The 60,948-nt window shown below is 38.1% G+C and overlaps 2 protein-coding genes and 1 non-coding gene across 3 annotated transcripts; 2 read left to right on the forward strand and 1 right to left on the reverse strand.

Annotated features, from left to right (window-relative positions):
• Positions 1–16,661: 16,661 nt before the first annotated feature.
• On the forward strand, positions 16,662–30,512 carry LOC141654868 (uncharacterized). Its single transcript, XM_074461982.1, has 8 exons — positions 16,662–16,809; positions 18,589–18,656; positions 18,732–19,009; positions 19,203–19,399; positions 28,365–28,566; positions 28,740–29,833; positions 29,935–30,090; positions 30,187–30,512. The coding sequence occupies exons 1-8, from the start codon at positions 16,662–16,664 to the stop codon at positions 30,510–30,512; spliced, it is 2,469 nt and encodes an 822-aa protein (XP_074318083.1).
• A 65-nt stretch (positions 30,513–30,577) lies between these two features.
• On the forward strand, positions 30,578–60,269 carry LOC141654869 (uncharacterized). The gene is made up of 6 exons (XM_074461983.1): positions 30,578–30,754; positions 35,360–35,446; positions 35,792–35,905; positions 59,223–59,298; positions 59,443–59,523; positions 60,009–60,269. The coding sequence occupies exons 1-5, from the start codon at positions 30,578–30,580 to the stop codon at positions 59,493–59,495; spliced, it is 507 nt and encodes a 168-aa protein (XP_074318084.1). The 3' UTR covers positions 59,496–59,523; positions 60,009–60,269.
• LOC141658069 (small nucleolar RNA R71) lies at positions 38,853–38,959 on the reverse strand. Its single transcript, XR_012548978.1, has one exon. It is a non-coding gene; the product is annotated as a small nucleolar RNA R71 (small nucleolar RNA).
• Positions 60,270–60,948: the final 679 nt, after the last annotated feature.

Raw genomic sequence — 60,948 nt, forward strand, 5'->3', positions numbered from 1 at the left:
GATGATGCTCAAACAAATTACTCAACAACGGAAAAGGAGCTGTTGGCCGTGGTATTTGCTATGGAGAAGTTCCGGACCTATTTGGTGGGAGCTAAGGTTATAGTGTTCACCGATCATGTTGCTTTGAGACACTTGCTCATCAAGAAGGAGTCCAAGCCTCGGTTGATTAGGTGGATATTACTTCTCCAAGAGTTTGACATGGAAATTAGGGATAAGAAAGGAGTTGAAAATGTGGTGGCCGACCATTTATCCCGGCTAATAAACCTCAATGTTGACAATGGGCTCCCTATCAATTATTATTTGCCCGATGACCACTTGTTGTCCCTAAGCTTGGGAGAAGCACCGTGGTATGCGGATATTGTCAATTATTTAGTCTCCGGGATAATTACTCATGACTATGACTATCACAAGAAGAAGAAGTTCTTTCATGATGTGAAACACTATTATTGGGATGACCCATGTTTGTATAAGTCTTGTGCCGATGGGATGATAAGAAGATGTGTTCCAAGAGAAGAAGCTACCTCCATAATGAGCCATTGCCATGACTTACCTTGTTGTGGCCATGCAAGTTCCAAGAAAACGGCCGCTAAAGTACTTCAATGCGGTTTCTTTTGGCCCTCTCTATTCCGTGACGTTGCCTTTTATGTTAAAGGATGTGATAAATGTCAAAGGAGTGGAAATATCACAAGGAAACATGAAATGCCAATGAATTTCATGCTTGAGGTTGAGCTTTTTGATGTGTGGGGGATAGATTATCAAGGTCCATTCCCATCATCGTTCGGAAATGAGTACATACTTGTGGCGGTCGACTATGTAAGCAAATGGGTTGAGGCGATCCCGACCAAGACTTGTGATGCTAAGGAAGTGATCAAGCTACTTCAAAAGATCATTTTTCCAAGGTTTGGGGTCCCGAGAGTCCTCATTAGCGATCGTGGTACACATTTCGGAGAAAGAGCATTGGAAGCTTTGTTGAAAAAGTATGGTGTGCAACAAAGGAAGAGTCTTGCCTACCATCCTCAAGCTAATGGGCAAGCCGAGATTTCCAACCGAGAGTTGAAGACTATACTCGAAAGAACCGTGAACAAGTCAAGAAAGGATTGGTCCTTGAAGATTGATGATGCTTTGTGGGCTTACCGGACGGCCTTCAAAACACCGATCGGTACCTCACCATTCCGATTGGTGTATGGCAAGGCTTGTCATTTGCCGGTTGAGCTTGAACACAAGGCGTATTGGGCCATCAAGCATCCCAACTATGACTTGAAGACGGCCGGTGAGAAGAGACTTCTTGACTTGAATGAATTGGAAGAGTTTAGGCTAGAAGCCTATGAGAATGCTAAGTTGTACAAAGAAAGGACGAAAAGATTTCATGACAAGTGCATAATTAGAAGAGAGTTCAAGGAGGGTGAATTAGTTCTTCTATATGATACCCGTTTGAAGTTCTTTTCCGGAAAATTGAGGTCGAAGTGGACCGGACCCTTCACCGTTGTCCGATCTTTCCCTCATGGGGCGGTCGAAATAAGCCAAGGAGACCGAACTTTTAAAGTGAACGGTCAAAGATTAAAGCACTATCACGTTGGCAATCCCGTCCAAAAGGAAATGAAGATCCTTGAAACCTTTCTAGAGAATTAAGACTTTTTCGTCCTTAACATGAAAATTGTTGGCTTGTTTACTTGGTCGAGCCTACGACATAAAACAAGGGCGCTGCATGGGAGGCAACCCATGGAATTTGTATATAGCTTGCATGTTAGTCGGGTAATCTTCATTTCATCCACTTTGGAAAGTTTGACGGAGGGAAGGAGTGGCGGCGGCCGGTCGGCGTACCGGCGCCGAGGCGTTTGGAATTTTGGGAATCGAAAATTTGCAAAATGATGCAAGGAGGGCCGAGGGCCGGCTGACCGGCGGACGGTCGGCGTACCGGCGCCGAGACATCTAGTTTTTTACACTCAAATCGAATTTTTTTGAAAAATTACTGCATGACCGAGGGCCGGCCCACCGGCGGCCGGTACCCAGCCGGCTCGCAGCCCCTTTTCAGCGTGCTTTATATTACTTTGCCCACCCAAATTCTCACCACTCTCTAAAAATCACTCTCTCTCTCTCTACAATCCCTCCACACAAAAATCCTCTCTATTTCCCAAATCAACCCACACACAAATACTCTCCCTTCCCAACTAACTTGAAGATGGCATCCAAAAGGACAAGGGCGGACACGGCTAGGGCCATTGAGGAGTCGGCTCAATTCAGGGTGGCTCAAGTGACGGATTCTTCGCCGGATCCCGACTTCCCTAATCTTGTCTTCGCATCCGGGGCTCAAAAATGTAAGTTCCTCTTATTCAAAAATCATCCCATTCATGCTACTAAATTCATTTGTAGCCAAACTATGAAGGATTTAGGGATAGATACCGATGCCAAGAAATTATTTAGGGGGGTTGGAATGGGATTCTTGTACACCCTTAAACGATTGACTTACCCTTGCCTTACTTGGGAGTTTTTGAGCTCGCTTCAAGTGGATAAAAGGAGAAGTACCGGGGAAATTGTTGAAATTAGGATCCGTCTTATGAACCGCAACCATACTATGACCTTGAAGAGGTTTGGGAAAGCTTTTGGTTTGAATTACATGGACTCTTATAGAGAACCCGCCGACTTTCATTACTCTAGAGTTTGGGAGGCTATTTCGGGTAAGCCCGATCCCTCGGTAGGGAAAAGGAGTGCCAACTCTATTCATTTTCCGGCTATTAGGGTTTGGCATCGATTCATGGGGTGGACTATTTTTGCTAGGAGTGAACCGTGGTCCGTTAGAACCGATGAACTGAACATCCTTGGCTCTTACCTTTTCCAAAAGCCCAAGCCGTTTCAAATTAACATAGCTCACCACTTTGTGCTCCACCTTCGGAAATTGGCTAAGTTCCCGGACCAAAGTGTGGGAATATTTGTGGGTGGGATGATCACCCAATTGGCCAAGTATATTGGTGGGTTTGATGAGTCTTTTTACAACCCGGTTCAAGAGCCCAATGTCTTATCAAAATTCTACTTGACCCACTCTTTGGAATGGTTTAAAGTTGACCCCGCCGATAATCGTGAATATTGGCAAATCGATGACAAGGATTCAATTGTCCTTCCAAACACTAAGGAAACAACTATCAAGCAAGACCAATCTAGTTACCTCCTCACGGTACATGAGCGTGACCATACCGGGGGTGCCCGGCAAACACTTTCTCGGCGAGAACGCCATGGCCCGACCTCGGAATCCCACCCATCCACTTTTACCTCTTTGCCACAACAATTTGACACTCACTCTATGCCTTCCACGTCTCAACAACCGAACTACCAATACCCTCCCCTTGACCCGACTTTAGTGGGGTACTTTGACAACTTGAAATTGGGGTTGGGTGAATTGAAGAGTGAAATGAATACTCGGTTTGAGGCGGTGAACCAAAGGCTAGACCATATCTACTATAACCAAGGAGTAGGGAACTACCCTATTTATGATGACTATGCCCGCCGCGGGTTTGTCACTAGGGATGGGCCGCACCCGGATTACTTCGAATGGCCCGCCCAAGGATACACCGCACCGACTATTCGTGGAGGGCTCCACATGCAGTCGGATTACTTCGGTAACCCGTCCTTTCCTACTCCCGTGGTTCATCAAGAGAGTGGCGCATGGTATAGTGGAGTGGCTCCTACATTTCATGGTGACGCGGGGGCGTCGGGGTCCGGAGGAAGGTGGAATTTGAGTACCGATGATGATGTTATTCGTGACGCGGGTAATGATGATTTCAATTTGGATGATGAAATTGATTTTGAGAATTGAGTTGGTGAAGTGGAGAGGGTACTTTCAAATGTGAGCTCTTGGCAATGGTGGCTTCCTATGCATCTCGTTCCATGACCCTTTGTTAGTATTTCATCTCTCCATTTCTTGAAGATTGGTAATATTTCTTGATTGGTTGGAAGAGTAGAGTGGCTCTTGGAAATTCCTAGCCTTGCACCATCATAAGGCTTATGCTCCCGTTTGAAAATCCAAAATGACAAGTACGATCTCTCCCTTTTATCCAAATTCTCTCCTTCACATTTAATTTTTCGCATGCATTTAGTTGGTAATTCATATAGTTGCATTCATATAGGGTTGCATTTAGATTTCAAATTTGTATTATATTGTTACATTTAGTGATTGCATTCACGTAGCATAACTTGCATTGTCATTTACATATTGCATATAGAATAGAGCATGCATTGCATTTACTATTAAAAAAAAAAAAAAAAAAAAACCAACTAAAAATTTAAAAAATGACTAAAACCACCAAAAACATGTTATTTTATTTCACTAAATTGCCCTCCCATGTCTATAAATAAGTGTGGGGAGGGCCTAAAAAAAAACAACAAAAACATGTCTTTTCATTTTAATTTCCTCCACACATTTATTTCCATTTGGAAGTAATGTAAATAAATAAGTGTGGGGAGGAAATTCACATATTAAAAATCAACAAAAATATGTCTTTAATTTTTCAAAAACAAAAAATCCCAAAAATATGTTATTTTTCTTTTGAAAAATCAAAAATCCAAAAATATGTTCCTTTCTTTTTCTTATTCACTCCCTATGCTTTTGTCCATTGAGGACAATGTACATTTCAAGTGTGGGGAGGGAAATCTCTTGTGAATATTTGTTTATATTTGTAAATGCTTATAAATTAGATAAAATGCCTAAAAATTTGAAAAATTTCTGAAAAATTCGAAAATATTTGCATTGTATATATATGTTTTGTCTAACCTTTGGCATGGCGCATTGACCACTTGAGGCAAAAAGGAGCTAGAAGACCGCTTGGTATAATCCTTCCTATCTCTTACTCCTTTTACTATTCTTTCTTTTTGGTATCTTGGATATTTTGAAGGAGAATGGGAATTTTGTTGCCTTGGGTGTCTCCTTGGGAGACCATTGGGATTGTTGGTGTTGATGTGTTGCTAGGATTAGTTCAAATTGTTGCATGTTTACCTTATGTTCATTTCCATATTTTGCATGCATTTGTCCGTGTATATACATGTTTTTCAAATTTGAAATCTTGCATCCGTTTGTAAATGAATGTTTTGCATGAACACGGTCTAGGAAGGGAACCAAGTGCCCCCATGATGAGCTATTGTGCCCAATTGTGCCTTTCCCCTTCCCGTGACTCGCACCCGTGACCTCTTAGTTAGCCTAGGGAAGCGGGCTTGACCAATGAGTTTAGACCGATCTTGTGAGACCTACGACCGTAGACTAGACCTAAGGCTCGACTTAGCTACTCAAAGGTAATAGTAGAGCCTCCTAGGGTGGGTACATTCATACCCCGCCCTCATTTAGGTTTGAGAGTAGGCCTCCTCGCAAGGCGTGTCACATCTAGACGCACAAGTGTGTCATTGCGTCCTTAGACTATGAAATTGCATTACATTTTTGTGCATATGATATGAAGCAAAAATCAGTTTTTATGAGCCTCACATAGCCAAATAGCCTTGTTTTCTCCCCTACATCGTTTCCCTTTTTGATTCACCCCCTTTGAGCTTAGCCTTTTCATTTGGCAAACCCACATAAATAGCTACATTCCCATAACCACCCTTCCTTAATCAAGAATTGGTCGGTTTTTGTAGTTGTGTTGTAGGAGGTGATTTGGGGCGTGACGGTGGATGGCTTGCACGTCCACTTGGGTCGGATTTCGATGTGAATTTGGTTTTGTATATAAATAAGAGGTTGTAAAATTGTAATGAAAAGCAAAATAGAAAAGTGAAAATGTCGTGAAAAATCAAAAAAATAGTGAGTCATGTTGTATATATGTTATAAAGAAAAGAAAAAGGCAAGCAACACCCCTCCTCATCATTAAATGGGGTAGAAAAAGCCGTTGCTAAATAAAAAGGGCAAATTGATGTTTTTCCAATATGAGTCGGGTTTACACAATTTTTGCATGACTTGGGAAACCTAGTTTTTGTTACGGTGTAGACGTTACCATTTGTTGAAATAAGAGGAGTATTTTCAAATTTTTACAATTTGAGTTGGGTTTATGCAATTTTTGCATAGTTTTGGTGATCCATGCTATGTTAGGGCATAGACGTGTCTCATGTGTTTCAATAAGAAATGGGATGTGTTGTGTTGATGATTCTTGATTTGAGCTCCACATATCCAAACGGTGCTTGCACCAATCCCGTTTCGACCTTCTCCTTAGCCCCGTTTCAACCCTTTGCTTCATATTGTATGCATTTTTATCTTTGTTTGCATTTCATTTGACATAGGACGGTCTTACACATTAGATTGCGGGCACGTTTTCGCTAGTCGAGTTAGGAGAGTGATTTCGGTTACTTTTTGTCACAAAAATCACCTTGTTCTTTCAATGAGCGACGAGTGAAAACCGTGAGGATGTCGTTGCCTAGGTCCCCTTAGTCATGGGTCCTTGGGTTGAATCTCGTGTCGCTTTAGTAAATCTCGGCGGACTTGCCCTCTTCCCCTCACCCCGCTCTTGAATTTGTTTCTTGGGCATTGGTCACATTAGGGTAGCTTGAGTCATGCTTAGGGGGTTGACACCTCAATTGGCACTTCTGAGATGGTACTCCCGACCAAAACCGTGTTTCATTGCTTGAAAAATCCAGCCACTTGGATGAGGAAAGTGGACCATTTTTTAGAAGTATTCTATTGCTTGATCACGTGCTTTCATGATAGATGCATCGCCATTTTGTAGCAAGACCCAACTTGCCTTGCAATAGGGCACTCTTCCCTCATGGGTGTCAAATTGTGAGTTGAAGGGGCGTTGAGTGCGCTAATACTCGATCGGCTTAGTTAGTAGCATAGTTGAGTGATGCTTATGTTGTGCAACCACTCTCCGTATTTATCTTAGTAGTGCCTTGTACATCAGTTGAGGACTTACTCGGGGACGAGTAAGGACTAAGTGTGGGGAGATTTGATGAATGAACATTTGGCCCCTTTTTACCCCTCTTTTTGCTAATCTCTCGGACTTCTTAGGCACAATCTTAGGCCTTTTTCTTGCATTTTGCCTCTCATTTCCGCTATTATCGATTTCGGTGTTCGATTGTAGGTAATTCATCTAGCCAAAGGAAATTTGGGAAGAAACAAGGCACGAGAGGATGTTAGCAAGGAAGAAAGGGGAAGAAAAGCCGCAGAACGACCCTGAGCCGATCAGCCGGCGGCCGGTCAGCCGGCAGGATGTCATGTTGGCCATTTTTAAGCTCCAAAATTGAGATTCCTCGGCGTCGGAGGGGCAGCCGGCCGCCGGTCGACCGGCTGGCGGTCGCTGCTACCCGTGTTTTGTCTTAATCCCCCTTTTTGTAACCTAAGTAAGAGGACACTATAAATACTCCCCAAAAATCGTGTTTAGACACACAACCCTAGATCTGAATTATTTCCTTTTCCAAGTTTCAAACTTTGTTAATCATTCCTTAATTAGACTAGTTCTTCAATTAATTAGTAATTGGAGTTGGGTTGTAAGAAGAATTGGAGGTTCCACCTTCTTTAATTTTCTATCCTAATTCCTTTCTTACTATTTGATTGGTATTATTTCTCTCCCTATTTTCATTTGTTTACATTTGTTTTTCCTTCAAGTTTGGTTGATTGTTGTTGGTAAATTTGCATCCTTGTTGTTTGATTGTTGTTGTTTTCACCATTGTTCATCTTTTCTTTGTTCATCTTTTCATTAATTCTCTTTCCTTTGTTCTTCTTGGGCTAGTTGTCCTCAAAGACTTAATCTTTGAGGTGATTGTGTTAAAGATTGTGTCTTTTAGTTTGTTCATCCTTGCTATTAGATTAAAACCATATTTCTTCATAATTATTGTTGAGTTGTTGCATGTTTAGAAGTAGAATTCATCCTATCACCATGTTTATGCTTAAAGACTCTATCTTTGTTGTTTTCTTTGCCTTTAGAAACATGATTAGTGAGTAGTCTCCTTCTAGGACTCGGTTTGACCCGATATGGGTAATTTCACTAACTAATTATCATTAAGGCTAATTTGTGGGGAAAATTGGTGAGGGTAGTCTAGGGGGATTTGCATGTTTAAGGTTTGGGTTTTGGGTAGAGTCAAATTGTGACCCTTGTCCACCAACGGGAGTTGGTTAGGTTGTAATTTGGGTACCCGAGATTTGACCTTGTCACCAACTAAGGTTGAGACCGGAAGGGAGAACCGAGGGAGGGTGCCTCTAGGCTAGCGTTTGAAATCGACCTCCGGAAGGAGGAGTGGGATGACCCGGATTATGATGAGGGCTTAATGACCTTGACCATTTACTTGACCTCCTTGGGAAAATGCATGTTCTTAGGGTTGTCGGGTTTTGAGTTAGGGATACCGGCTTTCGAACCCGGGAGGGGGGTTAGTCGGAGTAGCTAGTGTCCTATTGCGAGACCGGAAGGGAGGTTCTAGGCGAATTAGAGCCATCTCCCCCTTACCTTTCTACCCCTTTTGATTAGCCGAGACGATTAGTATGTGGAATTACTTATATTCGTGGGAGAACCGAGTTCTAGTCCTTCTCTTTATTTGATCTATCCTTTATCTCTTAGCTTGTTCTTATCTAGTCTAGCTTATAGCCTTTAAACTCGTTAGTTTAAGTGCTAGTTTGTTACCACCCTCTTTGTTATTTATCGACTTAGCTAAACCGGTGAATTAGAACGATTAGTACTCCACCTACTCCTTGTGGGATCGACCCTTTAAAGTGTACAACGATAAAATCGTGCACTTGCGAGGTTTAACTTGAGACCATCAGTCTTCAATTGTTCTTTAAGGCTTTCTCAAGTCATATCATGGGAATTATCTTGTTATTGACTCATCATGCCCTAGGCATATATTTCATCACGGCGTGTGCGTCTCTTGGCATACATGATCATTCTAATGGCGGAAACATTAGTAATTGATTTCATGTGATCAACAACTTAATAGTTTCAGTGAACGACTATGACTCCATCATAGTAATTCCACTTCCATCAACATGAATAGCCTATTCAACCTTGTTGATGTACAATAGATACGAAAGATCTTATCCTCATAAGAATCTCAACTCTATGCCAATATTATCTCACATAGATTCAAAAATCTTAGAATATATCGCACCCTTTCCTAGTCTCCCAATGACTCTTTCACAGAAGAGAGCATTGGTACATTATTCTCAATAAGTAATATGTTATCAACATATAAGACATGGAGAAATAATTCTAGCTCCCACTTAACTTCATGTATAATCATGATTCTTCAATCATGTGAATGAAACCATCCACTATTATCACATGAACGAAAAGTATAATCCTTTAATGCTAGCTTAAGACCATCTTGTGATCACTTAAGCTAGCTACGCATAATATGTTAGGATTCTTAGATCTTCATCTAAGGTTTTGTGTTTCAAACACTTCATTTTCTAAATTCCCATTTTAGAAAAGCGAATTTTTATTTGCCATTCTTCATTAAAATGAAATGCGTCAATTCCTAACATAATAAATCTAGCTTGATCAACATCTTCATGTCAATCTATGCTTTTAAGCACTCTAAAGCTCTATTCACTTTAAGGAGACCCTCACCTTTAAGTAAATCTACTTTTGAGTTAACAATTTTCGGATTGTAATGCTATGGCTCGTATGTAACAAATTCGATTTAGGACAATACCATTACTTTCTCAAAGCAATATTTTAACAATAAGACATGTGAGCTAAACTCCCACTGAACTATACTCCCACTCTATCTTTATAGATTATAGTTCCATTACTTTCACAAAGTAACATATTAACTATAAGACATGTTTGTGACGATCTCATCTACTCCCACTGTATCTCTTAGAAATACTTCTATCTTCTAAAGAGATAGCTTTGTGAGACAAAAACATATATAGTTGAGTAATAGTAGTTTGTCTAGATTGACATGTTAGCACCTAAAAGACCGACTCTTTTATGGCAGTTTGATTCACGTCATATGCAAGTCTTATCCATGTCATTTGTTAAATAGACTCTCTATTCTAGGTATCTCCAGGTTGACCCTCCAGATTAAAATAAAATCCCCAAAAGTCAGTTCAACAACTCAACTTGACTCATGTTAGTTCGATCTTATGGGTAGTGACACTAGGTCATAATCCATCTTTAATAAATCAAATCTATTACTTAGATCTTTGCCACTACGATCGGATCGTAATGCTTTAGTACTTTTTGTACAATTGGTTCTCTACTTCATTTTAGAAATTCTTCAATTTCTCAAATGCTTCACTTTTACATTAAATTAAGTAAACATACCCATATCTACTTAAATTATCGGTAAAAGTGACTAAGTAGTCATAATTTCTCCTTTGCGGTTAAGCTCATTAGACCACATACATCGGCACGTATTTGTCCTAATAAATCACTTGCTCGTGTTCCTTTACCACTAAAGGGAGTACGAATCATTTTGTAAAGGAGACAACATTCGCACATTCCATATGATTGTTAAATAAAATGGTTTAAAATCTAGTCATCACTAGCCTTTTAATGCGTTTCTCTTTTATGTAACCTAATCGGAAAAGGTCAAATGCACAAATCATTTGAATCACTTGTTATGAGTCTTTTGGATTTGTATTTACGAAGATATCTTTGCTTGAGTCGGAAGTGTCTAAAACTTGAATACCATTAAGATAAGTAACATGGCTCACAGCCATGTCTATTTTCAACAAAATAAATCCTTTCATGTCTTAACATAGAAATGGAAATAACGTTTTAGACAAGGTGGGTACATAATAACAATTATGTAGATTACAACTCAAAGTTGTTTGCTAAAACAAGTACATAAATCTCCCTTGAAGTGGCGGCTACCCGAGCTCCATTTCCTTGTCGGAGATTTATATCACTCTTGTTTAGCTTTTCCATATTTCCAAGTCACACTTGGAGTGTTAAGTCCAACTTTGATATCTTCCAAATACTTGGGGCAATTACGCTTCCAATGGCCTATGACATTAAAATAATGACATTCATGGTAGGATTGGGCATCCTTCTTGGTTTTGTGGTAGTCTCACTATCAACTTCCAATTCACAATCGGATTTGGGTTTCTCACCCATCTTTGCCTTTCCTTTATTAATACCATTATCCCTTTCGGTTGCAAGCACATTCTTGCTAGAACTCCCACTTAATTTGATATTTCTCCTTGTTTTATCAAACAAGGTTATCTTGGAATTTGTGAGATTCCCTTCATATGATCCTCTTACCTAAGAGGTGGGCATGAGTATGGGAGTGGGAGGTGTAGAAGTAGTTAAAAGACAAAGATTACCATCTTCACCAATCCTAAAGCGTAGTACTCTAATCGGGTCGTCGATATACGAGAAGCATTTTTCATTGAATGATTGGAGCCATGAATTAATGGTGATGGGTGTATGATTATTAGATGAAATTGGAGTTGTCATTGCAATTTGATAAAACAATTTTGACTACAAAATAGGAAGTGAAGGAATTAATTAACATCTATCATTTTAATAATAATAATACTCGTAATTATAACTACAAGTATTGCATTTATATAGTGACCTCCACCCAACTATATAAATGATTCCGAGATCCAAATTCATATTAATACGGGTACGGTAAGCCGAGTCATCCCTTATTAATATAACTCGGTGGATTAACCTCTTAATCGATTCTACTTTTAGAACTCTCGGTTGATAAAAATTACTCTAATTTTCATCTTTAGCCCGGAACACATGCGACTACGGTCACGAATACTTCCGTTGAGTTCAATCCAAATTTCGATGTAATAACATTTTGTTACCCACTTACCCAACGTAACAAGGTTTGTATTACGGTAAAGCCGGCTTAACTCCCTTATGAAATTGGGATTCATGGTTTCTACTATTTGGCAAGGCTAATTCTCAATTATTATATGTGAGAGGTCTTGTCAATTTATTATCTATCACGTTTTAAGTGAACTAAAGCGGTGAACTACGATAATTATAATTGACACGGTCGAAGACTCGATATGATATGCATGTGTTGTTATGGCGATTTGGCAATGCATGTAACATATTAAAAGAAATGCAAAGCAATAATAAAGTAAATTCCTAGTATGGCCTTGCTAAAATAGAAAATCTAATAATCTATTACATATTCGGAAACCAACTCCTTTGGTCCATTGAATCTTCAAATGGCACGCCTCCCAAGAACACCGTCTTTGTCGGATCACCTTTCCGAATGGCACCGTCTTGAAGAAGCTCCATAATTACAAATATAATAATAAAAAATACAAAGCTATTCCTATTATACATTTGTAAAATGGAAAAACTAATAATATAAAAGTGATACGAGATCACATTAAATTACAACCGAATCAATATTCCCTTTCATTACGGGTAATATCGATTAAAACTAAGGCCATACTAAGATAAAATTACATAATTCAAAATTATATAAATAAAAGACATTCAACAATTGAAATATGCATCATTATAATATGTACCTATCATGCCAAAAGATGTGCCAAATCGCCCTATTTAACTTATGCCGTTCGTATAACCCGGTTTTATGGAAATGCGTGATAATAACCTTTTAAAATCATTAATTAACACTTAAATCTAAGCTCAAGTTAATTATCCGAACACTTTTTAGGACTCAAAAATTAGTCATCACATAATTTTTGATAATAATTCAACTTGATTTAATTTTATGCTCATTTTTGACCTTAAAATCATAAAATATATGAAATAAATCCAAATTAAATTACAATCATTTCAAAAACTGAATTTTAATTTTTTTGAATATTCTGGAATATTTCCATGACACTCATAATGTCAAAAATCATGGTTAAAATTTTCGAATTAATTTTGAGAAAATATAGTTGCATTTTATCGGTTTTATCTCATAAAACATTTAAAGTATCCAAAAATTAATGCAATAAATTTTACAAACTTAGATATGATTAGTGGGATATTTATGCAACCTAAAATAATTTTCTCATGCCATGCAATTCATTTTAGCTATTTATGCTAAAATAGTCACTATTTATGCCATTTTACACTAAAAATTCATAAATTATGCAAAATGAGATCATTTAATCTCGAAATTTACATAAACTCTTTAAATCATGCATGTGACAACATATTAAATTTTCATGGCCTGGTTTGAAGTTTAACTATTCTTAACCATTTTACCTCTTTTAATCGATTTCTATCTCATAAAAATCATAAATCATGCAATATTAATCCAATTAATACTAGATTTTACATACAACTTGTAAAATATGAATGTGAGGTCATATAAAATTTTCAAGGTCAGAAACTTAGTTTAACTATTTTTAGCATTTTAATTCCCATTTTAGACATAAAAATGTAATAAAATGACCAAAATTCCTTAAAATGAGCAATAAATTTTCATAAATCGTAAAAATGACCTAAAAACATTTTAGGACCAGAATATATAGCATGTAAAAATTTCCGTGGCTTTATCTTCATAAAACTCAAATTTTTAGTTTTATATGTTAACATTTTAACTCGGAAAAACAATAACCGATTATGCATGCAACATCCTTATGCTCTGATACCACTTTTTAGGTTCATATACCTATTATTAGACTCTTCTAATAGTGAACAAATTAATATTTTAATTTCTAGTTCTTTAGATCTAGTGCATGCATAACAAAATAAGAGATTTATAAGAAAACAATGTCCCTTACATTGTAAATTTCGGTTTATGGGCACAAGTAAGGTCTCCTACCTTCACTTGTTCTTGAGCTATAATGAGTAATAGGATGATCCTCCAAGACTTCAAGTATAGAAGCCACTCCTCTTGATTGCACCCAAGATTATCCCTTATCTCCACTAAATAATATTTGCTAGATATTTGTTTAGTAGTTTACCTTAAAATTGATTACTAAAACTCATATATTACACTAATAATATTAGTAATTTGATTTGAACAATTTGGATCATGATTTCTCTAATTTTGGAGAAAGATGAACAAAGTATGAGAGAGTTTGCATGTGTGAATGTTGAATGTGTAAGAAGGTGAAAAGAAAGAGCCAAAACTACTCTTAAAAGAGTAGTATGGCCAGCCAACATAAGGCCAAAAGAGCATCTTCTCTTTTTCTTTTTCTCTTATCAAAATGTAGGTAGTGTAAGGCTAGATTATGTAGGTGTTATTATTTAAACATTATCACATAAAATAATATCACCCACTAACACCTTCCACCTCCATTATTTCGGTCCAACACATAAAATGGATTACCATTTTATTTTGTCAATTTGTCAATTGTCGCACAATATGTCACATGTAGTATGTTACATGTTATTAATTAATTTAATGAATATTTATCACATAAATATCATTTTATAAATTAATTAAATTACATAAAACAAATTGACTAGTGATACTTGATCACATAAATAAAATGGGTCATATAATTATAATTCACAACATCTTGTAATTATAATTAACCATTCATTTTTATCTCTATCGTTTCTCAAACAATAAGCAATTTTAGTAATAAAGCATTTTTATTACTAAAATAAATCTTATTTAATCCCATTACAATAAGATAAGTATATTCTCTCTCACAAATTGAATTTTGTTCAATTTTAAGGAATTGATTAACTTGTATCATCATACAACCAATCAACTTTACAGATAAGGGCATCATCCTTTAGGTGTGACCTTAAGGGATCAACTGACCACCACCGTCCCACGACAGTAACGTCAAACTCTAGCAAGCCAATCGTTACCGATTAATGTTGATCAGTTGACTATATAAATGAATCATCCCTTACGTATTCTTATTATGAGATTTAATTATGATATTAAATCATGTGATCGCACTATTGTTGAGGACACATTTTCCAACAGAACCAGGCGAGGAAGAGACCCTACTTATAGAACAAAATAAAAGAAGGTTTGTATTTTTATACTCAATTACGTGTTATCTTCCTATTATCTTCCTATACTAGTTATGGTATTGATGATTTGTTTAATTATTCCTTTGACTCAGTAAAACGAAAGGTAATGCGAAGACCAGAGCCAGGAAGCCTTCAACATAAACTACTCTCATAGTCGATAATATATCAGATTTAGTATCATTAGGATATAGTTAATATCTAACCAAATGGGTTTGGTGTGGTGGTTGCTCACCTCATCCCTTAACCATGAGGTCAGGGGTTCGATCCCTGCCTATGGGAATGGAGCAAACTCTTTGGCCAGCCGTTTACCTCTTCGTGAGAGCACCCGCGGCGAGGGGATTATACACTGTTGTCGACGGTGGACACCCCGGTTTACACCAAAAAAGGATATAGTTAATATCTCTCAAAACTTATTAGTTGATTATTCTCTTTAGTTTTGTAATGTTAAAGTTCAGTATCATTACTATTTTTTCTTTCTATTTCAGCTTATTTATATATCAGTAGGATATACTCACTTTTCTTTCAAAACTTATTAATATGTTATTCTCTTTGGTTTTATAATGTTAAAGTTCAGTATTATTACCAATTCTATTTTCTATTTCATACGAAATGCTAATTGTTAAAGCCACACACAAATTCAGCACAAACATACAGATTATGCATACAGATCTGTAAACAATAATACAGATCTGCATGTAGATCAAAATAAGAGTGCTAGCTCGGCAGAAAAAGTTATCAAATAGGACTCTGAAAATTTCAACCTATATACACACAAACAAAAATTAGACTAAAATGCCCTCGGCTTTGAGCTAATTCAACTTTGTTATCCAAGGTTTTCTAATTCTACTTTGGCAAGCTCATGCAATACAATGAAACATATCATAGATTGGAGAAGAGACAAAAAATATCGGAGCTAGGAACATTTAAAGACACTAAATTCACAGCTAGAGCACAAGGGATACCAGTAATATACAAATAATACAACCATAGAAGTGCAGGTTACGAAGAAGCCAATACCTGAGACTGAATAAAGTCCACAAGCTCCTGTAATCTTGCAGTTTGCTGAGTGTAAACTCCACTGGAGTTAACTTCTAGCGCTGGTAGACTTTCCAAAATTATTTGCAAGTAACTCTGGATGAGTGTTACAAATTAGTTCCTCATTAAGCCAACATCATCAGGCAATGTTTAACTGAAACTAATCATTACCATTTTTACTTTCTATATCGGCAAATTTATATATTTGTCGGATACCCTCACTTTCTTTCTGTCTATAGATCTACTTTCTTTTTGTCTACAGACCTGCAAGGAGATCAAAATAAGAGTGTTAGCTAAAGTAAAAAGTATAATAGAAAGTAGTCTATTCAGACAAATGGTTCCTTTAAAAAACTAACCAAAAAAATAGTATATTCAGGCAAAGTTAGAGAATTGCGTGGAAGACACTCATTAATTGTGTTCCTATCAAAGTGACTGAAATGGAAAGCTACCTAATAATAATGGATGGTACTTAATATCATGAACTTTATTTAAAAATATTACACCTTAAACGTCCTAAATGGAATACAATACTAATATGTACTAAATATTAGCAGATAATTATTATTATGGACTCGGGTAAAAAAAGGTTACACCATACCTGACCGGTTAAGTATTAGGTTCTTTAATATGAATAGGAATAGGTTAGAGAAGCGTCTCCTTTACTACCTCGGAGTAAAAAAGGTATTATTTTATACAGTTTCGATCATGGTAGGACACATAATCCTCCTCATATATATATAGTAAAGGTCAACTAAGAAAATCAGACAACAAAAAGTTCTAATATCAACGATGGATCCCCAATCAAGGAGACAAGAAAGACTACAGAAACGAAGACGCATAGAACAGACACACCAAAGAAGAATGGGAGACAACCATGCAACACAGGATGTAGATATTCCCTCTACCTCAACACAGGAACCAACAGTTCCACACCCAGGTACGCTTAAATACCGTTGTGATAACATACTTTGCATCAATGGATTAGGTATGATTGTTTTTAATTTGGTAATAAATTAGCCGACTCACTAATTTAGATTTGTGTTAAAATAAGAATTAGTGTGACAACAACTAACTCAAGTGTCCTAGATTGATAAGGGGATTCCGGCTTATCCTCAAGTCTCAACTAATCATGCAATTCAAGTACTTCACCCTTAAGTCTAAGAGTAATCACAATATCTCCAAAGGATTGTACTCCATGTCTCCATGAAAACCCACAAATAAAAAGGTTAAAAGTTGGCTTGGGCAGGCTTTATGCAAAAATTATACTCCACAAGTATGTTTTCATTCAATATTTATGCATAAAGTATTTTTTTCATGCACTTTTGGGATTAGTGGATAACGGTACCTACCTAATTATGATTATAATAAGGAAAAATTACAAATAACCACCACGTGTTTGCGTATTTTTACAAATTACCACCATGTATTTACGTTTTTACAAATAACCCCCACACTTTCACGTATACTCCCCAATCACCACCGTATATTTGACTCGAGGCTCGTTTTTCATATTTTCCGACTCTTAAATTAACGATTTATCTGAAATACCCATATTACCCTCATGTTTTTCTGAAAATTCACCTAATAATCAATCCAACCTATATGCTTCTCTGGAAATTCAATCTTCATTGTCTTCAACAACATCTTCATAATTATATCTCAACTATAAATTATTATCATTTTTAATCAACAATTAATCAAAAATTTCTCACTACTTTCTCTCTAGTTCATCAATGGAGAAAACCTTCACACCTCCATTGATACACCAACAACAACATCCATCAAAAATAGCAAAACCTTCATCTGATACCAATATTAATACTCAATTGATTCAACGTATGTTGAATTTTAATCGAAACCTTTCTCCAAATAGGACTATTTTTAAGTGATCAATTTATTTCGTTAAGACCATCTTCGCAATTTGATCTTTTTTCGGTGTCGAAAACCCCGCCATCGTCGTCATCTTCGGGGAGTTATGCGGTTTGCGAAGATGAGTCGGGGTGTGTACTGCGATGTTGAAGGCAACATTGTTGGGTCGGAATCTGGGTTGTTTTCTCCGGGTGGAGCGGATAAAGGGTCGGAAATCAATTGTACAAACATAAATTCAGAATAGGAAAGCTCTGCCAAAAATTGTACAAACTTGATTGCAATTGAATTGATTTTTGGGGTTGGATATTTTGGGGCTAACAATTTGGGAAAGGAGAAAAATAGCCAGAAAGGAGTTAAGAAGTACGGAGTATGTGCTTTGGATGTTTGATGCCTGTTGCCTAATACTGATGGAGGAAGAAAGATTTAGTGAGTTTGGAAATTGATCGAACTTGATTATGAGAAATTGATGATGTAATCGGATTCAGGGAATTGGGGATTTAGGGTTTGTGGGAAATAATTAAGGGAGTATAATCATTTTTGTAGGGAAGGGGTAATCTTGGTATTTAACGTAAATCGTACTTAATAAGACGGAAAATATGAAAAAATGAGTCTCGGGTCAAATATACGGTGGTGATTGGGGAGTATACGTGAAAGTGTGGGGGTTATTTGTAAAAATGCAAATACGTGGTGGTAATTTGTAAAAATACGTAAATACGTGGTGGTTATTTGTAATTTTTCCTTATAATAATTACGTCACTAGGACATTACTGGGAGTTGGGACACCAAGAATTCAATCTAGGAACTATTAAGACTATATTATTAAGGCTATTGTTACTTTTCGTTCCAGGTACAAGGAAGAGAAAGTTTGAATATCTATATTTGGGGGACCCTGAGTATGAATGTCCAAAGTCTAAGGCATTAATGTGGTTCGACGAGCGACTGAAAAAAAACCAGTAATAGATATAATACAAGATTTATCATATGTTGCAGAGACGGAAAGGTAGAATTACGCAGAGGATCAACGAGCTACATCCATCTTACATGGCCCTACAATATCCATTGTTATTCCCCTATGGCGAGGATAGTTACCATACAGAGATCCCTTACATTGATCAGGGTCAAGGAGGAAAAAGAAAGAATGTAACCATGAGAGAGTACTATGCATACAGGGTGCAACTGAGGAATTCGGAAGGTTCCACTCTATTATGTGGGGGAAGGTTATTCCAGCAATTTTTAGAAGATAGTTGTTGTGCCATTGAGTCTGAAAGGTTATGGTACATTAAAAATAACCAAGATAAGTTCCGATGTGACATGCTTAACAACGTGTGTGATGCAGTGGCTAAGGGTGATTGTATGGGTTATGCGGTCGGGAAAAGAGTATATTTGCCACCTTCTTTTACCGGAGGACCAAGATATATGCAACAATGTTATCACTTATCAGGACGCGATGGCTATCTGCAGATGGTTTGGGAATCCCCATTTATTCATAACATTTACAGCTAACCCAAAGTGGCCAGAGATAGAAGCTATGTTACAGCTCATTCCTGGACAAAAAGTGGAAGACAGACCGGACATTGTAGCTAGGGTGTTCAGGTTGAAGCTAAAACAGCTAATGCATTGTTTAAAGAAAGATGAATACTTTGGTGCAACTATAGCAGGTAACAGTATTATATACTTTTCCATAAAAACCACTTTCACGATAAATTAGTAGTCATGTAACATGGTTGATATTTGCAGATGTCTATACAATTGAGTTTCAGAAGAGAGGTTTGAAGGAAATGTAGATTCATATACATATTAACATACTCATATATGTCTAATTAATTTGTCATAAAATAAAACGGATTTTATGCATGCAAACAATAATATAAAAGAGGAGAAAACATGTCCTTACATTCAATATTTCGGCTATATTGGGCACAAGAGAGATCACCTTTCTCTTCTTGTTCTTGAGCTTTTCCAATGGAAGAACAAAGATCTAAGTATAAGATCTCTCCCCAAGCTTTATACCCAAGGCTTAACACTTAATCTAATTAATATTATAAATACTAGTATAATATTAATCTAGTAGAAAAAGACCCAAAATTATTATATACCCTTAATAATTTCGGCTATGTGGGAGAGAAGAAGAAGAGAGAGTTTTTGTCTCTCTAGAAATCTTATATTTTGATGAGTAAAAGAATTAATGAGCATGCACTACCTCTTAGTGAATATTAGGCAAAATAAGAAAAACAAACTCAAGTGTTTTTACTTCCCAAAACCGGTGGGAGTGGAGGAAGGAAAGAGCCAATGCATGAAATTGTTGCTCTTAACAATGTTCATAGGCTTGCATGGCTAGATCACTTTATAATCATTATGTTTTCTTATTTAAAATATAAACACAATATTAAGTCCATTCCCCTCTTATTTTCGGCACTTTACATAACATGGTGTCCATATTATTTTTGTCAATTGTCTATATGTTACATGTCACATGTCACATATATTTGTTATGTAATTTTTAACATATTAAAAATCAACGTATTATCAAAAATACGTCACATACAAAATTGACTTAGTAATTTCACAATTACTCGTACCAGAATATTTTACCACTTTATAAATCACAACAGTTTGTATTTATAATAATTCATTCAATTCAATTGTTTCTTTAAACAATAATTTCATCCGAGTAATGATATAATTTGATTACTCAGACCGTATCTCATTTAATCACATTTCAATTTGATACGTAAATTTTACTTCCAAAATCGCCCGTCAATTTTTCAAGTAATTTAATCAACTCGTAACGTTATACGATTAATTAAATAATCAATTAAGTATATTGCCCTTTAGGTATGACCTAGGGGTCAACGATCACCACCGTCACACGACGAAAGTAATGTCAAACTCTAGTCACCCAATCATTACCGATATATGTTGACCGATTGACAAGAACAAAATTACTTCCCAATTGTATTCTTTAAAATGAGATTTAATAATGATATTTAAATCATGTGATCGCACTATTGTTGAGGACACATTTCCCAACAATCTCCCACTTGTCCTCGACAAGTGTGCGTCACCAATTCTCTTGTCCTATTACTATCTCCCACTCAATGCAAGGTGTCTTTCGTGTCGTACTTGCAAGTGATCATATCGAGAGTGGTTTCCTCGATCTGGAGAATAACCGATTGACCGGACTTATCTATCATAGATACTTTCCGAGCGTGGCCACGCATTTCGATTCATTACTCCTCGAGTGGCCCCGAGATATTGTTTTAACCCTGACAAGGGGATGGACAATTCCTATCGCACTCATTCCCTTTGACTAGCCACAGCCATCATAACCCAAAATATGCCCATTTGACCCCATTTACGAAGGTCGTAGTAACACAAATCAAAGTTAATCAAACGAGCCATCTTAGGTGAATAGTCTTTAGTCAAAAGAATCGACTCATTTGAATACTATAGCAGCTCTTGCCACGACCAGGCTATATAAATTTGCCAGAACTCTATAAGCGGTCATAAGGCCCGACAAAACGTTCCTAACAGTCTGCCTATGTGATCGACTAGTCATCTCACATGACTCTATGGCACTTGAACTTGCCATCAATCGCATCACACTCTAGTTACTTCGAGACGCCACCTCATACAAGTAACTATGGGCAAATACAATGTTAATCCGTGTTCACTTTAACGGGGTTCAATTGTCTCCACAACCCGTTTGGATGTAACAAAGTATAATAAAAGAGTTTTAAAATAAAACTCGAACGACAAATGTGATTATCACATATGAACAGTCAATGCTTGATTACTATTTCATATTCTATAATCTAATTTGATCTTGTACGTAGTTGTTCATTTCAATTCAATTGAAATGACATGACTCATCATGTTTAGCCTTTGAGAAGGCTTTGGTTAGTAGGTTTTATCAACTTCTTGTACCTTACTCAACCTTACTACATACTCGTTTTCCTTTGTAATGTATACATTTGCATTACAAAACTTTCTGAGTACGTGTCGAGATCCAATCAAGACATAGGCCCTCTAGCCTAAGAATAGCTCCCACTGTCTTCACAGTGTGCGGGACTCATCCCTCTTGCACATCTCATGATCGCAAGTGTACTCAATTTCCGTTATAAATATCTCTCATTGTTCTTTATTGCCTAGAACGATTCTAGAAAATCTACTTCTTAATTATCATAGCCACAATGGTATCTTAACCATCCTAATGTGTTTTGATTATGGTTTTGTCGGAAACCATGCGCAACCTCAATTGTCAATTGTCACTTGTGTAACACCCTTACACAAAATTGCATCATAAACACTCTGCTTTACTTTCTTAATGCTTCTGCAAGCACTTAAGGGTAATCTTTATATATTAGGTAAAGATTACTTAAATTCGATTTTGAAAACAGTTCATCATACTCAAAGCATATGAAGTGTTATACATCATTTCTTTTTAATTGATTCGGCAAAATGAAGCAAATGAAATCAATCAAATATGTTCAATTTAATTGAACTAGTCATGAATCTTATCAACATAAGACTTCTTATTGACGCTAATATCACGTGGATTTATCTTCATAAATCTGGATATTAAAGATGTATTGTAATACTCCAAAAGACTTAAATCATTCCTAATGATCAATATGTCATCCACATATCGGACTAATTAAAATTTCCGTAACTCCCACTAAACTCCATGTATAAACACAACTTCTCGACTTATCGAGAAATGTTTTATCACATGATCAAAATGTTGATTCTAACTCATTGATGTTCTACTTAAGACCCTCTCTTAAGTTTCACATTATCTTAGGATTGCAAGAATCTACTAAACTCAAGACATGTATTGAATACATTCCTTCTATTGAAGAAGTGGGTTTTAGATTCACTTGCTATGTATTTCATAACTTCATAATGAAACACAATCCCTAAGAAGATCCAAATAGACTTAAGCATTTCAATTAGTGCAAAACCCTTTGCAACCAATCTTGCTTTGAAATATCTCTTTATTAGTGCAAAACTCTTTGTCACTAATCAAGCCTTTTGTTTCGGATTTTCATGGCTCTAAGCCTTGTATTGAGTTGTGACTTTAAACACTCTTATGTAAGTCATACGTTCATTACTTTCTAGAAGTAATCAACTTGAATCAAACAATTTCTTTTGTAAGTTATAAGCTCTTTACTTTCTTAAAAGTAGCATGAATTCATCATTTTTAACAAGTGACGAATTTAACCTCCTAGGTTTTAAAGAAACAATGTCTTACACAAAACGTCTCATGTAGCCAAGAAAGACCAGTTTCTTGCGACATAACATTCTCTGTCTTGCGACATAACATTCTCTGTGGCATTCTTTGTGGCTCTTGAATAATTTCTCCCACTCTGTCTTCTAAAAATAAACTTGTATTTTAGAAAGACAGCTTCACGAGCCGCAAACCCGTCGTACTCGTGATAATTTAAGAGGGAAAAATGAGCATTTGTTTCTTGTGAAAACTTACAAACATGGTACCCTTACCATTTCATATCACATATGATTCGATTTAGTGGAAAAATAATCTAGACAAAATGATAAAATCCCCAAAAGGATCAAGTAACTCAAAGTAACTTGATCAAAGTCCAAACCTTATCGAATAGCGTTTGAATTCTTTTCCAATCATACATTATCCCATAATGCGTGTTAAGAGAGATTAACTTGTGATACTATATCACATTTCCTTTGGCTTATATCAAAGTCTTCACTTTGATAATCCCATCACGACTAAATCGTGATTCCTTGAACTTTTGAACTTCTTCAAAGTTTTGTCTATTTACCTTATTAAGTGAACACACTAGTGTCAACTTAAATCGTTGGTAAAAGAAAATGATCAACCTATTTTGGATCAATGATTTACAACCTCGATCTCCTTTTCAACCAAAAGGCACGAGACATCTTGCTTTGAATACAAGATACGCATATACCATTAACGATCTAATGGTTTCAAGAGTACTTGATAACTCTTTGCGTTCATCATTCCAAAATTTAAGGTTTAATCTTGGGTTACCAATTTGAATCTTACATCATCTACATGATATGTCATTCTAGTTTGGTTTAGAATATAATCACCTTGATAATGGGCTAGCCATTCATCAAATCGTGGTGTATAGGGTCACAAAAGTGAAAACCTCTTTTGTCTCTTAACAAGTTTATATTCTTATTTAGAGTTTATGCACTTAATAGTCACAATTAAGTACCACTTTAAATCCAAAAACTAGATTGAGTACACAATTACTCTATCTCTCAACTTCATTGTTGCTAGTCGTCATATTCTAATCATCCTATGTATCAAGTACAATGATGAAAACCTCCATTGGTTTCTAATATTGATTTAAGTAGTATTAGCAAAATTTTATGTTTAATCAAATAAACATTTAAAGAAGAAGGTCCCATTAGATGTCCCACAACTAACTTGTTGATTCTTCAATAATTTGGGGTAGTTTCCTTTCTCGTGTCCAACATTTAAGACAATGGAAACTATATCGGTCGGGATTGATAGGTTTAGTATCGTCATTCTCAACAACTTTACCTTTAACATTACCTAGTATCAATTCCATTATAATCTTTACTTCTTGAACCTCGTCCTCATCTTAACGGTTTAAGAGAATGCTCCCACTCATTTCAATGAGTCTTTGCTTTGAGAAGCAAAATTGAATTCATGAAGATTACTCTTCATTTGTTCGTTTTAGTCTTAAAAACTTTCATTGAAGTGGTTGCGTTATTTTGGTCAATTACTTAATTCGACAAAACTAATTACCAAAATAATTTATCGCTTCAAGGTACTTAATTCATTTAAGTATATGAAACATAATCCATTGTAAGTAGATGTGTTAGTCTAGAATCAAAAACCTGTTTGATAATGAATAACATTAATCTATACTCCTTTCAAGAGATCCTTAGCAATGGTTCATTTGAGGTTTTAGAAGCAAACTCATATTTGTCTTTAGTTACGATATTTTAATGGAGATTTGAATCAAAAACGAAATGATATCGTATATGAATAGTGGTAAAGAAATAGAACAATGTGATAACGGAATAGAGGAAAACTTAACATTCATCGTTATATTAATACTTGTAAACAAGTATAGCATTTACATAGTGACCTCTACCCAACTATGATAAATGATTCCAAGATCCAAATTCATATTAACTTGGGCACAGGGTAGCCGATGAAACCCTTATCAATATAACTCGGTGGATTAACTCTTTAATCGATTCTACTTTTAGAACTCTCGGTCGATAAAATTACTCTAATATTTATCTATAGCCCAAAACACATCAACAAGGGCACGGGGTAGCCGATGAAACCCTTATCAATTACTTTTGTTGAGTTCAATCCAAATTTCGAATAAATGTGTCCATTGTCCAAACTCACATTAACTTAGGCACGGGGTAGCCGATGAAACCCTCATCAACATGAATTCGGTGGATTAGACATTTATCACCCACTTCCCCTACGTAACAAGGTTTGTACCCCGGGGTAGCCGAGTGCACTCCCTCGCGAAATAGGTTTTCATGGTTTCTACTATTTGGTAAGGCTATGTCTCAATTGATAGTTTTAGCGAGAGGTCATGTCAATTTATTATCTATCACGTTTTAAGTGAACTAAAGCGGTGAACTACGATAATTCTAATTGACACGGTCGATAAACTCGATAAAATAACAATGCATGTTTAGTTATGGCGATTTAGCGATGCATGTGACATAAAATAAAATGCAAGCATAAAAGTAAATAAATCCTAGTATGGCCTTTCCTAAAATAGAAAAACTATTAATCTATTACATATTCGGAAACCAACTCCATTGGTCCCTTGAACTTCGGTTGTGGCACGCATCTCGAGGTAACACCGTCTTTATGAATCGCCATTCTTGAAGTAATCCGTCTTTTGGAACTCCGGAATGAATAAAATTACATAATAAATTACATAATTTCCTATTATACATTTTTAATTAAAATAAAATAAATCTATTAAATTACAAAACGGTGATACGAGATCACAATAAAAATTACAACCGAATCGATATTCCCATACATTTCGGGAAATATCAATTAAAATCTAAGGCCATACTAAGTAAAATTACATAATTCAAAATTACATAAATTAAAATTATGACAATTATAAAGAAAAATGCAGCATTATAATATGTATGAACATGCTCAATTTTTATGCTAAATCGCCTTTAATTAGCCAATATCATATATTACTCGGTTTTTACGGATTTGCGTGATTTCAACATTTTATAATCACAAAAATACATAAACTCATATTTATGCATAAGTTAATTACCCTAACCTCTTAGGACTCAAAATATAGTCTTCACTAATAATTTTGACCATAATTAACTTTTATTTACAAAATTGTTCATAAATGGACCAAAATTACAAAAATAAGCTATTAAACTTCAAATAAATCCAAAAATTTCAAATAAATTCAAAATTTGAAATTTAAATTCATGAACATTCTGGAAAAATTCCATGACACTCATAATGTTCAAAATCTTAGGTTAAAAATTTCGAAAAATTTCCGGAAAAAACAATGTTGCGGTTTATCGATATTTAATAAAATAATCATAAAAACATGGAAAAAATTATTTTCATTAACTTTTCAATTTTAGATCTGAAAAATACAATAAAATGCAACATTAGACGTTTTTCCTAAGTCATAGATTATGTTTTATTAATTTTACACTAATAATGTCACTATTTATGCTAATTTTTCTTCAAAAATTCATAAATCATGCTAAAAGACTTCTTTATAGCCAATTATTTTACACACATTTTGTAAAATTGCATGTGACAACATATTAATTTTCTATGACCAGATTCGAAATTTAACTCATATTAACCTATTTTTCTCTTAAATCCATATTTAATAATGAAAAATTCATTTTTCGAGCATAACAAGTGCAAAAATTATGAAAAATTACAGGTTATCTCAAAATAATATATGTGATAACATATCCAAAGATCAACTTAAAATTCGAAGTATAGCTAATTTTCGACCAAAAATGACATTTTTATTCATAAAATCACATTTAAATGCCATTATTGTAAATTATGAACAATAAAAATCCGAAAAATTAACCAAAATATCCTAAAACATTTTAGGATCAGAAATATTAACATGCATGTAATAATTTCGTGATATATCATAATAACACAAATTTTACAAGTTTTATTTTGTTATTCATATAACTCGGAAAAACTTTTAACCAATTTGCATGCAAACAACCGTGGCTCTTGATACCGATTGAAGGAAATGTAGATTCATATACATATTAACATACTCATATATGTCTAATTAATTTGTCATAAAATAAAACGGATTTTATGCATGCAAACAATAATATAAAAGAGGAGAAAACATGTCCTTACATTCAATATTTCGGCTATATTGGGCACAAGAGAGATCACCTTTCTCTTCTTGTTCTTGAGCTTTTCCAATGGAAGAACAAAGATCTAAGTATAAGATCTCTCCCCAAGCTTTATACCCAAGGCTTAACACTTAATCTAATTAATATTATAAATACTAGTATAATATTAATCTAGTAGAAAAAGACCCAAAATTATTATATACCCTTAATAATTTCGGCTATGTGGGAGAGAAGAAGAAGAGAGAGTTTTTGTCTCTCTAGAAATCTTATATTTTGATGAGTAAAAGAATTAATGAGCATGCACTACCTCTTAGTGAATATTAGGCAAAATAAGAAAAACAAACTCAAGTGTTTTTACTTCCCAAAACCGGTGGGAGTGGAGGAAGGAAAGAGCCAATGCATGAAATTGTTGCTCTTAACAATGTTCATAGGCTTGCATGGCTAGATCACTTTATAATCATTATGTTTTCTTATTTAAAATATAAACACAATATTAAGTCCATTCCCCTCTTATTTTCGGCACTTTACATAACATGGTGTCCATATTATTTTTGTCAATTGTCTATATGTTACATGTCACATGTCACATATATTTGTTATGTAATTTTTAACATATTAAAAATCAACGTATTATCAAAAATACGTCACATACAAAATTGACTTAGTAATTTCACAATTACTCGTACCAGAATATTTTACCACTTTATAAATCACAACAGTTTGTATTTATAATAATTCATTCAATTCAATTGTTTCTTTAAACAATAATTTCATCCGAGTAATGATATAATTTGATTACTCAGACCGTATCTCATTTAATCACATTTCAATTTGATACGTAAATTTTACTTCCAAAATCGCCCGTCAATTTTTCAAGTAATTTAATCAACTCGTAACGTTATACGATTAATTAAATAATCAATTAAGTATACTGCCCTTTAGGTATGACCTAGGGGGTCAACTGATCACCACCGTCACACGACAGTAATGTCAAACTCTAGTCAGCCAATCATTACCGATATATGTTGACCAGTTGACAGTAACAAAATTACTTCCCAATTGTATTCTTTAAAATGAGATTTAATAATGATATTTAAATCATGTGATCGCACTATTGTTGAGGACACATTTCCCAACAAGGTTTACCACATGCTCATATCCTACTATGGTTGAAAAGAGACGGCGTTGAGTTCAATACCGAGTTCATTGACAATATCATTCATGCAGAGATACCAGATAGCACGAAACACCCTCAATTATATGAAGCTGTTTCAAAGTTTATGATACATGGTCCATGCAGCAAGGCCAATCCCAGATGCCCGTGTATGGTAAACGACAAGTGTAGCAAGAATTACCTCAAATCATTCAACGAGGACACAACACTGGATAACAATGGTTACCCATTATATCGACGACCACAAAACAACAGGTACTTACAAGGGCAATTAACTTCTATTAATCCTTAATAATACCTGGTTCAGTAGCGAAAAGGTTTACTAATATACCTAGAAATGGAACTTAAGACGGTATCTCTAATGTCATTAATTGAAAACGGATAATCGGAGGGACTCAATTTGTTCACCATTTGCCTTTTATATGTAGGTTTATTAAAAAAGGTGACCGGTCCATAGTACCTTATAACCCAGGACTATTGCTGATGTTTGATGCCCACATCAATGTGGAATGGTGTCACACTGCCAAAGCAATAAAGTATCTCTTCAAGTACATTTCCAAGGGCCCAGATAAGGCAACTTTCATGATTAAAGATGATTCTCAAGATGAGGTGAAAGCATACCTGGATTGCAGGTACCTCTCTGCGTCAGAGGCTGCTTGGAGAATTTTTGAATTTGAGATTCAGGAACGATACCCAGCAGTGATGAGGATTCCTGTGCACCTGAAAGGTGAACAAGCAGTGATAATAATGGATCATGACGTACTTCAAGTGGTGATTGATAAAAAGAGCAACGCTGACACAATGTTAACTGCATGGATGAAAAAAAATGCTGAATGCCAATATGTAAGGACCCTAACCTATGCAGAATTCCCAACTCAGTATGTTTGGGGTGACGGATGGCATAAGCGAAAGCAAGGGATGTGCATAGGAAGAATGGCCTATGTCCACCCCACTGCAGGTGAAAGATACTACCTTCGACTTCTATTAAACATTGTAAAGGGAGCACAAAGCTTTGAGGATTTACGAACCATCGGTCATACACTATATCCTATGTTCAAGGACGCGTGTTACGCTCGTGGGCTTTTAAATAATGACAAAGAGTGGGATGACGCAATGAGGGAAGCAAATAAGTGGGCAATGCCGTCGCAACTTAGGGAATTATTCATCACGATGGTTTTGTTTTGTGAGGTCACAGATGTCAATAAACTATGGGAATCTAACTATCTCATAATGTCCGAGGACATTGAAAGGAAGAAAAGAAAGATGTTTGGGGACCCGATGCTGATACTAACTGATGAAGCAAGGATAACATACACACTGATCGAGCTAGATAAAATAGTCATGACGTATGGAAAACGATTGAAAGATGTACGGGATATGCCTCAACCGAAGGAAGAAGACATCGCAGGAATGGAGAACAAACTAATCAGGGGTGAAAAGATGTATGACAAACAACAACAACAACAACAACAACAAGAGCAATGGATGTCGAGAGTAAAGCAACTAAATAAAGAGCAACTATGTAAGCTTAAACGACTTCCAAGGAGTCAAGTTGGATTTATTCAGCGATGAATTTTATAAATAATATAGTTACGCAATTCTGTTTTACCGATACCAATGCAGATGTGTTTGAAGAGGTAATAAAAGCTGTGGAACAGAAAACAGAAAAGCTTATCTTCGTATATGGACACGGAGGGACTGGGAAGACATTTTTATACGGGACCATCTCAGCAAGGCTACGAGCTGAGGGCAAGATTGTGCTCAATGTAGCATCTTCAGGTAATTACTTGCCTTATAACAGCAATGTCTCTCTTGAAGATCATACAATCAGGTCTACATAGTCCATATTTAAAATACTATGTTCACTAATTGCAGGTATTGCCGCCTTGCTGCTATCGGGAGGAAGAACAGCACATAGTCGATTTGACATCCCAATCGAAATGTTTGAGGAGTCCACATGCAATGTTAAACAAAATAGCCAACTAGCCGATCTACTAAGGCAAACTTCTCTAATAATATGGGATGAGGCGCCAATGGACCACGGGCACGTTTTTGAAGCAGTTGACCGTACAATGAGGGATATATTAAGTTATAAGAACCCTGACGCAGCTACAAAGCTGTTCGGGGGAGTAGCGGTCGTACTTGGTTGTGATTTTAGACAAGTTTTACCGATAGTGCAAAAGGGGGTAGACAAGATATAGTCCGAGCGTCGATAAACAGGTCGTACATCTGGAAGTCATGTACCGTGTTTCTTCTAAGAACAAGTATGAGGGTACGTAACACAGATTCATCAGAAGAGAACAAGAGGTTTAATGAATGGTTGTTAGCTATGGGTGACGGAACGTTGAAGGCGGAAAGGGAAGGTGAAGAGGATGAGGCTACGTGGATACGTATACCACCGGAGTACCTGCATAGCGGAGGGCTAGTTGAAGTGAAAGATGTGGTAAATGAGATTTACCCACAATTCCCACTTAACAGTCAAGATGATGATTACCTACGGACAAGGGCGATTCTTACCTCTGAATGAGACAGCAGACATAGTAAATGACTACATGACTAATCTAATCCCAGGAAAATATGATATATACAAGAGTTGTGACGAGACCTGTGCTTCTTCAATGGATAGTGACGAATAGTTTACGGCTTATCCGACATAATATTTGAATAGCTTGCATCTACAAGGTTTACCAAATCATGAGCTCAAATTAAAAAGGGGGATGCCAGTGATGCTATTACGGAATATCAATCCGTCGCAAGGACTATGTAATGGTACACGTCTGGTAATTACACGGACGGGAAAATTCATAGTAGAAGCAAGAATCATAACAGGCTCTAACATTGGGACACTGGTCTTAATTCCAAGGATAGTGATGACATCCACGGATTCTAAGATACCCTTCGTTTTAAAGAGAAGACAATATCCGCTAAAGCCATGTTATGCAATGACTATAAACAAGAGTCAAGGTCAATCTCTATCTAGTGTGGGGGTGTACTTACCTAAGCCGGTTTTTTTGTCATGGACAATTATATGTCAACAATTCTCCCTTGTGACGGTCACAAATAAGAGACGGTCAAATGTGACCACTTTTTGATAAAACGTAACCACTCATAAACTGTTCATAAAATGTTACCTATGAAAAAATGGTCACATTTTCTCATAAAATGGTCACATTTGGCCCGTCTCTTATTTGAGACGAATAGTACCCGTCGCAAATAAGAATTTGCGATTATATGTAGCTGCCTCGAGAACATCTCCGAGAGGATTACGGTTCTTCATTGACGACTCTACACAAACACACAAAGGCCATACCAAGAATATAGTGTACAAAGAGCCAAAGAGGTCTTCTCGAACTTACCTACTCTAAATTAGGCATATAGAGCTGTGTGATTGTCGTTCATTACAGTGTGTTTTCCTAACTCCTTTGCAAATACGTTATTATATTAGTTCGACACTATCTTATTTTAATAGCTGCCTTCAGATGTTGCTTAGTTACATTACCCAAGCAATTAGATAATAGGATCGTCAGTGACGAGCTCAATTAATCCAAAATCATAAACAATAACCTCCATCACCACGACAATGAAGAAAAAAAATAATATAAAGATATATATATAATCATTCCTCAAATAATGGAGCAATTAAACAAACTTAAATATTATCAACAAATGCAAAGCATACCGGTTAAGGATTGACTTCATTCAAATCCCTTATTTCCCTAAATGAGAGGAGCGTCGTTGTCGGCAGTCATACAGTGCCATTATCGCATCTCTCCGCCGCCGCTACCAAGACCACTGCACCGAAAGACCGATTACCACCAGATCGACCATGAGAACGAGGTTTCCTGTACACCTTTTCTTCTTAGCACCTTAATCTTTTATTCATGAGGTTCACTTTTTCATAGCAATTACATTATGGGGACTATTTTAAGGGATTGAAGGATTTCAATTAGAATGTAATTTGGGACGGAAACGAGATGAAACAAGGAAGATGATCAGGTTGAAGGACTTTTCTATTTACATTTTCTAAGATAGGACACGTAAGTCTAAGATTTTTATTTAATCTTTGGGTACTCACACCTCACAGAGTCTACGGCGGTAATACAAATTTTCATTTGAGACCGACACTAATCGTCTTAAACTTATTACGGAATAACTACGTATTAAATTACAGATAATTGATACAGTTTTATTTTATAAATTGGTCCCATTAAATTATCTTCCCCACTCCGATAAAGACTACTCTCATATCGGTAGGGAATACTACTAGCCAAATCCGAAAACATTTAGACTTTTTGTTTGGTTATTATTTGGTCAAGTGAGTAAAAAACCAATTCAATAAATAAATACGACCATCAAAAAAACCGTAACGAGAACCGTGCAACGCACGGGCCTAACAACTAGTATATAATACATTGAACATGCATGAAAGCAAAATTGTTGTCTAAAGGAAACTCATATAGCTAGCTGGTGATTATTAATTTGAATGATCATGAAAACTAAACAGAAAGATCATCATAGGCTTATAAATCATCTATGTTCCTAGTTATCGCATACATCTCGGTTTTATCCTGTTTTTAACAGGATATATTTTGTTTTGTTTCATAGTGTGATAGTTTTTGCATATGTATTTTCTTTTCTAATGAAATGCAAAGATTACTTTTGAAAAAAAAAAATTGTACATGACAACATTATTTATACAAGCTTGACTAACAAAGCTAAGAGCCTAAGAGACCTAAACCTAGCCGCAACCAACAATCATTAATGGAGATTGTGTACAAGCGAATTACGAAGAAAAGTTATATGGACATGAATTATTAAAATATACAAAAAGATATGAATAAATAACTCAGAAGATAATGAAGATATATTTTGAATAATTTGTAGGCATTATTATTGAGTGTCAAGTGGACAATAAGTAAATAAATGACTACGACGGAAAGCATATTAATCCAATTTTAAGATAAAATGAACTTCGTTCATAAAAAAAAGAGTTGAAAATTTGTTAGATAAGTTACCCTAGAATTTAAGAAAAAAGAGTAAAACATAACTCTCGGGAAAAGGATTGTGGTGGTGTGTTGGTGACTTGGACTATAACACGCTAAAGCTTGTATGATTTTAATTAGGATATTCGACCTGGACCATTCTAAATCCATCTAGTAAAACTCAAAACTTGGTTGAGTAAACCGAAAGGACGCGACTCCAAGTTAAACTTATATCTGAATTAGTTTTCTTTGTATCAATCAAAACAAAACCTAAATCAGCCAGCGACACAAAATTGATTCACACGAATGGATTCCCCGATAATGCATGTATAGGACTAACAATGGTCTAAAGTTGATCATAATTGTTAGTTAAGGGGTGTTTAAGGGGTCTTTGTAATTTGGTAACCCCTCTAAGTACGGTTGCATAAATCATGTTGTGTGTATGTTGTGTACGCGATGAACTGATATATAAAAAACCAAACATGTAACACCCCGTAAATTTGGACCGTTATTATATTTTAAAAGTAATATTTTAAATCAACTTTAATTTAATATTAATTTATTTGAAATAATAATAATTCGATAAAATATAATTTTATATTATTTTGAAGTAATATAATTATTTTTGATAGTTTGGAAATGTTTAAAAGTAATTTAAACTATATTTGAACCTTTTCTTTAATAAAAGGTTATTTCGATGAAAAGTCGTAAACATGGGACTTTCTATTTCTTACGGTCGTTGGGTAAATGAGTTAGGATATAGGGCATAGGGGTACTTAATTTTCTAGTAAACTCGTGTTTAAAAACTTTAGCGTTTTCGAAAATCGCGTTTGACGAATAATTTGAATTTCCGTCAAAATGAATCAAAACCGAGTCAAAAAAAAAATAGACCCTAACCCCCCCATGAGGCATCCGGCCCTCCCCATTCTCCCTAGGGTGTCATTTTTTTTTTGTTCCTCTTGATCTTTGTTCTTCCGAAAATCCACAAAAAAAAAAAATCAAATAAACTTACAATCGTAATTTCATCATAACTTCTTCGTTTCTAGTCCGATTTTCGCAAAATTTATATTTTCGGAATCCTCTCTTCAAGATCTACATCCTAGTATGTTTTAATTTCAGTTTTCATTATGTCGATTTAAGATGATTTTGGGCATAATTTCGGTTTTAGTAATTATTATTGTGTTTTTGTTGTTTTTAATAGGTGAAGATTATGAGGATGATATAGGGGACTCCTATCACTACTACAAAATACGTAATAGACATCTCTTAATATGCATCAGATATTTCAAAAAGTCTCTGATGTCTATTCATTTATGTAGACATCTGAGTTTTGCAAAAGCCCATGCCTATTCATTTATGTATTTTTAACTTACATAATACACATTAGAGCATTTAAAAACCGATGTATATCGAATCTAAAAATTTATAGGCGGCAACTTTTTAGTACTTTAGCGCTTTCATTCATATTTCATAGAACATTACACCCAAACTCAATTTACTCTCCCTCATTATTCTCTAATCCCCATCTACAAATCACTCAAAAGCTCTGTCACCGCCGCTTACTCGCCACTGTGGCCGTCCTCCAAAGATCGCCGCCGCCTAAGTCACCATCACCGCCCTCCATGACTTCCGACAACACCCAAGTCTGCATCCCTCAATCGTTCACCTCCGTCACTCGCTCAATCGTTCGCCAACACCACCACGACGTCAAGTTACCGCCATCATTCTTTGCTCAGTCACATTGTGGGTACCGTTTCAAAGAAGTTTACTTATTTTGTATACTATTTAATTTTAGCTTAATTTGATCTAGGTTTATGTTTATACCAAATTAGGGATTTTTCGTTTGGATTTGATGGTGTATGCGATTCATTTTCTGCTATTATTATTGTTCCGCTAGTTGATTGTTTGAATCCCCAATTTTTGATTTCTTCATCCCAATTTTTATTAGTTTCGATTTCAGTGTGTAAATAGGGTCGGCCTGGATTTATCTCCACTTTACCATGTCATAGAGTTATTCGGATTCTCCCATATATCGTCATAACACCTGCGATAGTATTTCAGTGCAGGTGGACACAAGTGCATTGAATTTGGGAGTATTAGGACTGGTGGTGCTTCTATTATGGTCCATGCTCTTCTCCAATTTGGTCTTGTTGGTATCCTCTTAATTGCTCTCAGTCTTTACATGTATCGGGGTTAGATTACTAATTTCACTAGCTAACCATGTTTTTCGGACTTGATTATCGTTTGAATGATTAAATCATTCCTAACTTCTGTGATTCTGTTTGTTTGTCTATGATTCTGTGGACGGTTCAATGAGTACTGGTTTGTAAAGTTGCTTTCAGTTGATTTTCGGTTTGTATATTCCATAAGAGTATAGTATGGTGTTGAATTATGATTGTGTACTACTTGTTCTGTTGTAGTTGTCGAATAAAAAAGAGGTTGGTTGTTTTATTATTGTGCTTGTTTTTAATTTGATTCTTTTTTGGTCGTACGATTAGTGCATAAAGGACTGTGACCAAACTGTGGAAAGAGGGAGGGAACTTCGGTCGGATCACAAGATGGTAGCCAGGGCTTTGACAAGGAAAGGAACTACATTGGTGAAGTTGGCAAAGGTACCTTTCACTTGACATACTTCTATGTCGTGCTGCTAGTATCGAGCTTGTTTCTATGAGAAACTAAGAAGAATTTTGCTTGCACCTTGAGTCCGTTGTGTGGTATATTATGCACCTGTTGCTTGTGCAATTAAGAATAGTGCAATTCATCATTTAGTTATAACTTAGATAGTTGGCATGTTGTGTTTAACACTTGGGCTTTGATCATTGATATACGATTAATTTACCTCTAATTCCCTCTTTCTTTTATGCATACCGACTCATATCGAGTTGGTTTCGGGTGTTTTTCCTTGCATATTGTGCCCAATACCCGTACTTGTTACCGTGTGTGTCCTTTTGTAGGAAACGACCTAAGTATGGAGAAATTGGGGCAAGAAAGGCACCCCATTGCCTTTACATGAAGAAGAGGGGAAGAAATGGTGAAGAGTGTGTTTTGCTTAAAGAGACGTGGCCTGGCCTGCCACCGCAAAACACACCCCGAGAATCACTTAAGATTTTGAAGAAAAATCGAGGAATGTGCTTTGCCGGCAGGCCGGCAACCGGTCCACCGGTAAAGCACAGCAAATGGAATTAATTGAAGATTTTGGTGAAAAACAAGCTTGGCCTCGCTGCCGGTAGGAGCACCGGCAGCCGGTCAACCGACATTACGCACCATGAAGAAGAAGTAGAAGTCCTGAAGAGTGTGTTTTGCCGGCAGGCCGGCAACCGGCCCACCGGCAAAACACAGATGCCAGCTATTTTTTTATCTTTGCACGGTTTTTGGTAGGGGAGCACCATTGCTTGCGGTGCACCAAAAACGCGCAGCAGACGGGATTTGGGCTTTTCTTCCCTTTTTCTTCCTAATCTTGTACAAGCCTATAAATACCCCCTCTTAAACCCTTTTGTACACACAACCCTAGATCCAGAATTTTTACCCTTTCAAGCTTTAAACTTTCTTAATCTCTTTGTTAATCTTTCCTTAATTAGAGAAGTTCTTCAATCAATTAGTGATTGAATTTGGGTTTGTAAGAAGATTGAAGGATTTCCTTCTTTATTATTTCTATCCAAATTCCTCTTTCACTATTTTGTTGGTATTAATTCTCTCCCTATTTTCATTTGTTTACATTTTTGTTCTTCTTTTATGTTTGTTTGATTGTTTATGTTAGGATTGTTGGTGTTGTTTGTTTGTTGTTGTTAATTTCATCATTGTTTATCTTTTCATTGTTCATCTTTCCTTTGTTTCTCTTTCATTTGTTCTTCCTTGGGTAGTTGTCCTCAAAGACTTAATCTTTGAGTTGATTTGGTTAAAGATTGTGTCTTTAGGTTTAATCACTCCTGTTATTAGATTAAATCATCTTTCCTTTACACCTATTGTTAGATTGTTGCATGTTTAGAAGTGAATTTCATCTTCCCACCATGTTAGTGACCAAAGTTTCCATCTTTATTGTCTATTTTACAATTAGGACCATGATTAGTGAGTAGTCTCCTACTAGGGCTCGGTTTGACCCAACATGAGTAATTTCACTAATTGAATTTCATAAAGGCTAATTATTTGGGAAATTGGTGAGGGTAGGTTAGAGGATTGACTTGGTTTAAGGGTTGACTTTTGGGTAGTGTTGACTTACGACCCTTGACCACCAACGAGAGTTGGTTAGGTTGTAATTTGGATACCCGTGATTTGACCCTATTGTTGACCTTGGTTGAGACCGAAAGGGAGAACCGGGGTAGAACACCTCTAATCTAGCGTTTGAAATCGACCCTCGAGAGAGGGAGTGGGATGACCCGGGAATTGACGGGGCTTAATGACCTTAGCAAATATTGGACTACCTTGGGAATAATGCATGTTTTTGGGGTAGTCGGGTATTGAGTTAGGGATTCCGACCTTCGAACCCGAGAGGGGGGTTGGTGGGTAGCACTAGTGTCCTATTTCGAACCCGAGAGGGGGGTCTTAGGCGAATTAGAGTCGTCACCTCCTCAACTAACTACTCTTGTGATTAGCCTAGAGATTTGATTGTGTGGAATTACGATTTGTTTGGGAAGAACCGAGTCTTAGGGTTTTTAATCATTTGATTTACATCTATTTATTTTATCTTGCTCTTTCTTCTATTTCTTTATTTAGTTGTTTTACCTTGTTGTTGGTAGCTTTAGTACAACCTCATCTTTTATTTTCGACTTAGCTAAACGATCGGATTAGAACAATTAGTATTCTTTTCAACTCCTTGTGGGATCGACCCTTAATAGTGTACAACGATAAAATCGTGCACTTGCGAGGTATAGCTTGATACCTTCAAGTTTTTGGCGCCGTTGCCGGGGAGTTCGGCTAGATATTAATTGTTTTCGTTCTTGTTTAGACTAAGTCTTTTGTTACTAATCCCTCTCTTGAGTGTGTAGGACTTTTTGCATGGTTAGGAGAGCTCGAAGAGGTCAACCAATACGCCCGATTGACCACGAGATCGAAGCAACCGCGAGAAGACTAAATTCACTCCGTAGAAGAGGGCTTATAGAAACACCGATTCCTCAAGAAAATCCAGTAATTGAGAACCTTCAAGAAGGACCACGGGTCATTGAAACTTTCGAAAATCCTTTTGCAACACCGGAAACGGAAGTAACAATGGCCGCGGTTCCAATGAGAGATAACTTGGCTCCGAAAAAGGTGGTGAATCCAAGTATTGTGAAGCCACCCATTCAAGCCAACAATTTTGATGTGAAAGCCACCTTGCTACAACTTGTCCAAGGGAACCAATTCGGAGGGGGAGCCACCGAAAACCCCAACGAGTTCTTGGATAGTTGTGACATGTTCAAGGCCAATGGAGTCACGGAAGATGCCGTACGCCTTAGGCTTTTCCCTTACTCTTTGAGGGGAAGTGCCAAGGAATGGCTTAAAAGTTGTGAACCCGACTCTCTTCGGACTTGGGATGATGTCTCTAAGGCTTTTCTCAACAAGTATTTCCCACCCCAACGAACCGCAAGAATCAAGAGTGAGCTCCAAGGGTTCACCCAACAAGAAGATGAGACCCTTTATGAAGCATGGGAGAGGTACAAGGGCCTCCAAAGGCTATGTCCTCACCACGGTATTGGAGATGATGAGCTCATCAACAATTTCTATGAAGGGTTAAACAATGAGATGAAGATGAACCTTGATTCCGGCTCGGGGAAGGGAGCTTTGGATAAGATAGACCACAAGACGGCGAAAGAGCTTATTGAAGAAATGGCTTCTTGTACCTTTCATTGGAACAATGATAGGCACAAGAGAAAGGGGAAGTCAACGGTCGAGTCGGCCAACAATGTGGAAGTGAAAGAGATGATAGAAGAGCTTAAGCAACAAGTAGCCTTGATGAGCTCAAGCAAGACATCTAGCAATTCTTCTATGAGGAACCAAGTCTATAGTTGTGAGCTTTGTGGAGACCAAGGACACCCACCCAATGAGTGTCCTTTGGTGGTTGGAGATGGAAGTTGTATGGAGCAAGTGAACGGGATATGGGAGTCTAGTCCGGCCAAGCAAGCATTTAACAACAACCAATATCACCCCGGATTGAGAGCCCACCCAAACTTCTCCTATGGCTCTCACAATGTCCAAAACCCAACCTTCCAACAAAAGTCACAACAACCGAACTTCCAAACTCAAAAACAAAACACAACATTCAATCAAGGTCCACCGGGTTTCCAAGGAAGAACTTTCCAACCTAGACAACAATTCCAATCACTTAACCCACCAACCACCCAACCATTCCAACAAACCACCCAACCTTTCCAACAAAATTTCCAACCATTCCAACAACCCACCCAACCAAAGTCAAACATGGAACTCATGATGGAGCAAATGATGAATCATCAAACACAATTCATCAACCATACCACCCAAAAACAAGAAGAGACAACCACATCCATCAACCAACTTAGAACCCAAATGCAAGCCTCTCAACGAATGACGGACAACCAAATCTCCCAATTGGCTACCCAAATGAGTCAACTACAAGCCTCCCAAGGTAAATTCCCGGGTAAAACCGAGGAAAATCCGAAAACCATGAATGCTATTCATTTGAGGAGTGGTAGAGATTTGGAAGATCGGGAATTTGTCAAGAAAAGGAAGAGTAGTAGACCGGGTAATGTCATTGAACCTCAAATTTTGGTTGAACCTCCTAAGGTAATTGAAGAAAAGGAGGGAAAAGATGAGCTTGTGGAAATTGTTGTGGAAACTCCAAGAGTGATTGATGAACCAACAAGGGTAGTTGAAGAGCCTCAACAACAAGTGGTACGAACTTATGTACCACCGGTTCCCTTTCCACAAAGGTTGGCAAGAGCCAAACATGAACAAAAGTATGGGAAGTTCATGGATATGATGAAGGGTATCAACATTACTATGCCTTTCATTGATGCCGTAAAGGAGATTCCAAGCTATGGCAAGTTCTTGAAGGAGCTCATCTCTAACAAAAACTCCTTGAGCCCGACAACCACGGTGAACTTATCCAAGGAGTGTAGTGCAATTCTCATGAATGAGGCTCCTCAAAAGCTTGAAGACCCGGGGAGTTTCTCCATTCCTTGTAAGATTGGGACCGTGCACATTGAGAGGGCTTTGTGTGATTTGGGGGCTAGCATTAGTCTTATGCCCCTCAAAATTTTCAAGAAGTTGAAAGGTTATGAGCTTTCACCAACAAGGGCTTCTCTCCAACTTGCCGATAGGTCGGTAAGATATCCGATTGGTCTTGTGGAGGATGTCCCGCTCAAGGTGGGGAAACTTGCATTTCCATGTGATTTCTATGTTATGGACATCCCCGAAGACTCAAATATTCCCATCATATTGGGGCGCCCATGCCTTGCTACGGGGGGTGCCATGATTGATGTGAAGAATGGGAAGCTTTCTTTGCAAGTGGGTGAAGATAAGGTTGAATTCTCCTTGAACAAGGCTATGAAAGAGCCTTCGGAAGAAAAGTCTTGTTATATGATTGATGTGGTCGAAGAATGGGTTGATATGAAGAAGTTTGATGAAGACAAGGGTTTGCAAGGGTTCCTTGAGGGCAAGGTAAAGGATTGCAAGGAGCACCGGGAGTATTCTTTAGCTATGGAAGCAACAATTGAAGAAGACCCGGACAAAGAATTTGAAAGCTTGAGAGGAGATGGTAAATAAGAGGAGAGATCCACGCCTCCTCAAGTGGAGTTGAAACCTCTTCCCTCTACTCTTAAACATGCTTTCCTTGGCCCTAATGATACTTACCCTATTATTGTCAATAGTGCACTCAATGACACCGAACTTCAAAAATTACTTGATGTTGTGAGAAAGTACAAGGATGTCATTGGGTACTCAATTGATGATATCAAGGGGATTAGCCCTTCTTTTTGCACCCATCGCATTCATTTGGAGGATGAGAGTGCATCTTCCATTGAGCCTCAACGCCGCCTTAACCCCGCTATGAAAGAAGTGGTTAGGAAGGAGGTGTTGAAGCTCTATGATGCAAGCATAATTTACCCTATCTCCGATAGTGCATGGGTGAGCCCGGTGCATGTTGTGCCAAAGAAGGGCGGGGTCACGGTAGTCACCAATGATAAGAATGAACTAATTCCAACAAGAGTCACAACCGGGTGGAGAATGTGTGTAGACTATAGGCGCCTCAACAAGGCAACTAGGAAAGACCATTTCCCCCTCCCTTTCCTTGACCAAATGTTGGAAAGACTTGCCCAACATTCTCATTTTTGCTACCTTGATGGGTTTTCGGGTTTTTTTTCCAAATCCCGATTCACCCTAATGACCAAGAAAAGACCACATTCACGTGCCCATTTGGCACCTTTGCTTATAGGCGCATGCCCTTTGGGCTTTGCAATGCGCCGGCCACATTTCAAAGATGCATGCTAGCTATATTTTCCGAATATGTTGAGAATATCATGGAGGTGTTTATGGACGACTTCTCGGTCGTAGGCACCTCATTTGATGGATGTCTAGCTAATTTGGGTAAGGTCTTGAAGAGATGTCAAGAGAGTGGTCTAGTCTTGAATTGGGAGAAATGTCACTTCATGGTGACATCCGGGGTTGTTTTGGGTCATGTAGTGTCAAGTAAGGGCTTGGAAGTAGATCAAGCCAAGATTGAAGTGATCAAAACTCTACCCCCTCCCACTAATGTTAAAGGAATTAGGAGTTTTCTTGGGCATGCCGGTTTTTACAGGAGATTCATTAAGGATTTTTCTTTGATTGCCCGTCCCTTAACATTGTTGCTTGGAAAAGATGTGCCATTTGAATTTACTAATGAGTGTTTGGATGCTTTCAATAGGTTGAAGGAAGCTCTCATCACCGCTCCAATTATGCAACCTCCCACTTGGGGAGAACCTTTTGAATTGATGTGCGATGCTAGTGATGTAGCGGTGGGAGCGGTGCTTGGACAAAAGAAGAATGGTAAACTCCATGCCATATATTATGCAAGCAAGACTTTGGATGAAGCTCAATCACACTACACCACCACCGAAAAGGAGCTTTTGGCGGTCATATATGCCATGAACAAGTTTCGTTCCTATTTGGTGGGTTCTAAGGTAATTGTGCACACCGATCACACGGCGTTGAGGCACTTGCTAATCAAGAAGGAGTCAAAACCACGCTTGATTCGGTGGATTCTATTGTTACAAGAGTTCGATATCGAGATTAGAGACAAGAAAGGTGTAGAAAATGTGGTAGCCGATCATCTTTCTCGGCTACTCCATGTCAAGGATAAGGATGGATTGCCAATTGATGACACATTACCGGATGATCAACTATTTGCACTTGCTTTGATGGATACCCCGTGGTACGCGGACTATGTAAATTATTTGGTATCCGGGGTCATCCCACACGGTTATGATTCCCATAAGAAAAAGAGATTCTTCCATGACCTTAAGCAATATTTTTGGGAAGAACCGTGCCTCTACAAAGCTTGTGCCGACGAGATAATTAGAAGATGCATCCCTAATGAAGAAGTCCAACCCATAATCTCTCATTGCCATGACATGCCAAGTGGAGGGCATGGTAGTTCACGGAAAACCGCCGCGAGGGTGCTCCAATGTGGATTCTTTTGGCCTTCCCTATTTCACGATGTGGCCACCTACGTCAAGAAGTGTGACAAGTGTCAAAGAAGTGGTAACATTTCAAAGAGGCATGAAATGCCAATGAACTACATACTTGAAGTGGAGGTATTCGATGTATGGGGCATTGACTATCAAGGCCCTTTTCCCTCATCAAATGGGAATGAGTATATCCTTGTTGCGGTGGACTACGTGAGCAAATGGGTTGAAGCAATTCCAACAAAGACTTGTGACGCAAAATCAGTGGCCAAACTCATGGAGACAATCATATTCCCACGGTTTGGAGTTCCACGAATTGTGATTAGTGACCGTGGAACTCATTTCCGGGAAAGGACTCTTGATGCTCTACTCAAGAAGCATGGGGTGCAACATAGGCGGAGCCTTGCCTATCACCCACAAGCTAACGGCCAAGCCGAAATCTCTAACCGTGAAATCAAGATGATCCTTGAAAAGACCGTGAGCCGGTCAAGGAAAGATTGGTCTACCAAGCTCAATGATGCATTGTGGGCTTACCGGACCGCTTTCAAAACACCAATAGGAACTTCACCATTCCGGTTGGTGTATGGGAAGCCTTGCCATTTGCCGGTTGAGTTGGAGCACAAGGCTCATTGGGCCATCCGACTCCTTAACTTTGATTTGAAAAGCGCCGGGGAGAAGCGGCTACTTGACCTCAATGAGCTTGAAGAATTTAGACTAGAGGCTTATGAGAGCTCTAGGTTGTATAAGGAAAGGACCAAGCGATTCCATGACAAGGCTATTATAAGGAGGGAATTCAAGGAGGGGGATTTGGTTCCCCTCTTTAACTCGAGGTTCAAGCTATTTTCGGGAAAACTAAAGTCAAAGTGGTCGGGGCCTTTCACCGTGGTCCGAGCTTTTCCCCATGGAGCGGTTGAAGTATCCGATGGAGACCAAACATTCAAAGTAAATGGACAACGGCTAAAGCACTACATCGCCGGAACCCCTATCATCAAGAACATGAGCTCCATTGCTACCTACCTTCAAAATTATTGATTGTCGTTCATAACTCCGTCGAGCCTACGACATAAAACAAGGGCGCTTCATGGGAGGCAACCCATGCATCTTTGTATATAACTTGCATTCTAGACTAGTAGTGAGAGATTTGGAGTCGTATTTTGTCTATTTGGATTGGTGACGGAGGTCACTTTTGAAGATCACAAGTATTTATTTTCGTTGACCCGAAATCCCGGCATCATGCGTCGGAGTAGTTGCGGAAAACAAGAATCCCGGGGTCAATGAAAAAGCTCAAAGTTGAGTTGAAGAAAAATTGAGCAAATTTGGAGAACACAACGAAAAATAGCTGTGTGTTGTGTTTTGCCGGTGGACCGGCAGCCGGTTGGTCCACCGGCAGCGAGACCAAACAAAATTTTGAGAAATTGAAGTTGTGGTGTGTTTTGCCGGTAGGCCGGCAACCGGCTCACCGGCATAACACACCTGGCAAGATGAAAACACGAAGAATAGATGATGAGGAGTGTGTTTTGCCGGCAAGCCGGCAACCGGCCCACCGGCAGGACACACCTGACGACTTGGAAAATTTCGAAAATTGGTGAAGAGGAGTGTTTTGCCGGTAGGCCGGCAACCGGCTCACCGGTAAAACACTCATGCTATGATGCTGGGAAGTTGATTTTTGAGTGAGGAGTGTTGTAACACCCCCATACTCCGAGTGCCTTACCAGGACCACTCAGGTATGAAGACATCACCATCTCGGTCGCCCGAGGTATGATAATCAAATAGACAAAACAGAAACAACATTTATTGTAAATAGTTTAATGAATAAATACAATCCTCGAAACCAAACTGAAAGTGCAATACATTATTCCAAACTATCTGTTCTCAACTGAAATGTAAATAAATGCTAAACTACAACGAAAGACTCTATCGTCATGTCGTGGCCATCCCAGCTATCCCAGTACTCATCTCTATACCTGTTCAATATCTGCTCACCATCCCCGAATGGATCACCGCAGGTTTTACAAAACAACACCGGGGTCAGTACTAATCACACAATCAATATAGATAACAACAATAAGACAAACAGACAGCTGAACTGTCACACACACACACACACACACACACACCACCAACTCCCATCATCTCAATATCGACCGTCCACCGGACCCGCCGATGGGGGACCGCAGCTGCCGTTCCCACCTAAGCCCCGCTCATCGTACGAGCGATAACCCTGTCCATTAATGTGCACATCCCCTTTCGTGGCGGGTTCCACGAAGGGCGAAACTAGGGCGTGAGATCACTCCCGCAAGTGACCCCACTCAGCCGAGAACGCATCTCGAGAACCATCAACAAACACAATCTCAATCACAATCACAATCACAATCATCATATCAAACAACTAACTACAACACATCACCAATATCCCATTATGGGACTAATACTGAGTAGGAAATCCTACCTGGAAAGCACAACACGCAGACGGTATCTACAGCTGTATCAAAACGGCTCCTCTACGAATTCTCCTCCTATCATACAACACATAGATGCTACCATTCAAATACTACTCATAAAAACCCCCAATTCCTAAATTAGGGTTTCACCAATCTTAACAAAACATTATAAAACTTATGTTAAAAGCTTACCCTCGACGCAAGGAATCCAACGACACGAACTACGATACGAACTGACCGTCTGAACTCCGGGAATTGTCAAGAACGCGATTAGGAAGAAGAACCAGTTGCTTTCTCTCTTAAACAGGTTTTAGGTTTTGTAAAAAGTGATTTAAAACAATGACGAATATGTTTAAATACCTTAATCGCGTATTTAACAAAACCCGAGAAAACTCCCCCGTAAAACCGGACACTCGATCGAGTACCCAAGGTACTCGATCGAGTACCCCCCTACTCGATCGAGTGCCCCAGCTACTCGATCGAGTGCCCAACAGGTCAGAAACTATTTTGCTTCGCCACTTACCCTTACTCGACAGAGTAAGGCCTACTCTATAGAGTACCCCCAAGACTATAAATACGGAGTATTACAGTCTTCCCTCCTTAAAAAGAACTTCGTCCCCGAAGTTCAACCCATACATAAAAACAAACATACTAACTCGATCAAGACACAACAACGTGACTAAGAACTCAAAACAAAACTCCAACCCAAACATGAACTCGTAACACCAACTCCACTAACTATTCCTACCTCCACAACATGGCTCACGATATCGTATCAACTCCACATATATATATCTCTCACGACACCAACTCCATACATAACCAACTACCATCCTCTAACGCTGCTAGCTCCATAATATCATCCACTATCAAATCCAAAATCAAGACACTCATAGACATCAAACGGAATGTTACATTCTACCACCCTTAAAAGGAACTTCGTCCTCGAAGTTTACTCACACTCATAATCTCATCATCCAACTGTCAACACTATCGAAGTATTCTCGCATTCCTAACATCAAACTACTACAAGCACGTCCATGACCTTTTAACACCATCAACCACAACATATACAAATCCATATCTTATGCTACACCAACACTCTACTTCCAAATATACTGCCATATGAACAACCATCAAAATCTCTTTTATCGCATCCTACTCCTCTTAAGATAAATGTTACGTCCTCGTAACCCACTAATACTAAATCCTAGATATATCTTTTCATTACCCTCTTTACCACCACATGTCAAAGATAACCGTCTATAAACCAAACACTCACCATACATATATCCAAGGCTCTCTTACTTAAATATTTCTCATAACTCAACTCATTTGGCATACCACCTAACCTATACCACAAAACTCGTAGCAAAATCACCATACTAACTCTCCATTATTTCTGCAAAACAACATACCTCTCTATGGAAGGCACTTATCTCCCAGAAGCATAACTCACGATCCACACTCGTTACGTACACGCACACTAGATCCTCAAGTTCTTTCTTCCATTACCGCAAAACTCATACACAACTTAACATGACACTAATTCCCAATACCCTACACTCACTGTCTCAACCAAAGATTATGAACCACCTGCATCTTTCGGGTCATTGCCACACACGTTCTACGACTCACTTGCCATTACCATGTCTACTGAAACCTTAACTAGAACAAGATCATAATTATTGTAACAACCTCTCACAACCATGTCCCATTAACAGAATGTCACTATACTATGACAACAACGAAAACACATACAACTCTATGTATATCATACTCTACCCTCATTCCCAACTTAACCAGGTAAAGAAAACATCAATAAACAAGACAATGTCTATCCGCACAAACCGAAACTCGCGCAGGAACAACATCAAACAAAACAACAATCCATGTATAATCGCTATGTACTTTCGAAACTCGAATCATAATCATCCCGCCTACTCCACCACAACCGTGACGGCATCACAACACCGCCACCAACAACCACACCGCAAATGCGAAAATACCCGCATCACAACACTAAATATCGTGCCCGGATCACCACCCGAGGCACCACAACCACACCGATAGACATCACAACTGCATACAATTCCATAAATACTGACTCGGAAATAACCTTTCGGACAAGAAAACTTACTCAAATCCACTTTATTAAATCACCACGCAACGTATTATATGGATAAACAGATAAGCATCTCATGAACATCATCTCTACCATTTCACGGAATACACATGTGTTATTAATACACATAAAATTATAACTAGCCATGTCAAATTAATCAAATTATTACCTTTTTGGATATCATTCAATTAAACTACCGTGTCCAACATATATATTACGTAACATTCTTAAAACAATTTTATAATTATCACACCATACCACTTCTTGTGAGGTCGGAACCTCACACAAACATTTACACATATCATAGACCCGTAATCACAACCAACTAGTCAATCCTGATCACGTAAGTTACCACTCGATAAAGGGTACCTGTCGCCCGAGCTTAACTCGTAAACCCCTCATAACATATTCCCTCATTCGCACAACCATCACTTCCTGCCAAGCATAACCATACCATAATTATTCAACTATTAGTATCCGCCTCATCTAACCACATCTTATACTCTTTCATAACCATACTTATCAATCTTGTCCCTACAAGATCAATCTCTTTAGAATTCTTTGCTTTTCTAAAATACCGTCATCCTTAACCACTAGTCACAAACCATAACACTACTCGTCCGGCATCAAACCTATTACACTCATCTCTAAACATCACGATTTCTTTCCTATCCGTGGTTAACATCCCAAATAACGAACATCAAATCCATCAACAACACTACCTCAACATTCTTCCCAATACTATCCTTAATGGTGTCATTATCTAACTCTCTACTCAAAATCTCATATCATGCAGATATTCTACCAACTTCTTACTCCCTTAATTCCCTTAAACTCATGATTAATCATGTTGTCCTAAGCTTCGTATAAGCATTAACTTACTTACTCTTGATAGTATCATACATCTCGACGATTCCTTACTTTTATGTCACATATCTCCGGTCAACATTTTCCTAGTTTTACTCCCCTCATTCTTTTCTTTTACACTTGACAAAATCCATTAACCATTCAACTCTTTATCCCTTCTACCTAACTCTTTAGTGCTCCGATTATCTTTTCATTGCTCCAAAACTCAAATCTCATTATTTCCCTATCGATATTATCTCACTCTTCCTTGCCATGGATCCCCTCTCATCACTCCACTCACTCACATTTGTCACTAATTTGTCCACAAAAATCAACGTTTAAAGTTCAAACAATTACATCTCCCTTTTTACATCTCTAGAAATCAAAATTCTTTTTATACTGTTAATTTCGTCTCTCGATAACACAAATTTCTAAACTCAGTCACTATCTGCAAATCCACGTCGCGACATATCTCCATTAAGTTCGCTATATACCACTCTTCGCAATTCCTCTAAAACGACCTTTCATTACATATATTCTTACTCAACACTATTTCGAACCATCTCCCTCCATAATTTATTATACATCTCAGGTTGCTACTATCCACATCCTTTCTTTCAATCTTTTCATTCTCACGTTCCTTAACTTACATCATGCCTTGCCCACATTCACTTACATTTTCATTACTCAACATACAATCATGTCACTCATCTCGTCTCACACAACATGCTCTATGCCTCAATTAAGTTCATCAATATCCTTTTTCTTTTTCCACTTCTCAGCACAACCACATATAGCTCATCTCCTCCCACCAAACTCATACTCACCATAAGGTGCCACTCACCACCCCATAAGATTGGGTAACTTACGTATCAAGACCAACTTACAAGTAAAACAATGCATAAAGAAGCAAAATAACGCCTTTGAATTAAACATAATATGCAACAAGTCAAAAGATAAGCATATGACCCAAAATAGGGGTCACTAGATCGAGTATAGCCACTCGATCGATCGAGTAAGGGACTTACTCGATCGAGTAGGTGAAGATCAGAAGTACGTAAAACAAATTACCAGGGCTACTCGATCGAGTAACTAAGGTACTCGATCGAGTGCCCCCTTACTCGATCGAGTACCAAGGATACTCGATCGAGTACCCCAATTCTCAGCACTGTCCAGTTTTCGTAAAACAGTCATAACTCACTCATTACTTGGTCTTTTTGGGCGAGTGACCTATCGTTAGAATCGTAAAAGGACAAGCTATCACCTCCAATTGGAATCACATCAAAATCATTTATGAATCTCAAGTTATAACAGTTTAAAGACAACCTCTTTATAATCGAAAAACACAACTACTTGATTTTACTTCTAAACAACTTAAACAACAACCAAGCAAACAAAACCAGTCCAAAACTCATAAAACCAGTATTCATAATCATATGTTACTATTTTCAAAAGCCAAGCAACAACACTAATCATGCACATAATCTATCTAACTCATTAGTCATGTACTAACCGCATACTTTAAATTTTATAACTTTTCGTAACACAACACTCTCATACATTACAAATCCTATTTCCATGTTACTAATACAACAACAATACAAATACACTCCGTCACCTAAACATATTCATAATCACAAAATTCATATTCTTATGCAATTGCTACTCCATCCTTTCCAATCAATTCATCATGCTATTAAAGCCACATTGTAAATCATTCAACATGTTATCATCTCATTAACATGTTCCACATATCATTTTCTTTCAAATGCTCAACTTCCTATTTCAACACCAAACAATCAACACACTTCATCACTTTGTTGCACAAGTTAATCAAACACACAGATGACTCGACAAACACTTTCCCCATGTGACCGGTTCAAAGTTGTAGGGCGACCCCCGCGACTTTAGGACGTCTCCCAAGCCTTTGCACTAGCTCCTACAACTTTTACCCCGGGTTCATTTTAATTGACTCCCTATGTTCATTAAGTTCATTGGTTACAGGTTTCAGGATCGTCGCTCTGATACCATTTGTAACACCCCATACTCCAAGTGCCTTACCGGGACCACTCAGGTATGAAGACATCACCATCTCGGTCGCCCGAGGTATGATAATCAAATAGACAAAACAGAAACAACATTTATTGTAAATAGTTTAATGAATAAATACAATCCTCGAAACCAAACTGAAAGTGCAATACATTATTCCAAACTATCTGTTCTCAACTGAAATGTAAATAAATGCTAAACTACAAATGAAAGACTCTATCGTCATGTCGTGGCCATCCCAAAGCCTATCCCAAGCACTCATCTCTATACCTGTTCAATATCCGCTCACCATCCCCGAATGGATCACCGCAGGTTTACAAAACAACACCGGGTCAGTACTAATCACACAATCAATATAGATAACAACAATAAGACAAACAGACAATTGAACCGTCACACACACACACACACACCACCAACTCCCATCATCTCAACACGATCGTCCCTTTGGACCAGCCCTGCGATGGGGACCGCAGCCGTTCCCACCTAAGCCCCGCTCATCGTACGAGCGATAACCCTGTCCATTAATGTGCACATCCCCTTTCGTGGCGGGTTCCACGAAGGGCGAAACTAGGGCGTGAGATCACTCCCGCAAGTGACCCCACTCAGCCGAGAACGCATCTCGAGAACCATCAACAAACACAATCTCAATCACAATCACAATCACAATCATCATATCAAACAACTAACTACAACACATCACCAATATCCCATTATGGGACTAATACCGAGTAGAAATCCTACCGGAAAGCACAACACGCAGACGGTATCTACAATTTTGTATCAAAACGGCTCCTCTACGAATTCTCCTCCTATCATACAACACATAGATGCTACCATTCAAATACTACTCATAAAAACCCCCAATTCCTAAATTAGGGTTTCACCAATCTTAACAAAACATTATAAAACTTATGTTAAAAGCTTACCCTCGACGCAAGGAATCCAACGACACGAACTACGATACGAACTGACCGTCTGAACTCCGGGAATTGTCAAGAACGCGATTAGGAAGAAGAACCAGTTGCTTTCTCTCTTAAACAGGTTTTAGGTTTTGTAAAAAGTGATTTAAAATAATGACGAATATGTTTAAATACCTTAATCGCGTATTTAACAAAACCCGAGAAAACTCCCCCGTAAAACCGGACACTCGATCGAGTACCCAAGGTACTCGATCGAGTACCCCCCTACTCGATCGAGTGCCCCAGCTACTCGATCGAGTGCCCAACAGGTCAGAAACTATTTTGCTTCGCCACTTACCCTTACTCGACAGAGTAAGGCCTACTCTATAGAGTACCCCCAAGACTATAAATACGGAGTATTACAAGTGTGTTTTGCCGGTAGGCCGGCAGCCGGCTCACCGGCAGAACACACCTGTTATATGGGAAATCTAATTGTGGAGAATGTTTTGCCGGTGGACCGGCAGCCGGTTGGTCCACCGGCAGCGAGGTCAAAAATTTCAGAGAGAAATTCGAAGAAATTGAAAAAGGGGATGTGTGTTTTGCCGGCAGACCGGCTGCCGGTTCGCCAACCGGCAAAACACACCCGCAGAATACAAAATAAACCACGACTCACCCCTTTTCTCATTTCATTTCTTCTTTCTTCCTTCTTCAAACCTCCATTATTTTTCCCCCTTTCTAACCCTAACTCCATTAAAACTCAATCAAACTCCCTCCAACCTTCACCAATCTCCTCCAATCATCAAGATGGCCGGAAGAAGAACAAGGGCCGACATAGCAAGGGACCAAGAAGCATTGATTGCTCAAGCGGCGACCGATACTTACCCCGATCCGGACTTCCCTACAGTCGAGTTTGCCAAACCAACTCAGAAGGGTAAGTTTATTCTCTTTAAAAATCGCCCCCTCACCCCTACTAAGTTTCTTCATCATCCATCTTTGTCTACCCTTGGGATTGCTAGGGAGACGGAAGCTTTATTTACGGGGTGTGGTATGAGGGGGATATTTACCATGCATGAGTATACTTACCCTCGGATCACATGGGAATTTTTGAGTAGTCTTAAGATTACCAAACACCGGCAAACAAACATGGTGGCTACCCTTAGCTTTAGACTCATGAACCGGGAACATAACATCACTTTGGGTCGGTTGGCTCAAATCTTTGGGCTGGAAAATGCGACATCGCACACCCCGCCCATTGACTTTCACTATTCCCGTGTATGGAAGGCGATTTCGGGCCTTGATGATCAACCCGGGGTAAAAAGGCCCGCGATGAGTTGCCACAATCCCGTCATTCGGGTGTGGCATAGATGTATGGGGTGCACCGTTCTTGCGGTAGATGAGCCATGGGTGTTTAGGACCCACGAGCTTGAAATTTTGGGGTCCTACTTGTTCACGAAACCCACCCCCTTCCGAATTAATGTGGCTCACTACCTAGCCCTTAATCTATCCAAGATTGCTAGTTCTCAGGGCATAGAACCCCGATACATGTGGGTGGCATGATCACCCGAATTGCCCGCAACATGGACCGTCCGGTTGACCTTTCCACGATGAATTGGATACCCGGGGACACACACTTGACAAAGCATTACTTGACTACAAAGCTTGAGTGGCTCAAAGAAAACCCCAACGACGGTCTTGAATATTGGCAAATCAATCACAAGAACTCAATCCGCCTTCCAAATGTTACCGCGGTAAAAATTGAAAAGGACAAGGAGTCCTATCTCCTTGATATTGAAGAAGACCCTCCCGCCGACCAACCTCCTCCCAATATTCCACGGGTTTATTCTAGGGACCGTAGACGCGACACTCCCTCCTCCTTACGATACGCCGCGCCTCAAACTCACCAACCACCACCATGGCAATTTCAACAAGGGGAGGCCTCCTCCTCGGGTCAACCTACTTATCCACCCTTACCTCCGTCTCTAACCGAATGGATGGAAAGGATGGACATTGCCACGGCGAAGGCCGCTAGTGAGAGGGACGTGTTGGGGAGAAAGTTGGACCGGATATACTATGATCAAGCTACCGGTACTTATCCCATCTATGATGATTTTTGTCGACGGGATTACGTGGGCTATGAGGACCCTCACCCCTCTTATTTCACTTGGCCCGATGGAAACTACCCAAAGGATGGGAGTATGGTCCGCGGAGGCTTTAACCTCCAACCGGACTACTTTGCGCGACCCGTTTTCCCGCCTATGCCCGAGTCTAGACCGGAGGGGCATGAGGCCCAATGGTTTGGGGGAGTTCGGCCCTATTTTGCTAGTGATGCGGGTGCGTCGGGATCCGGTGGTGGTTTCACGGGAGGTGATGGAGGTGTGATGAACATGAGTGGAGACTTCACGGGAGGTCTTATGGGTGCCGGCGGTAGTGGAGGTAACTTCACCTTCAACCCCGAGGATTTAGTCCAAGGCTCCGATCTAAATACCGGAGATGATACCAATGATGAAGATTTTGATGATGTGATGGGGTCTTAGTCCCAAGAGGCCGAGTTGATGGCCTATTATTACTCCCTTTTCAAATCCAAAGCCTTTGGTATGCTCCTTAGAATCAATCCAAATGACAAGTATGATCTCTCCCTTCTATCCAAATCTCTCCTTCACGTTTAATTTTCGCATGCATTTAGTTGATAAATCATTTAGTTGCATCATATAGGATTGCATTAGATTTCAATTTTGTAATATATTGTCACATTTAGTAATTGCATTCACTTAGCATAATTTGCATTGTCATTTCAATTATGCATATAGAATAGAGCATGCATTGCATTTTCAAAGTAAAAAAAAAAAAACCAACTAAAAAATTGAAAAATGACAAAAACCACCAAAAACATGTTATTTTCTTTCATTAAAATGCCCTCCCATGTCTATAAATAAGTGTGGGGAGGGCCTAAAAAAAACCAAAACATGCTTTTAATTTGAATTCCCTCCACACATTTATTTCCATTTGGAAGTAATGTAAATAAATAAGTGTGGGGAGGGAGTTCTCATATCCAAAACCCAAAAATATGTCCTTTTAATTTTTCAAAACCAAAAATCACAAAAATATGTTATTTTTCCCTTTGAAAAATCAAAAATCAAAAAATATGTTCGTTTCTTTTTCCTATTCACTCCCTATGCTTTTGTCCATTGAGGACAATGTACATCTCAAGTGTGGGGAGGGAAATATCACTCTTGTGAATATTTGTATATATATTTGAATGCTTGTAAATTTAAGAGAATTCAAGAAAATGCCTAAAAATTGAAAAATTTCTGAAAAATTCAAAAAAATTGCATTGTATATATATGTTTTGTCTAATCTTTTGGCTTGGCGCATTGACCACTTGAGGCAAAAGGGAGCTAGAAGACCGCTTGGTATAATCCTTCCTATCTCTTGCTCCTTTTACTATTCTTTCTTTTTGGTATCTTGCATACTTTGAAGGAGAATGGGAATTTTGTTGCTTTGGGTGTCTCCTTGGGAGACCGTTTGGAATTTTGGTGTTGATGTGCTGCTAGCTTTAGCCAATTTGTTGCACGTTTCATTTCATGTTTGTTTAAATTTCCGCATGCATTTGTTCACATGTAAATACTTGTTGCATTTCTTTCTTTTGCATTTGAGTTTGTAAATAAGCTTTTAAGGAAGAGCATGGTCAAAGGAAGGGAACCAAGTACCCCCATGATGAACTAATGTACCCAATTGTGCCTTTCCCCTCCTCGTGACTCGCGCCCGTGGCCTCTTAGTTAGCCGAGGAAGGAGGGCTTGACCAACGAGTTTAGACCGATCTTGTGAGACCTAGGGCCGTAGACTAGACCTTTGGCTCGACTCAGCTACTCAAAGGTAAGGGTAGAGCCTCCTAGGGCGGGTACATTCATACCCCACCCTCATCTAGGTTCGAGAGTAGGTCTCCTCGCGAGGCGTGTCACATCATTACGCATAAGTGTGTCGCATCGTCCTTAGATCATGAAATTGCATTACATTTTTGTGTATATGATATGAAGCAAAAATCAGTTTATATGAACCTCACATAGCCAAATAGCCTTGTTTTATTCCCTACATTGTTTCCTTTTTTTTTGATTCACCCCCTTGAGCTTAGCCCTTTTCATTTGGCAAACCCACCTAGATAGCTACATTCCCATAACCACCCTTCCTTAATCAAGAATTGGTCGGTTTTTGTAGTTGTGTTGTAGGAGGTGATTTGGGACATAGTGATGGATAGTATACATATCCATTTGGGTCGGAATTTGGTATGATTTGGCTTTATATACAAATAAGAGGTTTTGAAAAAAAAAAAAAAAAAAAAAAAAAAAAAAAAAAAAAAAAAAAAAAAAAAAAAAAACAAAATAGAAAAGTGAAAAAGTCATGAAAAATCAAAAAAATGAGTTATGTTGTATATATTTGTTTGTTGTCAAGAAAAAGAAAAAGGCAAGCAACACCCCTACTCATCATTTAAAGGGGTAGAAAAAGCCGTTGCTAAATAAAAAGGGGCAAATTGATGTTTTTCCAAAGATGAGTCGGGTTTACACATTTTTTGCATGGCTTGGAAACCGAGTCGGTGTTACGGTGTAGACGTTACCATTTGTTGAAATAAAAGGAGTTTTAGCGAATTTTTCCTACTTGAGTTGGGTTTATGCAATTTTTGCATAGTTTTGGTCATCATTGCTATGTTAGGGCATAGACGTGTCTCATGTGTTGCAATAAGAGACGGGATGTGATGTGTCGACGATTCTTGATTTGAGCCCCACATATCCAAACGGTGCTTGCACCAATCCCGTTTCGACCTTCTCCTTAGCCCCGTTATAACCCTTGCTTCATGTTTTGTGCTTTTTCCCGTTGTTTGCATTTCATAGGACATAGGACGGTGTTACACATTAGATTGCGGGCACGTTTTCGCTAGTCGAGTTAGTTGAGTGATTTTGGTTACTTTTGGTCACAAAAATCACCTTGTTCTTTCATTGAGTGACGAGTGAAAACCGTGAGGATGTCGTTGCCTTGGTCTCCTTAGTCATGGGCCCTTTGGTTGAATCTTGTGTCGGTTTTGTAATTCTCGGCGGACTTGTCATTTCTTCCCTTTCCCCGCTCTTGAATTAGTTTCTTGAGCATTGGCCACACAAGGGTTGCTTTTGTCACAATTAGGGGGTTGGCACCTCAATTGGCACTTCTGAGACGGTACTCCCGACTGAGACCATGTTTTGTTGTTTGAAAAATCCGACCACTTAGATGAGGAAAGTGGATCATTTTGTTAGAGGCATTCTATTTGTTGATTACGTGCTTTCATGATGAATGTGTCGAAAGTTTTGTAGCAAGACCCAACTTGCCTTGCAATAGGGCGCTCTCCCCTCATGAGTGTCAAATTGTGAGTTGAAGGGGCGTTGAGTGCGCTAATACTCGATCGGCTTAAGTAGTAGTTTAGTTGGGTGATGCTTATATTGTGCATCCACTCTTCATATCCATCATAATAATGCTTTGTACATTTGGTTTTGGGACTTACTCGGGGACGAGTAAGACTTAAGTGTGGGGAGGTTTGATATACGATTAATTTACCTCTAATTCCCTCTTTCTTTTATGCATACCGACTCATATCGAGTCGGTTTCGGGTGTTTTTCCTTGCATATTGTGCCCAATACCCGTACTTGTTACCGTGTGTGTCCTTTTGTAGGAAACGACCTAAGTATGGAGAAATTGGGGCAAGAAAGGCACCCCATTGCCTTTACATGAAGAAGAGGGGAAGAAATGGTGAAGAGTGTGTTTTTGTGGGAGACCGGGCGGTCCGGCCACCGGCAAAACACACCCCGAGAATCACTTAAGATTTTGAAGAAAATGAGGAATGTGCTTTGCGGCAGGCCGGCAACCGGTCCACCGGTAAAGCACAAACAAATGGAATTAATTGAAGATTTTGGTGAAAAACAAGCTTGGCCTCATTGCCGGTAGGAGCACGCAGCCGGTCAACCTAAGCATTACGCACCATGAAGAAGAAGTAGAAGTCTCGAAGAGTGTGTTTTTTGCCGGCAGCAAGAACCGCCCACCGGCAAAACACAGATGCCAGCTATTTTTTTATCTTTGCACGGTTTTGCCGGTAGGAGCACCGGCTGCCGGTGCACCGGCAAAACGCAGCAGACGGGATTTGGGCTTTTCTTCCCTTTTTCTTCCTAATCTTGTACAAGCCTATAAATACCCCCTCTTAAACCCTTTTGTACACACAACCCTAGATCCAGAATTTTTACCCTTTCAAGCTTTAAACTTTCTTAATCTCTTTGTTAATCTTTCCTTAATTAGAGAAGTTCTTCAATCAATTAGTGATTGAATTTGGGTTTGTAAGAAGATTGAAGGATTTCCTTCTTTATTATTTCTATCCAAATTCCTCTTTCACTATTTTGTTGGTATTAATTCTCTCCCTATTTTCATTTGTTTACATTTTTGTTCTTCTTTTATGTTTGTTTGATTATTTATGTTAGGATTGTTGGTGTTGTTTGTTTGTTGTTGTTAATTTCATCATTGTTTATCTTTTCATTGTTCATCTTTCCTTTGTTTCTCTTTCATTTGTTCTTCCTTGGGTAGTTGTCCTCAAAGACTTAATCTTTGAGTTGATTTGGTTAAAGATTGTGTCTTTAGGTTTAATCACTCCTGTTATTAGATTAAATCATCTTTCCTTTACACCTATTGTTAGATTGTTGCATGTTTAGAAGTGAATTTCATCTTCCCACCATGTTAGTGACCAAAGTTTCCATCTTTATTGTCTATTTTACAATTAGGACCATGATTAGTGAGTAGTCTCCTACTAGGGCTCGGTTTGACCCAACATGAGTAATTTCACTAATTGAATTTCATAAAGGCTAATTATTTGGGGAAATTGGTGAGGGTAGGTTAGAGGATTGACTTGGTTTAAGGGTTGACTTTTGGGTAGTGTTGACTTACGACCCTTGACCACCAACGAGAGTTGGTTAGGTTGTAATTTGGATACCCGTGATTTGACCCTATTGTTGACCTTGGTTGAGACCGAAAGGGAGAACCGGGGTAGAACACCTCTAATCTAGCGTTTGAAATCGACCCTCGAGAGAGGGAGTGGGATGACCCGGGAATTGACGAGGCTTAATGACCTTAGCAAATATTGGACTACCTTGGGAATAATGCATGTTTTTGGGGTAGTCGGGTATTGAGTTAGGGATTCCGACCTTCGAACCCGAGAGGGGGGTTGGTGGGTAGCACTAGTGTCCTATTTCGAACCCGGGAGGGGGGTCTTAGGCGAATTAGAGTCGTCACCTCCTCACCTAACTACCCTTGTGATTAGCCTAGAGATTTGATTGTGTGGAATTACGATTTGTTTGGGAAGAACCGAGTCTTAGGGTTTTTAATCATTTGATTTACATCTATTTATTTTATCTTGCTCTTTCTTCTATTTCTTTATTTAGTTGTTTTACCTTGTTGTTGGTAGCTTTAGTACAACCTCATCTTTTATTTTCGACTTAGCTAAACGATCGGATTAGAACAATTAGTATTCTTTTCAACTCCTTGTGGGATCGACCCTTAATAGTGTACAACGATAAAATCGTGCACTTGCGAGGTATAGCTTGATACCATCAATCATACTGTAGTGCTTGTATATTCTAAAAAATATATTTGTTCTGACCACAACTGCATATTTAGAACAGTCTCCCCTTTTCCTTAAGATGGAAAGCACATAATTTTTAGTTAAGTGATTCTTCTGCCTTATTTTTGTGCCATGACCAGTTTGTGCTCAAGAGCCCGGATCATGTATTTTTCTCTTGGTACCATCATTAATTTTAGTTTGAGGTCTCTTTTACTTAGCATAAGATATGATTTTGTTGCTAGAAGCAGGTAATGTCGTGCATTATACTTCGTACTAGTTAGGTTGGTTTGTCATATAAGCACTAATTTTGGTCCTGTCATGCCTGTATTGCAAGATTAAAGATGGTGCAGTGGAGAATTTGGGTATGGTTTATGGATTGGCATCTTGGTCTCTTCTGTATTTTTCGTCAGGTAAGCCTGTTTAATTTTAGTAGTAACTATTATGGAGTACTACAAAACAAACCAAACGAAATCTTCCATCTTGAATTCTTGATCCATGGCCTGGTCAGTTTGTTACCCTTCACGACATATAGTCCTAAATATCATTTTTTGCAGGACGAGGACGAGGCACGGAGTTTACGATGAAGCTATTCCCCACTTTGAGTTAGAGTTATGTACTGAGAAGGAAGGTCCATGGTACGATATCCATCTTTTTATAATTTGCTTATTTTACGTCGAAGAGATGTTTTAATCACTAATGCTTGGAATTGCGTCGTGGTTTTCATTTTTTAGTTGTCTCTCTTGGTTTACTAATTGAAGCTTTATATGTTCATTATTCACTTTGTGCAAACCAAATGACTTAGATTGTCCGTGTGAGAATATGCTAGCTATTTGTAAAGTACTCCCTGAGGTTTAGTCGTTGAATCATTTAGTTTTAGACGCTTGCTTGGAAATACGGATTATCGCACAATTGTGATGTACTACTTATGAATCTTACTTTTAAGAATATTTTCTTCAAGTAAACTTTAAGGATAACTTATAAAAGGTAGCATAATTTTTTCTATCTCAAGCAAGTTATCGTAATTTTATCATGTGGTCTAATTTATCGTTTTGCCATTTTTCTCTTTTTTCACAAATATTAGTATTGTTTTTTAGTCAATATGCTTATTTTTGTTTTGTAGTATTTTGAAGATTTCCGAAGGACTTATACCCAACAAATTCTTGACGAGGATAGGGAAATATGGATTACATTTGTTCTCAAACACACACAAGTAGAGGAAGAAGATGCTACATGGGTTGATCAAAGAGAGTTGGTTGGGTAGTTGCTTTTTTGGTGGTGTAATTTGTAATCATTTGTTGTTACACACACAACAGAAGTGATAAACAGAGGAGCATGAAAGCTTACTCGTTATATATGTGATCATGTGTATGATTAATAATGTATTTGGGCAACAATATCGCAATATTTTTTTTTATGAAAAATATAATTATAGACATCGGTTTTTTTGGATATCTGATGTCCATGGTGTTGAATAGACATCGGATATTTTAAACAACTGATGTCTATATAACATATAGACATCGGATTTCCTAAAAGTCTGATGTCTATTTTTGAATAGACATCAGACTTAAGACCGATGCATAAGCATAAAGAATATACATGTGTCAACTGTGCATCAGTTGTAAATCCGATGCCTATTGATGAAAAAGTCTGATGTCTATGATGGTTTTTGTAGTAGTGTATATAGTAGAGGATGATGGGTAGCTACTGTTTTTAGGGTTTTCTCAAGGGTTATTTGCCTTTTTCTAGCTTAAGGTAACTATTCCGAGTTACTCGGCGATATATGTCACATTTTTTTTTGTGTGTTGGATGTTTATGTGGTTGTTAATATGTTAAATTTATTTTATATGAATATATTTGTTAAAGTATGATTATTATGAGGTATAATTCATATGTTGGTAGTGATGAATGAATTGTTAATGGTTGTGTGTTGTTGGAATGGTTTTGTAACATTGTTGAGACGGGTTTTGGATGAAGAAGGAAGGAGACCGTAGGGCTGCCCAAAACAGCCCAAAACAGCCCCAAATCAGGCCGTGAGCAGGCCCCACAAGCCGTGTGTG

This window comes from Silene latifolia, chromosome 5 (genome assembly GCF_048544455.1).
Source record: "Silene latifolia isolate original U9 population chromosome 5, ASM4854445v1, whole genome shotgun sequence".
Taxonomy (NCBI): Eukaryota; Viridiplantae; Streptophyta; class Magnoliopsida; order Caryophyllales; family Caryophyllaceae; genus Silene; species Silene latifolia.

Excerpts from the sequence above, each read along its gene's own strand:
- LOC141654868 (XM_074461982.1), top strand. The coding sequence starts at position 16,662 with ATGGATCCCCAATCAAGGAGACAAGAAAGACTACAGAAACGAAGACGC. Across the intron at positions 18,657-18,731 it reads ATGAATGTCCAAAGTCTAAG|AGACGGAAAGGTAGAATTAC; the intron begins GCATTAATGTGG and ends CATATGTTGCAG. Across the intron at positions 19,010-19,202 it reads TGTGCCATTGAGTCTGAAAG|ATGGTTTGGGAATCCCCATT; the intron begins GTTATGGTACAT and ends GGCTATCTGCAG.
- LOC141654869 (XM_074461983.1), top strand. The coding sequence starts at position 30,578 with ATGAGGGTACGTAACACAGATTCATCAGAAGAGAACAAGAGGTTTAAT. Across the intron at positions 30,755-35,359 it reads TAGTTGAAGTGAAAGATGTG|GTGGACACAAGTGCATTGAA; the intron begins GTAAATGAGATT and ends ATTTCAGTGCAG. Across the intron at positions 35,906-59,222 it reads CATTGGTGAAGTTGGCAAAG|ATTAAAGATGGTGCAGTGGA; the intron begins GTACCTTTCACT and ends CTGTATTGCAAG.